The sequence below is a fragment of the Camelus bactrianus genome, chromosome 3 (assembly GCF_048773025.1).
Source record: "Camelus bactrianus isolate YW-2024 breed Bactrian camel chromosome 3, ASM4877302v1, whole genome shotgun sequence".
Classification (NCBI taxonomy): Eukaryota; Metazoa; Chordata; class Mammalia; order Artiodactyla; family Camelidae; genus Camelus; species Camelus bactrianus.
Genome location: NC_133541.1, coordinates 5,578,968 through 5,651,056, shown reverse-complemented (window position 1 = coordinate 5,651,056; position 72,089 = coordinate 5,578,968). Strand labels below are relative to the sequence as shown.

At 45.5% G+C, this 72,089-nt stretch overlaps 2 long non-coding RNA genes across 6 annotated transcripts; one reads left to right on the top strand and one right to left on the bottom strand.

Moving 5' to 3' along the window:
- Positions 1 to 30,867: 30,867 nt before the first annotated feature.
- On the bottom strand, positions 30,868 to 49,124 carry LOC105081228 (uncharacterized). Of its 5 annotated transcripts, none has more exons than XR_012503562.1 (7): positions 48,986 to 49,124; positions 47,664 to 47,875; positions 46,257 to 46,755; positions 42,469 to 42,555; positions 40,346 to 41,130; positions 39,438 to 39,686; positions 30,868 to 31,085 (listed from the first exon to the last, which is right to left on the bottom strand). It is a non-coding gene; the product is annotated as an uncharacterized LOC105081228 (long non-coding RNA). The 5 variants fall into 5 exon arrangements; XR_012503561.1 differs by lacking the exon at positions 30,868 to 31,085 and adding an exon at positions 39,255 to 39,347; XR_012503555.1 differs by lacking the exon at positions 30,868 to 31,085 and having other exon boundaries at positions 39,255 to 39,686.
- On the top strand, positions 47,757 to 55,191 carry LOC123612929 (uncharacterized). Its single transcript, XR_006720223.2, has 5 exons — positions 47,757 to 47,894; positions 48,036 to 48,103; positions 49,001 to 49,189; positions 51,048 to 51,197; positions 53,369 to 55,191. It is a non-coding gene; the product is annotated as an uncharacterized LOC123612929 (long non-coding RNA).
- Positions 55,192 to 72,089: the final 16,898 nt, after the last annotated feature.

Here is a 72,089-nt window from a genome sequence, read left to right as displayed (position 1 = left end):
CTATAAAATTTAACTTAGTCTGACAATTAGTCATCTTCTCATATGAACTGCATTTCGGTGGGTTTTAAGAATGTATTCAAATGTCTTTCATACCATGGTATATTTTATTGGGAAAACTATACATTCTGACTTGTCACCTTTATCTGCTTGCCAAGACAGTGGAGCCCAGCCTCATGCCAGATTCCATCTTGGAGATGCGCACTAATGTGTCTCTCAGGCCCCTTCTCAGAGCATGATGGGGATGGCAGGACACCCAGAGCTGGTCTTTGAGCTGTTTGCCAGCAGATCCAGTCCTCAAACCGTCCCTGTGCTCATCTACAGCACAGAAATATTGTGGGATGGGCTGCAAGGCCCAGGCCTCATGTCAGCGGATTCCTGCTGGTTTGGACAATGGCTGAAACTGGAGGGAGACTGCAGGCAAGGAGGGAGGAAGGCACAGGGCAAGGTATTTCTCCCCATCTGCCTTGGATCCTGTCCACCCTCATCACTACCTCTGTAATCTCATACTTTTCTTTCTGACTCAAGCTCTTGCTGGAAATTTCCACCCTGGTGTTTTTTTTTCCTGCGTCATGACCTCAGCCCCTGGCCCTGGTCGCACTACTTACTCCCGGGCTCCAGCCTTGAGAAATCACGTATTGATTCATCTCTGTTACATCACTGCTCCCACTTAGCTTCGCAGCTCTCGCATTGCTGTGCAAACGACTTCCTAGATTAAGTTCCCTGTGTTTTGAACTGTAGAGCAGTTTCTTTTTATATGGACAGCCCTGGACTGATGCCCGTGTCTTATCCCCGGACACGGACAGATGAAACTGAAGGTGCTTGGAAGGAGCTTGGAGGAGCTGAAGTCGATAAAACACAGACGTCTCAAATAAATTGCACAAGCAAGGGAAGCTTGTAATGAATAGCACGACACAAAGTTTGGAGCCAACCGAGATTTTTCACACAGCCAGGGAAGACAAGAGCAAGAAACATCGGTCCAAATAGACAAATGAGAAAGTGTGTGTTTGTACACAGGGATGCGGGTGCTCGCCAGCCTCTAGGGCCTTGGAGACTCCAGCCAGACGCGACGCAATGAGGCATCCACTTTAGCGCATCGTGGGCAGAGCCATCCAGCATCTTTAAGAGAGGTGGGTATCAGCTCAGACGCGTTGCGTGGTGGTCCTGAGAAAGCACCTTTGTCCATTGTCTCGCTGTGCTTGAAACGTCGCCCTTTGGGAATCACAAGACTTCTGAATATACCCCCAGAAATCGTGGTGCTATGACATGCTTCCTGTAACTACTTTGACGAGAGTTAGAAAGTCATTTTATAAAAGAAAAGAAAAATAAATAAAACTCAGAACGAGATTTTCTTGTAGAGGAGCCAGAAATGACCTGGAAAAGATTATGCTGCTCATGGGTCATGATCCCAAGAAGAGAGTTAGAGGGATCTATGTGTGGAATTAGAAAAACAAATACAAACGGTGTCTTTTTCATGATGCTGCCCATAGCTCATGAGCCATGCGGAGGATGACCACATGAACCCCCACACTCAATTGCCAGGGGAAAGAACAACAATTTAATGGAAACTTATATTCACAAGTCTTCTATTTTTTTTTTTTTTTGTATAGATCTTTTAACTGTCAGATTTGGAATTTCTTTTTGAAGTTAAAGAATTATTTTGACATTCAGTTGCCAATAACCAACGCTGAATTCTCTGAAGGGAGTAGAGTTAGCAATGAACATGTCTGTATGACCAACGTGACAGTTAGGATGGCAGCCACGTAAAGCCTGAGACTAGCTTCTCACTGGTTTTTAATCACTTTTTTTTAAAAACACTGCCATAATAATTAAACGGACGGTAGTTGGAAACACATACACACACTGACACATGTATATTACATTTTTGCATTTCAAACTGCTCCTCAATAACTTGAACAGGCTACAGCAGCAAAGTGGAGTTTAACCAGATTCCAGGTCCCCTTCCTTCAGGTTAGGCTGTGGCCCACGAAACCACGTCTTAGTGTGGCCGCGAGGACTGCGGCTTCCCCTTGCTTCACAGAGAACGTCTGGTGCAGAAAAGTGTTTTCCTGCCTTACTTGCTTTGCGTCTTTATTTTCAACCTCTGTAAAACTGCAGGTAAGCCTGATTTCACGGCAGACGCTCACCGCGGAAGCACTGGGGACACTTAGATTGGTGCGCTTCATCATTACACAGAACAGTTGCAAATCTTAAATGAGCACGTCAATTATTCATGAGTCTAAGGTCCTGAATGCCAACGATAAATTATTAATCAGCAGATGTAAATATTTTAAAACCCTGGTGAGAAACACATTCTGTGAAAGCATTTCTGCAGCAGAGTGGATAAACACCAATTTTTACAGCAAAGGGTGGCGGTTGCATAACAGTATTTATTCAGAACTCCGCATAATAGGGTTAAGCACGTGGTCCGGAAGCTTTTTTCATTCTGCCCTTATCACACGGGGACCGTTTTCAGTGCCACCACCATTAATCCGATGGGCTTAACCTTTGCAACAACCAAATCTATATTTGGGTTTTTTTAATCTTGAATCATCTCTGCAATTTCTTTTCATTTTTATCTTGAATTAAGATAATCGTATTTTAGGTGACTTAAAAAGATGTTCCATTCTATCCAACGTTTCATTATGGAGTAAAGATTTCTTCCCCCTATTTCTGTGCCTTTAACTTTCCTTTTCCTCTGGAGGAGCTGCCCTTTTCCCCTTCTCTGCCCGTTCCATCCCACTCAATCTTAGAGTTTCGACGTCTTGGCTTTGCCTCTGTGAGTATTTCCTCGTACCTCTCAGTGGGAGTGAACCGCCCCTCGCAATTATTTTATTTCAGTTTCCCCAAGTGAAGTGTAAACTCGGTGAGGACTGCCTCTTCTTTACCTCCATGCAACTGCAGTGCGTGGCCCACGCCGCACACAGAAGCGGCTCAGATAAATATTTGCTGAATCCTGCTAGATGAACGCTCGGGTAAGTGAAGGAATGCATTCCACACATCCTCAGTTTGCAAGTTCCCGCGTTCAACCCAACAAGAGGTTTTGTTCCTCCTTTCCCTAGGAAGCAGCATGTCCTAGTGATTAAGAGCCTCAGCATCGAAGCCAGAATAGATGTGGGTGGCGTTTGACTGTCCTTAGTGGGCTGCTGTGAGATTTAAATGAAATGGTCTGAGAGAAACACAGTGCTGGTCATAGTAGGTGCTTGAGAAGTTGTAGTGATTGTTGCCTGTGCGCTGTTGTTACCATTGCTGTGAAAGCACATTTAGGGTAACAACCAAAATAACAGATACCCACTGAGTCACTTAGATCTGGCCGTCCTGGAGACCCCAGCACTGCTAAATTCCTCACCTAACTTGTGCTCCCTCCAGCATCAGCGGAGACCTTCAAGTCTAATTCACCTTTGTTGCAGAAACAAACAAAACCCCAATTGGATACCTTGAAATACAACCTAAACATTCTCCTGGGCTAACTCTGGAATTTCCATGACAATTTTCTCACTGTTTCTCATTGTTAAAAGGTATAGTACCTTACATGAGGAAGAAAATTAAAACACTGGAGTTAATGATATTTGTCTTTGTCTTATCAATAATACAAAGGTTAAGTACAAATTAAGTTTTAAAAAAAAAGGTTGTGGTGAGGTGGAGAGTGTCGCTCAGCAGTTGAGAATGGAGACCCTGGGTTGGAACCCAGCTCTGTCACTCACCGGCGGGGTGACCCCAGGTCATTCCTGAACATTTAGTGCCTGCACTTCCTCATTGTTAGAAATGGAAGCTAATATTCATTTTCGCTTAGGAGGACTCTTTGAGGATGAACTGAGCAAAGTGATTAGAACAGATCTTGGTGTGTGGTGTGTGCTACGCAAATATTAGCTTTGTGATTTTTAATAACTCTCAAGTTCACAGACAGGAACTTCTTTTTTTTTTTCGTGGACCAAGCTGGAAAATACCAATTTGGATCCAAGGGCTTTTAAATTCCCATTCAATCTTTGCCAAAATGCTACCGAGATCTTTTTAAAAGTAAAAAAAGCCTTCTGACTGCTCAAATTCCCAGTTTTAAAGGGGAAGGTTGATTTTAGGAGAACATCCCATCTTTACAACCTGAACACAGATGCACTCATACTGACTGCCTTCCACAGGGTCCTTTATCGCCAAGCTGATGAAAATCTTGGTCTCTGTCTCATAACACAGTTGGTCTAGTTTAGCATAAAATGATATTTTCTAATATTTAATTTAGAACTTAAATTTTCCCACAAAATTTTCAGTGAAGTTGAACATCCACAAAGCTGCAGAAACAAGCCAGTCGTCTGTTTTCCAGCAGAACCAACTTGATCAAACCCCTTCAACCTGAACTTGACCTTCATCAAAGGGGCAACTCTCTAACAGCACCCTCTGATGTCTGCGCAGCACTGCTAGCTGTGAGACTCATTACATTGCTCAGGAATCTGCGAAGTTTCCTCCAACAAATCCCCTCAGAGGGTGAGGTCAAGAATTTTTTTTTTTAATTTAGATAAACTGGTTTCTCCCCGAGACAGCTGGCGCAGACTCTGCCCCGCTATCTCTCAACGCGTCTCAGGTTCCCCTGCACCTGCTCACCCCTTGGCTTTGGTGCTATTTTCATCGTTGCTGGATTTGCACTGCCTTCATTTTGTACTGATTGATTCACTTTTATCCAGTTCTCAAAGGAAGTGCCGTTAGGTCAGTTTTTAATATTTAATCTTTTCAAATAGTCGAAGTAATTTTGGAAAACACTCCTTAGTGTAAGCCTGTTCCAGACTCTGCGTAGTTTAAAGAGAATATAATTATGGAGACCAACACAAGGAAATATTTAGAGCCACAAGCCGTGGAAAGCTGGAGCGCTGAGCCTGCTTCCGTGTGCTGATGACAAGAAAAAAAACAGAATTATAATAAATGTCCCTCCTCTGGCTTAATATAGAGATGCTTGATTTAAGGATATCGATTCTGGGCTACCATCTGAGACTAAGTAGAAAATAGCGTCTGATCTATTAAGCTCCTGTCTCTCTATGTGGCTAAGTAGCAGGTGGCAGCTTTGAATCAATAGTCTGTGCTCACACTGGAAATTCATAACAGACTTGGCTGGGAGGTCGTATGTGGGCAGCAATGCACTTCTGTAATCCTCTTTGTGGTACTCATCTCTGCTGCCACTGATGACCTTGGTCCCCAGAAATATGTCACGATTCACAGTCTGGTTAATACAGTTTTTTTTTCCCCAAAAAACCAATAAAGCACATTGTCATAGTTCTTTCTGAGTAGATAGGGGGCATGGTTCCTATGAAGACAGATTTAGCTAAGCGTTTTTTTTTTTTTTAGGGGAGAAGAAAAATCACAAAATATTTGCGAACAATTTGGCTGACAATGCAGGTAGTGAAAACATGTTTTTCTTAAGTGTGATATTAATCTGGAAAATTACCAAGATTATGGACTGCAGAAGAGCTAAGCCTGGCTCCCTCCATCCGGGTCAGGCTGCTCGAACAGTGAACAAGGCGTCCCACGTACAGGCAAATCCTGGCACCCACAGGGTATCTGAAAAGATAAAATATGAAGGAGGGTTTACCTCAGCGCCTTCTTACCCCAACTCCCCAGGCTCAGATGGTTCACGCCTGCCCAATTGCAAGACTGGAAAAATCAAAAGGAATATTAATATTTATAAAGAGACATTTCCATCAAAGGTCAAGAAAAGAGGCTGTGAGGAGGATTCAGGGCTTTGGTGTTCTCAAAAGATATGAAAGGCCACTTTGAATATAGACGTTTCTCCCTCCACCAAACGAGACCTGATGTGCTCGAGATGAGGCCAAGACACCACCGTCAGCCCTGTTTGCCTCATACTTGCAATACGGTCTGGCGTGAGTTGCCAGCGCTCACAGCCTGTGAAGGAGGACTTCAGAGCAGTAACCAAGCTGTGCTTTTCTACAGTTTCTCCACCTGTAAAAGTACACAATGGGGCTGGGGGTGATAGAAAGAACAAGATGCCTCTGTCTATTTTTCAAGCATGTTCTTCTGTCAATGCTGAAATTCTTTCCAATAAAAAAGCGCCAACAGCAGCATCAGTACCTCCCACGCTATCCTGTTTACCTGCTCTCACACGCATCTGTGAGCCCAGCTCCGCTCAGCAGCTGCTCCAGCCTAACGTGGTCGCCGGTCTCCTCTCTTCCTCTCACCCCCATATCCAGCCTATCTCTGGGGTCAAAGCACATCTGGATTCTGACCAGTGGTCACCACCCTCATTGCTGTCCTCTGCCCACATCTCCATCATCCCCTAATGGGTCACTCCTCTGGCCCTGCCTGCCTTTCTGCTTCTACACTGTGACCACTGGTTCCCAACTCAGAGTCAGAGTTATCCCCTCAAAATGAAGATCAGATCACATCACCCTCCCAGATGCCCTCAGATGCTCCTCATCTCACTCTGGGGTGGGGAAAACCAAAGTCTTTAGGTTGGCCACAAAGGTCCCCATGTGACCTGGCCCCTGCAGGGCCCTCGGTACCCTCACCACTGCCTGCGGGCACAGAGGGTCCTTGTCTTTTCTGCCAAGTACACTCCCTGCCCCAGGGCTCTTGCACGGGCCATTCTTTGCACTTTGTGTGCTCCCTCCACAGATATGTGTGTGTGTGTATGGGGGGGGGAAGGGAGGGAGGCAACACTCTGTTAAAAAGTTTCTGTCTCCCTGAGGCATTTGCTGACCACCACACGAAAGAGCGGCTCTCCCTGGAAACTTAACCTGTTCGGCTCCCTGGCAGCTATCAACATCTGACATGGTTGTCATTTGTTGTCGTTTTGAATGATACATCCCTAGTGCAGGCAGGAGTACCTGCACAAAATAGGTAGTTATTATGGGTTCCGAGAAAAAGTAGGATTATAAGTGGAATAGATATTTTTTCTAAACAGACCATAGGTCATTTAGAAAAATGATCATTCCATAAAGAAACTTGCAGTGTGGCAATACAATGGCATTATGTGTGTGTGCATGTGTATATGTCATGAGTGTCAATATATGTGTGTGTGGGTGCATACATATATATTCATGTACGTGTATACTTGTCTGCGTGCGTGTGTGTATAACTCCATGATGATAAATACCTGAAAGAATTGTCATTTTATAATTTTCTGACTTCACACCTATGTTTGAACAATCCTTCTAGGATGTGTTATAATTATGTTTTAACAGCCCTTAAAATCTTTTTCAGAATGATCTAAGTTTATTTCTGATCAAATCTTTTATCTGGTTTGATGAACACACTTGACTACACACGAGGCACAAAGGACTCAGTGGATACGGAATATTATCTTTGTACTTGCCTCTTTGTCTTTGGCCAAATGCTACGTTCTGCTTTCCGAATGCCTTGCTGTAAATTCAGACAAACGCAATGAGAACGACTACGCCTCCTTCTCTGATGGCCTTCCCTATGAGGAACCCCTTTATCTTGCAGATTTCGCTTGCCCTGCAACATAGCTGACCCCATCGACAAACCTAACAGGTGAGACCCGCCCCCCAGCCATGAACTGGAGGGAAAAGGCAGCCTTAGAGCAAATCATGATCATTGATAAGAAGTAAATGAGAGCCTGAGTTAAAGGAGGAACATACTTCGGAGGGAAAGGGACTGGGAAGACTTTTTTGAGTAAATTACATTTAAACTGGGACTTGAGGAACAATAAGGAAATAGCAATTTAAAAGACAGGGGAGAGATGTGTGGGTTCTTCAGGGAGAGGCGACGACATGCCCTGGGTCGCGAGGGAGCTCAGGAGGAACCTGGGGCTGGGGACAGACCAACGTGATGTGAGCAGATGAGGTGGGGGAGATGAAGGCAAGTGAAGATCACGTCACCCAGATTCCTACAGGGGGTATTTTATTCTAAAGTTTTAAGGCAAGTAAAGTGAACTAATTGCCTGGTGTGTGGAGAATATGTTGAACAAAGAAAATTAAAAAAAAAATGATACAGAAGACACAGGAGCTTCCACCAACAGGCTGAGTGAAGGATGGGTGGGGTGAAAGCAGAAGATTGGAAGCGGAAAGTTTTAAGACACAATCTGAGGAAACTGAATTTGGTGACCATAGTACATGAAGGGAAGATCTGCTTCCCCCTTCCACACTGTTACATCTCAAACTCAATATTTTCAGTGTGGAACTCTAGATTTCTCCATCCCTAAAATCCAGTGCGTCCCAAACTGCCTCATCTCAGTAAACAGAATCACCCTTTATCCAGCTGCTCAACCCAAACGTTTCGAGTTCACCGTTTCTCCTCTCCCTCAGTGTCCATGTCTCACCCACCTTCCCGTCCTGCTGGCCCCACCTCCCACCACCTAGGCCGCCCCTAGTTCCAGCCACCGTGAACCCTGCCTGGGCTCCACAGTCCTTAGCTGCTCTCCTGTTCTGCTCCTCCATCCTGTTCGCCACACAGCATCCTGAATCAAGCTGTGAAATAAAATTAGATAAAAATCAGAACATATGGTTCTTAAGTTCCAAACCATGCACTGGCTTTTTCTTCCCCCTTAACCAGAGCCTAAAAGTCTAAGAGATCTGGGCTCCCCCTGACTCCCTGGCTTCCCCCTCACCCTCCCCCCTCCCCAGCCACTCTGGCTTCTAACTCCTCCTGAAGGCCCTCTCCATCCCGCCCTGCACCTCAGGGCTTCTCTGGGGTGCTCGCTCTCTTGGAGTGCTCTCCTGCCAGGTCCCCGCATGGCCCTCTGCTCGTGTGGATGTCTGTCCTCCGGCCATTCTGCAGGGAAGCTGCCCGAGAGAGCCCGCCTGAAGTAGCCCCAGTATCTGCCACCCGTGTCCTCGCTTTGCTTTTCATCGTGGTGTGCGGTCACTGCCTAAGGTCACGTTGCTTCCTCGCTACCTGCTTTTCCCACCAGACCCTAAGCACCACAAGGGCAGATGAAGACGGACGTGCTGTCTCTCGTGTTTACTGCTGTGTCCTCCACATCTAGAATAATTCCTAGCACTGAAGAGACATTAATTAATATTTACCGAATGAATGCATGAATAAACTAGTGAACAGTCCCCGTGTTAAAATTCTGCTATAGTAGAGGTGACAGTTTGTTAAACCCAACCTCGAAATGATCCCATGCCACGTTGTGGAACTTGGAGCTGTGAATCCACTCCACATTTCAATGTTTGAATACATTTGAACCTGTCTTCTGAGAAAAAAAATTTCTGGCCTTATAAACGGTGACCTTGTAAACTGACTGCATGCAGCAGTGAAGTGCAGGGCTGCCAGATCTAAACATAATGTCCAAAGAAATTTGAATTTTGGATAAACAGATTTTTTAGTGTTTTACCACCTCATATTTGAGACATATTTATAATCAAACAATTCATTGCTTATTTGAAATTTAAATTAATCTGAGGATCCTTTATTTTTACTTGCTAAATCTAGAAATCTAGTGAAACAGCCCTCCATCAAAGCGAAACTTCATTCCTCACAACCGGCGCTTCGGCCGTCTGCAGCCCTGACGTCTGTCGTGGGATGCCCGCTCTTCTTTAATTTCTCGCTCTAAGCCTCTGTTGTTACGTGTCGGCTAGGCAAATTCTATCAAGCCCCCATTCAGACAGCTAGTATCCTGCAGAATGATTTAGAGGAAATGTTAACAATTTATTTTCCCAAGATGATTTAGTTTTCTCACTCTATTAAATGCATCACAAGCACATGTTACACACTGGAATTCCATTTACTCTGGGTCTCAGCAGGATGACCTTCAAAGGGTGAATCACACTGTCCTGCGACACTGGCCGTGCTCACTTCTGCATGGAGGCTGGACATCCTTGCTCTTCCCTCCAGACCTGTTCCGGGAGGTGGACCATACCTACTGAGGGCCCCTTGTTCTCAGACGTCTTGTTGGGCTCAGCCAGGGAGGAGCCCCAGCAGCAGGTCTGCGGTGGGAAGGGAGGGAAGGCAGGGTCTCGCCTCCCTTGGCATCCCTTCTGCAAAGAGACTTGTGCTGGTTGCGTTTTTTCACCGAGGGACAGAGCACCTCTCCAGGTGGCTCTTTCTGGATGACTCTGTTCTGGCTCCCAGTAACCATGGTCTCCCCCAACTCTTCATCCCTGCAGGTGGTAACTGACAGCCCCAGCGTTCAGGTGGCCCTGGAACACTGCACACCCCATGGCTCCACCCAGCCACATCCCTCATTAAGTAATGTGATTCAGGGGAAGGAGGCAGTAAAGACACTGGTTTGCACCAGACAGCTCTTTCCTGCTGGCTCCTGACGAGACAGTCTCCAAGTACCAGACACGGGGATACCTTTTCATTTTATCAGGCAGTTGACACGGAGGACATCGTTCATCACATGAACCCTCAGAATGGAACCGGGAAACAGCACTTTCTGTGTAGGTCCTTCCTCTTCTCAGCCAGCCCTTCTGCGGTGCTGTATCAGTTTGTCTGTCTGTGCGGTGGAGGAGGACAATGGAAGAAGAAACAAAAGGAAACAGATGGGGTCACCCTCAGGCTGTGCTGCGGGAGTGGGTGAGGGATGGTCAGGAGCTGTCTTATGCTTACATTTGAGTAAGCAGTTATTGAACAGTTAGCTAGAAAAATAGGTGAAATCTGCGTAACCCAGTATTTTGCCCTTTTCACCTCAACTACTAGGAAACTCAGAAGTGACTTTTCTTAGTCACTTGGTCACTTTTCTTAGGTCAGGTATTAAAATACAATTTCTGTTTTCTTTTAACTTCTTGTGATATGAATGTCTGTGTGTGTTTATAGTGCAAGTTTCGCTGTATTTCTTTTTCTGGGTCAGCTATCCTGTTGTCTCTTTCCAGGTTAGGACAGGGTCTGTATGAATGCAGGCAGGAAGTTGCTAAACCCTTTCCTCGCACCGATTGGGACCACAGAGCTCCTGGGATGACTCCACTTTTTTCCTGCTGGTTTTTCCTTCTCTCCCTCTCCTCCTCTACCTGTGGTGTAATTTTATTACGAGGGTCTTTTTCCAACAAGTGCCAACAGGGCTGTGCATTTACTGCTGCTACTCCCTGTAAACTCCCTCTAGTGGGTAAGGGGTACCCGAGGGATGGTTGGTGAGGATGGATAAGGAGACAGGGTTTCCCAAGACCAAACATGCCTCAGGAAGGCCCTGGGTTGTCCTTCCCGCCCTGGGCTGACCACAGCAATATTCAACCTTCCCTCAAAGAGATGTTTCAACCCCTATGTTTCCTCCAAAGGCTCCCATGTTCAAGGGAATGCCCCCCGGCTTGCTCTACCCCTCCACACTGGCTGGGTCAAGGGGGTGGTGGCCTTGTGCTCCAGGTCTTCCGTCTGGCACCCTAGTCTGAAAAGTGCGTCAGACAGCTGGTGCCTCCCCAGTTCTGTGTGTCCTGCTTCCCATTTCCACAAGGCCACCACCTGTGACCTGGACTCTGTGTTCGTCTACGGCACCCAGCCTTGGGCCTCGGCTTTACTTCCTACATGTGTGATTCCTGGTTTTGACCCTCCATCTACACCTTATGTTTCATAAGTTGTCTCCCCATGTTCTCATTCACAGACACCTTGAAAAGTAATGTGAAAATTTAAGGTTTTAATACATTTTTTAGGAAGATGAGGAAGAAGAGTTTTCTTTAGTTGTTAATGCGTCATTTTTAAAGAGCGAAATTGTGAAACATTTTTAAGACAGTTTTAAAATGTTTTAAATGCTAAAGAATTATTTTTATGGTTTAAATGCTTTAAACATTTGGAATGATAAATAATGATAAAATGTTGACATTTATAATTATACAAAACTGCTTGCATTTTTTCTGAAACTTCCGTTAATTGTGTTTGTGTTTACCAAGGTAGGAGAAACAAATTGGCTAAAATCCAGAGCTCCTTCCGTCCCTCCGACTCCTTGGCGTTGGCCGTCTTCTGTGTCTGTCAGCGCCACAGTTCAGCTGGGAGGAGCCAGCTCTGCAGCAGCATCCTGGGGAGTCTGCTTTGTGGAGGGTGGTCCGTCAGACACTCAGAGACTAAGATATGGCTTCGAGAAAATCAAAGAAAAAGATTCCATAGGATCCTTGTTTACTTCTGAGTCAAGACCATCAAGTTCTTGCTGAATGAAGCCAAAGTTCTAAACAAGTTTACTCAAACTTCAGATTTAAAAAAGTTATGGGCTCTTTTATAAATATTCAGTATTCTGGACGAATTTCCAAAATGCTGGCTTATATTGCTCATTGTATATAAAACTTCTTTATGTGTACATTTAAATAACTTCCTTTATAAAGTATCTTTTTACTTAATTAGAAAGTACAGAAAGGTGAAGTGACCTCATCACTCATTACTATTTTTAATATTTTAAATTAAAATCTGAACATAGCATTGTAAATCAACTAGACTTCAATAAAAATAAATTAATTAAAAAATTAAACTCAAAAAATTGAAATCTGGCTTTGACAAAGGGTTACTGGAAAGTTATTAACTTCCTAACAAATGTATATTTTGGTCTCCCATTTGCTTCTGTTTTATAATTTATGCATTGTCATCAGATACGACAGGTATGAGTTTCATCTTTGGACATTGATTTTCTCTGAGTGTATGAAGAGAACTCGTCTATGCTTGCATGTTTACTGGGTCTGTTAATTTCTGGGAAGTGTGATTTAAAAAAAAAACTCCTGAAATGGCTATAGACTTGTTAATTTCTCTTTATTTTTTTTCCCATCAGATCATGCTTATACAGAGTAGTAAATCCACTAGCTGCATAGAGATCTGAGGTTTGTCATTGTGGAGGGAAGAGTGGCAAAGATATCGGTCACAACGCAGACATTGACAAGCCCCTTACTCTGTGGAACCACTGTTCTCAGGGGTGACCTGTATGAGCTATTTAAGCCTTGCATGCCACCACAGGGGAGGGAATTTAATCATCTCTACTTTCCATTTGAGAAAATTAAGGCAGAAAAAGCTTAAATGCTGTATTCTTCATAGCACAGGCGGTGAAGATCCTGGACTATCTCTGGTTATTAGTCTTTCATCATTAATGCCCCTCATTAGTGACAGCATCTGTACAGTTTTTAGGTGAAATATTATGCTGACACTTCCACCACACATTTCTCTGGTGCTACCGCCAGTTCAAGTGAGAAACACTCACTTGTGTACGTGAATTCTGGAGCCAACACACACAAACACAGACACTGCTGACCACAATACCACTTTGTATGTATTAAGATGTATGTCTGTATGTGTAAATATGGGAGTATTTGTATGTAAAGATACTGGGTGTGGTCCCTGGTAGGGAGCCGGGGGACATCCCCACAGCTCTCTGCTGGGACATGACACTCATCCTGGAGGAGGAAGGTCTGTGCCCTCAGAAGGGACAGCACAAGTGACAGTGTAAAGCAGTCACAAAACATAAAAACAACTCCCCTGAGCCATATCAGATCTCAATGTGTCGCATAATCAGAGAACAGTTGCCCATCTATTCACATACTCACTCACATATTTGATCGGCGAGCTGTCTGCCAGGCTTTGGAACCAGGGGTGCAAAGGTGAGAGCACAAGTGCACCTGCTTGCGGGGGGCGCGGCCCCGCGCTGCAGTCATGGGCAAACACCTGCTGTGCAGAAGCGGTAAAAGGAAGAAGTGAATCTAACTCGGGGCGGGGAAGGAATTCTGGACGAGGTCCTAAAGAGTAAAGAGCAATTTGGGGCGGGGGGTGCTCCACAGGGGAAGCCGCTTCCAGGGAAAGGTAAGCCATCCCGAGCAACACACCAGGAGCTGTGTCCTTGAAATCTGCCTCTTTTGTACTCAGCACATCCCTTCAATGCTTCTTCATGCTGCATTTCACTCCACAGAGGATGTTCTAAAAGCAAGTGCAATGCCCATTAGGAAGCAGCAGAGTTTGGGGGTGATCTGCAGGCAGTGAAGGCTGCTGTCTGTGTTCTACTTTCCTGGGCTCTGATAGAAAGACGGGACATCTTTAAAGTCTGGTTCAGTGCTATAACAAAGAGATCTTTCAGCAAGTTTTCCATCTGCTTTGAAAGAACTTTAATTGTATTTTTTGAAAATAGTCACTCTGGGTTCTAGGCACCATAAAATCAAGTATCAGCAAAGTAATTTTGATGCTTTGACATATTTATAGACCAAGAAGGGGTTCGCCAGGTCAACCTCGGTTTGATGGTGCCAGAAACGTGAGATATAACCGTGTCTTTGCATATATATGGCTCATAGATGAGAAGCACATTTCGCAAGTGAGTTTTACTAAAATGTATGGCTTTATTTTCACATCGAATGTTGACTGCTGGCTCTGAATTCCATTTTCATTACTGAAATGTTTATATGCTGTGCACACAGCTGCAAAGTGGTCCAAACGCTTCTCCCCTGTGGAGAGCATTAGTTTTTATATCACCACTAATAGCTTGATGATACCAATGGAATGGCATCTGTTTTCAGGCTTATATACATCTGACAAAGGGAGAGACAGAACATAATTTTCCTCTTCTCAGCAAAAGGAATGACAAAAGCAGGGCAGTGCTTTCAGAATTGATCTGTTTCTTGATTATTCACAGGCTCATCTCTATTCTTGCCTGATCTTCCGAACATCAAAGACGAGAAAATGTGATGTAATGTTAAGTATAAATTAACTATGCAATAAACCCTTGCTTGTTCATCACACTGACTGAGGACTCGCTGCAGTTTGACCAGAGCTGAGCTGAAACCTGCTCTCTGTTGCATATGTTTCTGAGAATAAGAGCAAAGTTAAGCTGTATGACAAGGGTAAGGCTTCTGTGGTTAACCATATCCCATACTGAGCAAAAGCAATTGGTTTTCAATGTACAACTGTTTCATCTATTCATTTACATTTAATCTGCAAAATCTATACCTCACAAAGTTGTGTCAATTCTCAATCAACTTACTCTGTGCATTTAAAAGAAACAAAACTCTATTTTCTTAAGTAGATTTTCAACGGTAAAATACACATAACATAAATTTTATCATTTTAAACTGTACAATTTGGTGGCCTTGAGTACATTCCTAATGTTGTGCAATCATCACCCCTATGAAGTTCCAGAACTTTTTTGTATCATTCCAAACAGAAATCTCATTAATCAGTCACTGCCATTTCCCCCAACCCAGCCCCTGGTTTCACAAGCTTGTTTTATGTATATACAGATTTGCCTAATCTGGTTATTTCATATAAACGGAATCACGCAGTATGTGGCTTTTTGTGTCTGGTTTCTTTCACTTAGCATATCAATTCCACTCCTAAGTATACACCCAAAAGAATTGAAAACAGGTGTTCAAACAGTGTACACCAATGTTCGTAACAGCACTATTCACAATAGCCAAGAAGGTGGAAACAAACCTGGAGTCAACGGATGAATGGATAAACAAAATGAACATTAAAAAACACACAGTGGAGTATCATTCAGCCATAGGAATGGAGCCCTAACAAATGCTACAATACGTATGAGTCGAGAAAACGTTATCTTATGTGGAATTTTATAGGTCAAATTTTCACAAACTTGGGTTTCCCTCTTTGTCGACTCAGGGTCATTAATTGCAGTCATCACTGGCGAAAGTGCCTAATGGGTCTGGAGACTCTGTCTCTGAGCTTGTCATGTTGCTGTTTTCTATTACCAGGCCATCTAAGTCCCCCCCCGCAAGGCACCGTTACAGGACCCCCGTGTCTGTCTAGAATGAGAGAAACCACCTGTGAGCAGGAGCTAGTAGAAGGAGGGATGCGGGAAGACCCCACTCTCTCCCTGGCCTGGGACTTGGAACAGTTGCTGGAAAGAATCAGCTTCCTCTACAGAATGAGGGAGTTAGATCAGGTGGTTGCAGATTCCTTACAGCTTTGAAATTCTGGGACATAAACAAAAAGAAAACAATGTCCTGCTCATGTCTCTACAAAGAAGTCTCTATAAAAATTCTCTACAAAGATTGGTTAAGCAAGTGGAGGTTGCAATGAGTGAGAGACAAGGCTTCTTCAGAGACTCCCTGCTGGATTGAAATCAAATCTGTTGTAGGACCAAGTTGGCATCTTGCAGGAGAGCAGGGTCTTGAGGGTGTGGACTTGGCCCCTCAGGCAGGTCGCACGGATGAGGAATGAGAAGTGTCATCTGGGAAACAGACAGAGGAGCACGTAGGAAGGACCTAGGGAGGATCTGACAGGTGGACCAGAAGGATGCTCTGTTGTGCAGAAGCAAGGATGCTGATTGTGGGGGAAGAAGGTAGTAGGCAAAAGGGACATTCCCAGGACCTCATGGCTAATTTAATTTGCCTGAGGATGCGTTGGGAGCTACGGAGGTCGGGAGCAAGGCAAAGATGAAAATGGTATGCCTTCTCTAATAAGCCTCTGGTCTCATTGGTGAGGTTGACAGAGCCTACAATAACTGTCACCCATGGTCATGCATGCTGTGTTCCAGAACACAGTGCAGATGCACTCACACACACACGCACATACAAAGCACGTATGTGCAGACACACCTCTCGGCCAACATGAGCAGCCTCCGCCGATACTCCCCACAACCCTGACACAGTGGCTGCCTGCTAGCCACTTGTAGCTGCATAAAATAACCCTGATTTCAATGTCAGAACATGACAAAACTCTATAGTAAATGATTAAATATAAACTCAATATTATCTAAGAAACTGAAAAATGAAAAACATAACTCACATTCTAAAGTGAGCCAAGAAAATAAAGATACCATGATTTCAGGAAAGGAGAACAGAGAATTCATGTATTTCCCGTCGCCTCATGGTCCTCAAGCCAACCAGAGACGGGATTCTGCCCACACCCGCCCCTGGAGCCAGGCCGGAGAGGGTGACGCCAGTGAGGTCTCGTCCACGTGAACGGGAGTTCAGGTTCACCCCGCCCTGCTGCTCAGGGGTTCCTGAAGCCACACGGAACCCACGGGGGAAAGCACGGTGGTTCAGAGCTCTCCCCGTGAGTTTCTGGCAGAGAAAGAGCATTTGAATGGGTCCGCGGAGCCCACAACCCCTGTGCCGCGTGAAGCCGGGGCTGCCGGGTGCAGAGGCATGGTCAGACTGCAGGTGACTCAGCAGAAGGGCCGCCACCCACCTGTGCCCCCTCTTCCAGGTGCCTTCAGGGGCTGTCCTTCTCTCTCCAGGTTTCTGTCCTTTCTCTGTGGAGCTGTGTGAATTCCATTTGGCAGAAAACCTCTCTGCACTTGGGAGTCAGACCCGTGAAGCCCAGGTGCGTCTGTGACAACTCAGCATGTAGGCTTCAAAGCCTGCAGCCTGTTGGCTGTGTTTCCGTAGCTACGTTTGCTGTATCTCTCTCCCGAGCAGACGTGGGATTTCAGAAAGTGCTGCTCCTTGAGCTCTGGAAAGACACAGCCATGCGGCTGAGACATCCTCACTGCAGGAGGAACCACATCCGCAGCCTGCTCGGGGTGGTCTTCTTGCTGGGGGACCCCCCCCCCCAGGCTGTCCCCTCACCTTCTGCTGCGTCACTCCCACGTTCAAGTCCTTGTCCTCTGTCACATGGGCAGAGGCCCCCGGGCCGCAGCTCTCCTGGGACCGGCCACTGGCTTCCCCGAGGCCCACCCCTGCTGCAGGTGTTTTACGTGTGGGACAGTGTCCCCAGGGGGGCTGAAAGAGTGACCTCTGCAGGACAAGCCGAGTGAGGCGTCCCGGGTGGGAGCTCTCACACCGGGAGCAGGAGAAGCACCAGGACCGGGAGGCAGCGTGGCTTATCCCGGCCGACGGCAGGAGTCCCACAGGCCACACCGGCCCTGTTCCCCACGTGCGTCCTCCCAGACAGGAAGAGCCAAGGGAGGCACATAGCGAGGGTCTGCCTGTGCGTGCGGGTCGCGAGGCAGCAAATTAAACAGCCCCGGGGAGCCCTGGGGTCCCCTCCCAGCTAAGTATCCAAAGGGCCTGGCGACGCGCCCAAGTCCAGCTGAGATTTTACCGTGTGATGTGTCACTGGTGAAGCACTGGCTTCTTACTCACAAAGCTGCCCTCAAGAAGCTTTATTCACTGAAAGAAAAAGAAAAAAAAAGTGTACATACACACCAATGAAAGATCTTTTCATTAGTCCTGAGGAAGTACGTGGGCTTCTGAAGGCTTTTCCTCCATCCCTTGTTCTCTCTAAATCGATTGGTAGGAAAACAGAGATGGAAATATATACAGGTGGGATAAATAGATCAATAGATTGACTGGTGGATGAACAGATAATAGACAGATAGACTGATAGAGAGTGAACAGGTCAGACCTTGTAAATGAGGTGCTGACGGAACGCTGGCCACCAAATCAACGATACTTGAGGGCCTTAGAGAGTCTGGATTTCCAGGTTGCTTCCAGTAGGATGTGGCCGGTAGACTAGGATTTCTGACAGAAAACAAACCTAGAAGCTGGGCCTTTCTGGGGCATGGCCCCTTGGAAAATGACATGGAACTTATGTAACTATTTGGGTATGAAATGGGTGTGTTTCATAACCAAATGCACACTTACTGGTCAGAAAATGTGTCTCTATTTACTATTTAATGATTTTATATGTTAATCTGGGAACAGTGAGACCCAAGCTCGTGTCCCAGACCTCTGCCTGCTCGGCCTGTGTCTTGTGACTCCTTATAGTCTTGAAATAATTAGTAATTGGGTAACACGGCTGATTCCTGGGAGTTTAATTTCAAAAACCAACCCTTTGGGTTGTCTCAAGTCATCAAAAACTAACAGTCACCACAAGTACTTAGCTTGTATTAAATTCCCACACAATAAATACTGTAGAAGAGGTTAAGCACTGAAATGAAAACACGGCCCAAAATTATCTTTGTAATACTAAAAAGGCACTTCAAACATTATGGTCTAGACATTTTCTAATAACAGACGTGCTAAAGTTAATGCCTCCACTGAGTATCTCATGCCACTGGCTCTGTAAAATATACGTTTAACCAGGCCTATTAATAGTGGTGCTGAAAAGACAGAAATTGTTGGTTTCTTCACGCAATGTATTGAGATATATTTAACTTTATCTGATTAATTTTTATAAGGCTAGTTTAAGGTTTTAATTGAAAAGTTATCTTCTTAATAAGGGAAAGTATTTTTTTCTAATTCAGAATGATTAACACTTAAATTAAGCTAATAAAAATGATACCTTGGAGCCTGATGTGGGAGAAGTGGAAATAAAGATGCAGTTAGCCGGTGCCTCCTGTGTGTAGGAAGCAGACACAGAAGAGGCAGGAAATGTCTCTCTGCTCGTTCGCTGCCCCCCCCCCAAAGCCTGGGCACAGTTGCCACTCTGCCACTGGTGCCCCAGATGTTCTTCCAAACACGAGATGCCGAAGGAGGCCAAGGAAATTTGGGAGAAGAGGGAGTTGCTGGAAGGGAGCATCATGGACTTATTCCAATGATGTCATCAGAGTCGGTCCTAGACAGAGACAGTCACTCGGAGGCTGTGGGCAGGGCCACACTGTCCCTGTGGGTTTGCAGCTCTTTGTGACCTCCAAGCCAGGTTCTGGTCCAAGCAAGCTGTGATGCACTGGCAGAAGCCAGCCCTTCAACCACCGTGTCCTGCGGGACTCTGGGCCAGGCTCTCTGGGACACACTGGGTGGGACCTGCCCTCCATCCTCAGGCACTGTGAGCCCTGGGAAGGTGGTCTCTGCTCTTGAGTCAGGTCGGGTGCTGGCTCAGCAGGGTTTTCTCAGGGCCTTCCGCACAGGAGATGCTCTCTTGCTCTGTCCACGTCCTGCCGCACCTGTGGTTCCCTGTGAGGTTTATGTAGGAGGATCGCACCTCGGTTCCACAGGATGGAGCCACAGAGCCTGAGAGCGGCCCAGGAGAAGTAGGGTGAGGTCTCACAGAGATACCCTTGTGCTCTCAGGGTTTAAAACCTCAAGAGAGAAGCGTGGGCTAATATATATGTAGGAACCTAAAAAGCCTTGTAACAAACAACACAGGAATTGGAGGGCTGGGTGTAGGGTGGGCATCGATGCTCAGCTGTTCCCCATCACTGACACACACAGATTCAGGCAGTCCCACTCCACTGTGCCATCTGACTGTCCACATCACAGTTTGGTGATTTGTGATGGGTTCTCACGCCATCAGTTTGAATTAGCCAGGCTCTTTGTAAGTCTCATGCTAATTTAAGATTCGGAAAAAAGGGCCTGAGTTTGTTGACAAGTGCTAGAGAAAAACTTATTCTGATATGTGTCAAAAATGGCAAGGAAGACTTAATTCAAGGCTATCACAATAGGCGGTGCTAGCTGAAACCTGTCACCCACTATCTGGCTCTACAAGAATGAAGTCACTGGCCATGACCAGTGACCGACCCTCAGCACACCCTGCAAGGAATTCAGGGTGGAGATCGGGAGTGAGACACTGTGATGTGGGCAAAGCTGGCAGCACAGACCTTCAGAGAGTTCAGCGTTTTCAGGAGAAGCTTTTATGAGCCCAGTTTCCTGCATCTTCTCATGTCTGGAAGGGCAGTAAAGTCATAAATGGAGATGTTTGCTCCTCATGACCAATGGCAATGTTTGCCAAAATGTGTGCTTGATGGCGTGTATCCCCCTTCACTAAAATAATATATTTACTGTCTCCCCCCTGCCTCTTTGGGGCAGTTCCTCAGAGCTCTCTAAGAGCCTGTCTCCCAGGGTGTAGTCCTCATTTTGCCCCAAATGAAACGTAACTCACAGCTCTCACCTTGTGCATTTCTTTCCAGTTGATAGGGAGAGAGCCTGGGCTCAACTGTGAATACAGTAAGGACAGTGGGGGCTCACAGGCCAGTGAGCAGAGCGAGGGGGCCAGCAGGTGGAAAGTTACTGAGAGGAGACATCAGGGCAGGGGGGATTCTTGCTAAATCAACTTAACAGGATTCTTGCTGAAGGCAGCCAGGGTGACCAGATACTAAGGACCAAGGGTAAGGATTCTCTTTGAAGTGACTTGGCAGGATTCTTCCCAAAACTGGGGAAGGCAAACGCAGCAAGGATGGGGGCCAAGGTTGAGGCCCAGCCAAAAAGAGGGCTCAGAGAAGCCTGACTAAAATGTAGTCAAAGAAAGAGTCTTTACCACAAGCTAAAACCGGAGCAAAGAAATCGAGGCCATATCATGTGGGGTCTGGCTTTGTTCCAGACTTTGAATGGTCCTCCTTCCTCTCTCTCATGAGCCGTTATAAAACAGCTTCCAATCCCAGCAGAGATGCCAAGATCAGATCAGCCCAACTGGGCTGTCATTTCCCATTTCAGTGCCCAAGTGAAGGGCTTGCCAGTTCACGGTCACATCACCACCAGCCAGGGCCTGGCACGTATCAGAAGCTCATGCGTCTCTGTTGAAGGGATAAGTGAGGGAGGGAGCAAATGCAACTGAAGATCACAGGCCTCTATACTAACAACAATTCTTAGTGTTCATTATTAGGTCTTGGGGACGCTCAAGTACATGACCACGACCCTGTGCTCAGTGATATTTTGTGAAATGACACAGAGACCCCTTGATATGCCAACATGTAATTTTATATATTACTTCAGAATGATACTGTAATTGTATATATTATTTCAGAGTAATTTTATTTATTAACCTGCAATATATATAATTATAATTACTAGTTACTAATACATAAATTTACTCTGAATAGTTACATTCTGATCTTGTAACATGAAGAATGAGCTAGAAAAAATTCACTCAAAAAATAAAAGCCCTAAATTAAAACAGAATATTCAAGTACTAACCAATCTATGAACAATGGGTAGATGACCTATGGATTTTTTAAATGATTTTCTGTTTATCCTAAATAATGTCTCTCTACATGAAAAAGAATCACCACCAGCTGACATGAGAACATAAATGCTCCCATTAAAATTGAAAGGTGATCTCACACACCTCATTACTGAAAAGGTTCTGATTATGGCCCATCTGAGTGGTGGCCCAAAGTCTGCAGCCAGTGATGTGAGGCTATTGGGTTTAATGTCTCAGCCTCTGCAGCATATTCACTTCCTTCCTTGTCATTAGCCGTGTCCATCTGTCTGGAGCCACAGATTCGACTGTCACTGCTGACATTCTTCAGTTGTCACCTCTTCAGTCTTCTTGCTGGTGGCCCGCTCACAGCCCTTCAGCTGATGGTCAGCCCAATGCTCCTTCCACATGGTTCTGGCTGGTTTTCGTTTACAGCCGTCCTGGGCTGTATCAGAAGCCGTTAAGACAGCATTCTGGTTTTTGCTTCCCCTATTGAGTTCAGGACAACACTAAGGCTTTTGTTCATTTTGGTAGTGAATCTCACTGATAATAAGGAGCTGTAAGAATCATTCGATTGATACGAGTATATCCAATATGCTATAAAAATCTACTGTGGTTCATACACAGCTATTTTAAACACATGGTTTATAATCATCCTTTGATCAAATACTTGAATATGCTGGGGTGTTTCTGCTGTATTAATAAAAAAGGACACCATGAAAATGTTTGCCTCTACATCCTCTGGAAATACTTCATAAAACACAGTGCAGTAAAGACAGAGAAGGCGTGCTTCACCTGGGACACACGCCATGGCGAAGGGGGCCTGCCTGCCATCCTAGACGGACAGGCGGTGCCCCAGAGAAGTGAGGTGCTGCAGCACCAGGCGCTCGGCCCCCGCTCGTGCCGCCTCCTGCCTGAACACACAGGAGACAGTGAAAATGGAATCAGGTCTGTGAGGCTGAGAAACAGTTCTCCAGACAAATTACCTGTGAGCATACCTCATATGTTAAATTATTTCAGTATTAGGTACTGCTTCTGAATATTTCAGATTGCATTGTGGAGTAAAAACAGAACTCTAAATATCTAAATTTAGACCTTCCTGTTTTGAAACTGAGATGTTCTCATTATAAAACGTAGCGTGGTTTCTTGCCGTTAAGAAGGATTGCAGGATCTCTGCTTAGGGGTGCTGTAACTGTCTCCTGAATGTTACTGGAGAAGAGACTACGGTCCTGCACCACAACTGCTAACACTGGGTGCTGGTCCTCGAGCCAGAGAACCACCCTCGTTCAAACAGCAGGGATCTGTATTGGCTGATATTAGTGACCCTCGCTGAAATGACCTGGTAGGCGCCAGACACTTTTCAAAGATAATTGCACTTAACCATTGTAACAGATGTAGAAGGTCATTATTAGGGACCACTTTCCACAAAAGGAGAGAAGGCACGTTGAGGAAGCTCATTTGCCCACTGAGGTCTCATAGGAAGGACACTGTCCTGATTGCATCCAACCCCAGATGACCTGAGAAGTTCAGATTCTGAGCTCCTGGCCAAACTTTGTATTTCCTTACCTTTGAGCACGAGATAAATGTCTTCTTATGGGATTGTTATGCTTACAGTCTTGTTAGAGGTCCTTAAAAGGGTGTGCCCCAGGCTTAGCCTTGCAAGCAATTCAGCATCACCGAGCCCCCGTTGTGAGCTGGGAACATCCTCATACCAGCATTAAAGTATACGGTTCAAAACACCAGTAGACACAGGACAATAATAGCACATGCTAAGAGAGGTATGAAGGGCTATGGACTCCCAGAAAGGAGTCTAGGCTGTAAAAGGAAAAGGGTGCTGGTGCACAGAGCGTGCTAATGAAGGCGGTGGGAGGCACTCTTCATGAAGGACAACCACAGGCAAAATATGTTAGGAAAGAAAATCGCCTGTTTGCAAAGAGGTACAAAGGAGTCTAGGCTGCAGATGGACCACTCATGAAAAACTAAAAAACCCAGGTATTTAAAATGTAGGAAATTAAAACTACCAAGTTTATCAGTTCATAGTCTGATCATGGTGGATAAATGGTAATTTTCTCAAGTAATTTCCACATTCTCATAGTTGTATCTTTAAACATTGGTATCATAATATTCAATGATAAAGTTGTTTCCACTTAGGAGACAGTAACTTACAGGAAAGCTTCATTTTATCAGCTAGATTAGTGTCCTATAGAGTGTACCTGTTATTTTTTATTTTATCTCAGGGTACAAAATGTTTTGTCTCTGAACGTGGGATGTGTCATGAGAGCTCACAGACAAAGATAGCAAAACAAGGAGCCACTCAGGCACCACAGTCCCACCTTGTAGTCAGTTTTATCCACTTCTGTATCAGTTACTTATTGCTGCATAACAACCATGTCCAAAACCAGGGCTTTGGAACAAGAGTTATCTACCTTTTCTCACATGGCTGTGGGTCTTCCAGGGTTTTGTTGATCTACATTGGGCTTGTTAGGGATGCCTCTGCTTCAGGTATCAGATCTGGGATCCAGGTCTACCCACACCCCTTACTCTCAAGCCAAGGCTGAAAAGCGAGCAGCTACCCATGGGGACGTGTTCTAATGGCAATAGCAGAGACTCGACATGGTGAGTGGAAATGTGTGGGACCTTCCACGGCTTAGAATTAGAACACAGTCACTTCTGCTGATACACCATAAGGCAAAGCAAGGCACATGACCAAGTCCAAAGAGAAGGGTCAGGGAAGTACAGACTGTCTGTGATGAGGCCATGGGGGATATGCATGCACGGAGGGGTGAAAAGCTGGGGGCACCACGCAGTGCACCATAGCCTCTATTGTGTGGCACTGACTACACCATTTTGTGATCCTCTGATTGTGTATGGTTAGTTTTATGGTTTGCTTTACTTCCCACCTTTATTTACTTGTTAGAAAAGATGCTTCTTAATACATTACGTGGTTTAGAAAGCTAAAGCTATACACCATTGAGACTAAGAATTAACTTCTTTGATGAGGCTTTGTCAACCCATAGTTATTTGTCAAAATTATTTTATTGCACTTGTGAGTTAATCTACCAGATCAGACAGAAAGAAGCATCTAATCCATCACCACTGTTTTTTCTTTAATATCTTCAAGAATAAAGGCACCTTCTTTCTCTGATATACAAGATTTGTCAATCTCCCCCCACCTTGCCAGGAAGAGACAATGCTTGCTATCATAAGGCCAGGATCCCTTGGGCTACAGAGCAGGCACCAGCCAGCATTCCTGGGAAGCCTTCCCTGATGTCTTTCCACATCTGAGGAAGCATCCCAGATCTGTATCTGCAGGCTGGTCATAGCTAGTGAGATAGGATTTGTGGCATGGTCATGGTTAAAATTATGTTCTGTTAGAAAGGAGAAAGGACTGTTATTGACTCTACATATGTAACTACAGGACCAGGAAAAGCAAAAAGATTCAGCAAAGTTACTTGCATTATATTTCACCAGTGGCATCATTTTTAAAAAAGGTTTGTAGACACAGACAATTAATACACGTAAATATTTTCTATTAGAATCACAATACTTCAGTGAGCTAACCATTTCCTAGCTTTTATGTAAGAAATTTCATAAAGTTTTTCTTCTTTTTCCTCAAATCTGAGAGATTAGTTGAAACAAGATATTATTTATAGAAACTTTCATTCCAGTTTGTGTAACTATTGGCTGTTACATTGAGTGTTAGAAATAGATTAAGAAGAAACAAGACGGTTTCTCACATGCTCATTAAAAACAGAAATTTAATCATGATTAAATCCACTCTTTGAGTCCATTTCATCCTCTGTAATTTCTTTTTTTTTTTTGATGGTTCGTGTTAAACAGGTGACTTTCACCAAGTCATCCTTTCCTGAAAAGAGCCCTGGGAGTCTGGCTCAGTCCTGGATGAGACGTGATGGCCTGCAGGGCTCATTCCCCAGGCCAAGGTCAGCTTTCACCGAGGCTCTGAGTCCCTGAGTAGAGTCTATGTGGTAGGAATGGCCAGGAGCACCTCAGAGTTTAGTCATTTATGGCAGTTTCTTGAAGTTCCCAGAAGATTCAAGGTCTGCATGTCACATACAGCCAGGCCTTGAAACAAGTGTCAGGGAAATGAGAAAACCCCAGTTGACAAGGCTCAGTCAGCAAAATGGAACAGCTCTGGTAAACTGATGGCAGCGAAGGCGTCAACGTGGCGGGGGACGTGCGTGACCAAGTGAGGAGGATGGAACCAAAAGCTAATCTAAGACGGCGGATCGGGGAGGTTGGGGAGGACACTGACACACCTCCAGAATATTTCCATTTATGCCATCAGCCCTGCCGGCTGGTCCCTAGCCAGTGGCAAGCGTACGTGATACCCAAACTGCAAAGGCCAACCTAACGTTAGCGACTTTCTATTTATTCCTAATTAACCCAGCGAGCAGGTCCCACCTTTTGATGAGCCTGTTCCCTTAGTGTCAGTTCAATCAACAGGGGCGCTCCAACCACACAGCCGAGCTAATTAAAACCTTGGAGCAGGACAAGCCGACCCGATTACGTCCAGCAAGCCTCCTTTAGTGGGACCCAGCCAGCAACAGGAAAGCCCTTCCGAGAGTTAAAAAAGACATCTTTACACTGTTACCATTCTGAGGCTGGGGTATCAACTTGGAACAAAAGACAATACATATACGTAAGTCCTAAATACTTAAAGACAGGAAGTAATCAGTCTAGAATGAAGCAAAACAAAACTCCGCAGAGGGGAACCATCACTATTGGGGATTTTAGCTTAAAGAAAAGAAAGAAAGAAAAAGAATTTTGTTCAGAGATAGTTCACGAGTGCAGCAGAAAGCGTGGGCGGGAACCGCATAACTGGGTGGCGACAGGACAGCGAGGAGCTGAGGCACAGGGCAGCTGCGCGCTGCTGCCTGTTAAAGGCGGAGTCTGTACATTATTATGCATATTCCAAGGTCCGTGTGCCATTTACCAGCAAGGAAACCCAAATACCGGTTTTTCTTTTCTATGCCATCCATGCGATCATTTGCAGACACGCTTTTACAAGTCTTTTTCTCATTTTATAATTACACTCCTTGACCAAAAACAAACTTTGTCAAAATTTAAACACGTTTCACTGCTCGTCTCAAATTTATTGCTTGTAAGTGATATAAACCCAAGCTTAATTCCCTTTATATTTTTCACACTTACCTTACACTGTCGAAAATGTCTTTTCTTACCTTCTTTTCCATGATGGTACAACCAGCCATTTATATTTTAGTATAAAGTTACACTGATTTCACCTTGATGAACAAACATAAACGCACCCGATGTCTTCTGTAACTGCCCCCTACAGTCACCGTCCTGTTATCTGCAACGTTCTGAGCAGTTCACAGGAACGTGCTTTCTTTAAAAGGCATCAGTCATTACAATTCAATTAATTTTAACAAAATTTTCATATATAATTTGAAATATTTTATAGCTAGAAAGATAATGGGCTTGCTTTATATAAAAGTCTAAGATATTTAGCAGTACAAATTAATTGGAATTTTAATAAAATAAATCTAAATCTTGCATAAACTGGGATATGTTAGTAATATTATGTCTTATGCTCTGTTAAAAAAGGAGGAAAGAAAAATATTAAAACTGAAATTATCACACCGGTCTGAAAATAATTTTGTCAGCTATTTTTCCGTGCTATCAACTTGCTTTGTCAATTTTTTTTAAACTTTCTCATCTTGCAAATTATTCAGCAAGACCATTAACTAAACTCATGGCTAAACATTGTTTCCTTCTGATTTGAGTAAATGCCTAAAACTGCAAAAGGTGACAGTTTTGAGGCATTCGATGTTCAACTTTCATCATTTTAATTTCTGGAAATTCTTGATGTCACTTAGATTTATATAAATGCTTAGACGTATGTCTAACCTAACCAGAAGAGAAGCCCTGTTGAACGCAAGACATTTTACAGCCCACCTTTTTTCCTGAAGGTGGGAGAAGCTCTCAGTGTGTGTTTGCTCAGAAACACAGAGAATGGGGCCAACTCCTGGGCCGGCTGTGGGGCTCTGAGGCGTGTATGGACGACCGTGTCGTGGCGTGTCATTCTGCACGCCTTGCCCAGCTGGACTGTGGGCTAAGTTAGGGCTGCAAATTTAAAGTTTATTCCCATACTCCACAGAATGACCTGAGCACCTGTGTGTCGGCATGAGGCTCGCCCGTGCTTTCGAGGGAGGAGAGAGAGATCTCTCCTTTGCGTTTCTTAGGAAGTCAGGATGTTCCAGACGTACCAGAACCTGGCTTCCTAGTCTGTCCACATTCCCTGCCAGCCACGGTGCTCAACACATTAAGGAGAACTCTCCTCTGTGTCTCTTCTTTGCTCTCCAAACCACATAAAAAACAGCTGCAAAGCGGCTTCCTCCCACCTCTGCCTCTCTTCCCTTTGTTGATAATGTGAATGAAAATGTCACAGGTCATATCAGCAAACAAAGGATGCTGTGGCTGTCAAGTCAAGAACTATGCCTTTCTGAAGGATGCATCCTTAGAGTGTGCACAAAATCATAGACTCCTGTGGCCAGTTTTCGTGAAATGTGTGTGTGTGTGTGTGTCTGTCTGTGTGTGGAGGCAGGGAGAGTGAGCGAGACGCTGCATAAACCAGCTGGCCGAGGAACCAGACGGGGCTACAGCTATAAACACATGATTTTAATAAAGGACAGGAAGGGATTTTTATTAAATCTGTCTTTTCCACTTCGACAATCAAAAAGAGAATTAGAAGCCTCAGCTGTATCACTCCACTCACAGGTCAAAAAAAAAAAAAAAAATCACGCAGACCTACAAGCTCACTAGCTCATTACATCTGCAGAACTCACGGCACTTCCTTCATTCCAGAGGGAACAAAAGTTCTCTTTCGCGGTGACTGGAGGTCATGGAGACATGCTGAAAAGACAAGCAACATAGAGATTCTCCCGATTGTCAGAGGACAAGATAAACCAGTGATGCGGAGAGGGACAGAAATGACATCATCCTTACAAAAATCGTATCTTGTGATCTGGTGGCCAGCAGACGTCTGTTTCAAATGCCAGAAGCTGTCAGAGTTCCAAGACCAAATGGCCAAAAAGCCAAATGCACTCATGCACGTGTGCACACAGGTGTACACGCATGCAATCACCAGATACAGTACCATTTGCCACCCGACAGAAACTATCAGATGTCAGACTGTAAGATTCCCAGTTGTGCCTGCACACACAAGGAGAATGTGAGTGGCCAGGCTCAAATCAGAATCAGAGTCAGAGTGACTAAGAACCTGACTTAATCCAGAAACAGAATAGGAAGAGAGTCAAAAAAGAAAAAAAAAAGACAGAGATGGATCTAAAGATATGAGATGGAGACAGAGAGAGAGAGAGAGGGAAGAAAGAATAGAAATAAAAGCCCTTGAGAGCTGTGCGGGATTCTCCCTGGAAATTGAAAGAAAAAAAAATGTGTGACTGCTGGGGCAAAAAACAAACAGGGAGGTGCATTTCTGTGGTGGCAGAGGTTCAGCTCTTTGCAGTTTGGTTTGGTGGTCTCCGCTGGTGCGTCCACCTCAGCACCTCTCAGTGGAAGCTCCACCTGGGAAAGAGGGACACAGAAAGAAGCATTTCAGAAAAGCCACCACAGAAAAGCTACCTGGAGAGGCAGGTGAAGGAGTCTCGTGTTTAGAAGGCTTTGCTTGTTCAGTTCTAAGGATAAAATAACCGACAGACACAGAACAGAAGGGAGGCACACGAGGCTGTCCGGGTTAGCAAGCCCACAGTTCATCTTTCCCTGATGGAAAAACAGCCGTTCCCTCCCCTGCTTGTCAGGCATGGGGAGGACCCTGAAGCGTCTGCTGTCGTTGCCAAGGTCAGGTTTGGCAGGGTTGTCCTCTGAGAGTGAGAGGCTGAAAGGAATGCTCCTGTTTCCGGGGACCAGAACCTGACAGGACGGCCTCGTGTGTTTTCCAGGGATTTGTGTTTGTTTGTTCTGTTGCCTACATGGGAGACGCTGCATGTCTACTCCTGTACGGTGGCAGCAGGGAGAAGGGTTGGTTTTGCTTCCACAACAGGAAACCAGAAAGGCGGGTGGAACCAAACCAGGGAGGAGCACGAGGACCAGGCTGGCACGTCTGCTCTTCATGGGGAGAGGGAGGCTTGGAGCAGAATGGACATTCCGCTTGTTAAAGGGCCCACAGGCTGGGTGATGATAAGCTATGACCCCTGGGTTCCCAGGCAGGAGTGGCTTGATCTTCTGCAAACACAGTTTTACTGATTGAGACAGAGTCGTAAAGATGCTCTAACAGAAGCTCCCGGCTCAGGCAAGAATGTTCTCTTCCTATGCTGAAGGCTAAATGCAGCCAAAGTGGAGGGGACAGAAAAACAGCCTCAGAGGCCGTTTCCCCTGGGTCACCCCCACCTGGCTGGGAAGAGACCTGCCTCTCTCAGATGTCAAGGCTTGACAGGTCCCACGGGAGGACAGCTGGTGAGCACGGGAGACCCAGGTCTCACTGAGTGGACTCCGTTTCAGATGCTGAGAATACTGAACAGACTCCACCCCCTTCCCAGATCTGTAATGGTTTACATCAATCAAGCTGCCAATCAGAATCTTACCATGTATCAATTTTTTTTTTTGCAAACTAATTAAGCATACTGCTAAATGTACCCCACCACCAAAATGAACTTTTCTATGTGGATATTCCATCCATCTCCATGGACTGAGGTGGAGATTAGAAAAAGTGATTCTCTAACCCATAAAATAAAACAGATTACAAGACATGTAGTCAGAACAAAGCGGAGTGATGACGCCACTGAGCAAATTCATTGTTTAGTTTGATCAGTATCCTCCTCGACTGAAAAGGAAGGGTTCGGTGTTGAACTTTCATAATCTTGATTTACGACGCTCCTCGGCCCTACAGAGGAGTTCAAGCCATTTGCTAACGGTATCTCCACAACATAAAAAATTGCTGTTTACACTGTGGGGTCTCCGGGGAAAACTGATTTGCCACATTATTTTATGAGGACTAACAGAGCAGCAATATTAATTACAAACAAAAATCATCTTGGTACTAACTCATGGATAATTTCCACCCCCGGGGCCACACTGTACCTTTGTGGATCCCAGGAGATGCCGTCCTGTTCCTTTCACTCCAAAATAATATTGTCACTTCCAAGTCAGAAGCAAAATCGTAGCAACGTGCTTCTCTGCATCAAGTCACTCAGTGTATGAATACAGTGTTATCTCCAAGGACCACCAAGACTTCTGGGATATTCAATATTTTATTTATAAGCCTGTCACTTTCAATATCAAAAAAGCCTAATGGAATGGAGACCTGGGTGCCCACGCTTGCAGGCTTCCGTTTGACGTGAGTGAGTTCTTGCTGAGCTGGCCAGCGGGTCTGGGTCTCCATGCGCACAAGGGCGGCTCGCTGCTTTCGGTGGTGGAGTGTTGGCACTACCGGACATCTGGGTAGGTTATTCCTGCCGCAGATATTGAGCCTGTCTGGTTTGCATCTGGAGAACATAAAACAAGGCATCATATTCCATCTTCCGTCACACTTTTACATCGTTAAAACTTCCTTTTAGAACGTTAAATCTCAAAGCTTTAAACACACATTCTTCTTTGTGATTCCAAGTCCTTCAGGTTAATGTTAGTCCTGACATTAACTCTGTGAGATTGACCACTAAAGGGATTCCCAAGGAAACACATGTGTCTCCTGTGTCTCCGTCACAGTGGGAACTAGTGTCACGAAGAGGTTAAAATGCGGGACAGGATCCTTGTCCGAGCCCAGCAAGGCGCGTGGAGAGAGCAGTGAGTCCCAGCTTCTCCCTGTCCGAAGCTGGAGGGGAAGGCAGCGGCAGGAGGGGCAGTCCAGCCAAAGGGGCAGCGTGGAAGCCCCGCCCCAGCCCAGGGCGCCGGCTCGTCACCCGCACCCGGGGCAGGGCAGGCCCCTTTCGGTAGCCCTGGTGTCCCTAGGAGTCTGGATTTACTGCAAGCTCCCTCACGGTGCTAAGGCTGCTGCCCACTTTGAGAAGCTTCTTGACAGAAGGTTCCCACCTGGGCTCGCATCTCGGTTTCCCCACTGACCTGCTTGTGGCCTCAGGCAAGACACTTGCCCTGACCCTTCACCTGTGTGTAAAGTGACTAACAGAGAGGCCATATTCTAGGGTGCGTGTGAGGACCCGGTGAGGTGACGCAGGCCAGGTGCTCTGTGCGGGTCTGGCACATGGACGGGGTCAGAATGCGGCCTGCGCTCCTCATTCTTGCTGCCGCGCTTGCAGAGCCGCACAGAGGGCCGCGCACCACGCTCCCTGGGCTCCCACAGCAGCGTCCTGGAGACTCGGGGGTGCCGCTGGGCGGAGCCTGCACGCCGGCCACGGTCCCTCACTGCCGTCCTGGGTCTGAGCTCCACATAAGGGCGACTGTTTGGTACAAAATCACTTTGAAAGCAGACAAGTGACACCCAAGATGGGATTAGAGCTTCCTTCCAACTACTGAGCTTCCTCGTGGGCCTCTCTGAGGATACTCTGCAAACTGAGGAAGACAGCCCACTCCCCTTGGCATGACTGTGACAAGCACAGGGATCTCGCCGACGGTCAGTTTATTATTTGTCAGTTTCATCCTCTTGTGAGGTCATCAGAAGTTGTATGATGGCCTACCCTAATCCAGTATGACCTCATCTTAACGTCACTGATCTCACATATAAAGAACCTATTTCCCTAAGAAAGGTCACATTCTGAGATTCCAGGAAGGCATGTACCGGGGACAACCCCGTGCAAGCCGGTACACCCGCTTCGAGCCTCCAGAAGGAACGCTGCCTTGCCAGCACCTTGATTTTCATCTGGTAAGAACCACCCTGTCCTTTGACTTCTGGAACTGTAAAACAGGGAATCTGTGTCGTCCAGGCCACTAAATCTTGGTAACTTTTCCCAGCACTTGTGGGAAGCTGTAGGTCACCCAGGCTGGGGTCACTGGGTTTGTCTTTTTGTCAGCCACACACATGACATTCACCCTGCTCTCTTCATTCACAGAGGACAGTATATTCTTAAATATGACAGAATCACATACTTCACTGCTTGTGGTCTGTAATCAGTACTAGGAAAGGGCTCAGTGAAGTTCTGTCAAGTTACCCTGTGCCTCCCATTCTTGTTCAAATGTGAACGGCGCCATTACCACCATACGATGCATTGCTCTGAGACCATGAAGCTGGCTATAAACCTTTACCATCCTCGGAGCATCTCAGATTTGATACACGGAGTACTCGGCTCTGACCCCCACACACGTGCTCTCACTCTCTTTCATTACAACCTCCCCCATCGTGGTGAACAGTGGCGGCAAAGTGGGAGATTTTTCCTTTCTCACAGCCTAATCTGAGCAGTTCAGATGATATGTATGGACAGCTTCCTGACTTCATACACAAGACCAGTGTAGCTGCACAGAATAGCTGTGGCTGGACCATCACCTGCCAGGAACAGACATGCCCACACGCACCTTTACAAGGCACAGTCACACGTTTACAGACACTGCTATGACGACACCATCCCATCCTGCCCATTCTTTTCCACCCAGGCTGTTCCTGCGTCTCAGTGCAACCAACGGATTTTTTTTTTTTTTAAAGCCAGCAAATAAATTACACAACAACGGGAGAGGAGGAGAGGAAGGCCAGCACTGGGCGGGGACTCTGAGTTTGACAGATGTGGTCACATTGTCATGCAGGCTGGTTTGATGACTGTGCCCCAGAACTGCCTGAGAACACTTGGGACTGGGGTCCTTAGAAGATGGCCAAGTGCCGTAAATTAGTCTAGTATTTGTCTAATGCCGTGTCAAAACAATCGATGCTGGGTCCTTGTCTTTCAGTCCTCCATTTAGAATTTCCATCTCATGTTCTTTCCTTGAAATTTGAGGATTATGATAAAGAATTATCATATGTCCTTTCAATACAAAGCTGTTTATACTTTAAAATGCATCATATCTCCTTCAAAAATCAGGGGAAATAAATTAGGAAGAACTGGAAGGCACGGTGCTGTTAGGAGCTAAGTCAATTTTTGTCTCAGAATTTTTGACATCTATATATATATATGACATATGTATGACACATATATTTATGGCATATGTATGTAAAGAGATGGCAGCTTGCTGTGTGTATTTCTGACACATGTCACAGATATTTTCTTGTTGGAAAAATCCCACATTGCTGTGTGTTCAGGTTCAATGAGTTTCTATATTAAGCCCTGCAAATGAGATCAAAACTCTTCCCAAATTAGCAAATGCAGAGCAGTGGATACATTTCACTTTTTACATGGTCTCTTGGGAGACTCCCGAACATTTTAATATGAAATGAGGAGCAATGAACCCGATCTGCTGTTGGGTCCCTACCAAAGCACGTGATAATATCCATCTGTGGTGGATTAACGGTCCGGTTGGTTTTATTGTGCAGAAAGGAATGAGGCAAGTCATAGGCAACGGCTCAGGGCTCCGGAAGACAGTGCAGTCGGTGCCCTGTGGGCGCTGCAGTCTGCACTTTACCTCGCGTGTCCACACGATTCCCAGTCCACTGAGTGAACAAGTGACCTTCGCTGCACAGCATATCCCTGGCCCTGGAAGTCTTCCTGGGCTGGGGTCTTTCCAAGGAGAGGTGGTTGTAAAACGAAAGTCTAGTGCCAACTGCAATGCACGTCCATACCGGTGCCTTGAGGCAGTGAGTGGAGGATCAGGTGACAAAAATGAATGTCACCATGCTTGCCTGACTCACAGCAGGTTAGCGAGCTGAAAGATTGTCGAGGCTAAGGCTCACGTGGTGCCAGCTGGCTTCTCAGGCGGGGGTCTCCTGCTGCTAGAGCGACAGGCTATCAGTGGTGCCACTCTACAGGGAGACGGTCCAGGGGAGGTGTCAGCCACACCCTTCCAGGTGGTCTGTGCCCTGGGCTCCAGCCAGGTGTGGCGGGGAGTCGGGAACAGTGAGCTGACAGCTGCCCCTGCTGCTTGCTGTCCTTTATGGGGGCATTGGCGCCTGTTTTTGAATCTTGTTCCTCTTTTCTAAGAAAGGAATGACATTACTCTCCCTGACTATCCTCTACCTAATTATTTTCCCAACCTATTTATTTGTTAGCTCCCTAACTAAAAATCACAGGAAAATACATTAACAACTGTGAATGTCTCTGCCAATGTGAAGTGAAGTATTACTACCTCTGCATTCGTATCTCAAAAATAAAAATAAAACCCCTCCCCGCTTCTATCAGTAAGTCAGAACTGACAGTCCCCACTTCTTGGACTCTTAGGAGAATCCAGTCATAGGACAATCCATCCGGTCGCCCCAGGTTACCGAGCCCCGTGATGCGTGGGAGCCAGCGAGCTCCCTTCCCTCCTCTCTGACCGTGTGGGAGGCACAGGCGACTGAGGACGTCATCAGAGCTCACCTTCGTGCAGGTGAATGTGCTGATGACTTTTTGACACCCCAGGATGTCTCTAATCACTTTAAAAGATATACTAAGTATCCAGGAATACTTTCCACCAAAATTAATTTTAATTTGCGTTTAGAAGAGATTGGCGGGCCAGGCTCAAAGTGGACCCATTAGATCCGCTCATCAAAAGTGGTTGGTGAAAAAGAATGTGAAGATGAATACATGTATGTTCACGTGTGACCGGAGCATTCTGCTGTACACCAGAAACTGACACACGTTGTTGACTGACTATACTTCAATAAACACACACACACACACAAAGTGGTCAGGAGAAGGGTCTTTAAAACATAGCTAACATTAATCTCAAGCCTTGTCTCGGGAGACTCACAGCACAATCCAGGTATTGATCTCGCCGATCTTCGTAAAAAACTTTGGAGAAGGAGGAAGGCAGGCCCTGGTTTTATTTTCTGATTCAGAGAGGAGAAAACTAAGGGCAGGACCCAACAGGGCGGGGCTGCCCTGGGGCTTCTGTGGAGACTGGGGTCCATCCTCGGGGCTCTTCTGGACAGTGTGCCGCCCCCTGCTTAGTCACGGTGGCTCATGAATATTCATGAGATCCAGCCACTTACCCTCAGCGGAGCAGACCCATTGGTGCCTCCACAGCTTCCAGGCTTTTAAGTTCGACTTTGACATCATTCAGTCCTTTGATTGTTATTATTTTTTTAAGTTAACACTGTTTATAGAAGAGCCCAAAAGCTTAAATAATCTGTGGACGGCAGCGGGAAATTAAAAGATTCTGAATTTATGCTCACAAAGTGGAAGGCATCTGCTCTCGGGAAAACAAAGGGCTATAAATACCAACGTTAGACAAGAATTGCTGCCTTTCCTCCCCGAGCCGGGCATTTCTGACCCGGGGATTTAATGATCAGCAAGACAGTTCTGCCAATTAGTCCTCTACCCGTGGAATATGGCGGCTTTATTATTTCCAAGACTTTAATGTCTAATTATTTACAGAACATTTAGTTGAGGGCAGAGAGACCGTGCAAAGAGGCTCATGACCTTCAGGCTCTTTGGAAAGCCGACTTCCCAGCAGGGGGAGCCTGAACAGACCTGCTCGCAGGAAACTGCAGTAGTTTTTCTTTCAAACCACTGCACAGCTTCAGACTTAATTATCTCCCGGCCGTGGCAGAGGGGAGATGCTGGGCAGACCCCATGGCTGTTACTGTGCGACTCTGATTTTTCATCACGACTGTTTCTCAGTGTCACGTTCATCGTTGCTGACAAGTACCAAACAAAAAGCACACACAGACAGCGTATATTTTAAGGTTTGGGAGCTGATGTTTGCCAGACCCTCCTATTCTCAGCTAAGTAGACGTGCTCTCTATGTGCGGGAGGGAATGGTGCAGTGAATAGACACATAATTTTTCTATATGCTCAAGATTATTTGCCAATTAAAACCTAGAAGTGTGAGCGGAAGAGCAAGGAAGGTGGAGGGAGAGGTATGGCTGTGATCAGGGATATTTTTAACGTCTTTATTGAGTTACAATCTGCATATCATACAGTTCACTCATGTGAAGTGTGCAATTCCATGGTCTTGGTATATTCACAGATGTGTGCAACCATCATCAGAGTCAATTTTAAAACATTTTCATCACCTCAAAAAGAAAATCCATACCTTTTAGTTATCACCCTTCCTCTCCCCCTCCCCAATCCTTTGCTAACCACTAACCTACTTTCTGTGTCTACAGATTTGCAGATTCAGGGCATTTCATATGAAAGGAATCGTATAATATGTGTTCTTCTGTGACTGGCCCCTTGCATTTAGCATAATATTTTCAAGGTTCACACACATTGTAGCACGTATCAGGGCTCCCTTCTTTTTTATGGCTGAATAATATTCTATCATATGGATGGACCACCTTTTGTTTATCCATGTGTCCACTGATGGACATTTGGGTTGCTTCCTCCTTTTGAGTATTATGAATAATGTTGTTATAAATATTAGTGTTCAACTTTCTGGGTGGGTATGTGTCTTCATTTCTCCTGGATATGTACCCACGAGTGGGACTGGCGGGTCCCCTGGTAATGCTATGTTTAATTATTTGAGGAAATGCCAGACCATTTTCCAGAGCAGCTGCACATTTTACATTCCAATCAGCAGGGTACGGGAGACCTGATGGCTCATTCGGGCTTGCATGTTCTTTCACACCTTGCAGGCTGCACCACCCATCCTTGGCCATCCCGAGCTCTCTGAGTGGGGGTAGGGCCACCATACAGCAGCTCCCTTTGTCCTCCTCTTCAGCAAACTCCCTGTACAGACTTGACAGTAGTGCTACAAGCGAGCCCCAACGCTGGCCTGGAGAGGCTCGCCCACTGGGCACGTGACAGAGAGGACCCGGTGGTCACTCCATTTCAGGTAAAGGGCTACACCTCGTCCCACACATCACCTGACTTGCCAGGGCTGCCTCACTTCTCTCCCCTGAGTGGCTCTGTGAGATGCAGCAGAGCACAGGCTTCGGGGGAGCAGAACATCCTTCTGATCCCAGAAGGGCCAGTTCTGTCTGTATAACAGGGCTGCTGATTCACCCCCTCAGCCTTACTTACCTCATCTACAAAAATGCTGGAACAAAAATAAAATAGCACAATGGCTGACACGAGGTAGCTGTCCATCCCTGTGAGTCTCCCTCCTTCCCATGGGATGGATATGAGGTCATGGGATCCAGTCCTAACTTATGCAACCCACTCAATGGAAAGGAGAAAGGCTGGGACTCACCTTCTGATATTTTAATTCAAATTCTAATGATCATTTCTGTTGCATCAGTGTTGGGCTTTCTCATTAAATATGAGGAAACTCAGGGCTCTGGTGGATTCCTAATTAAGTTATCCATTGCATCCTCTCCTTCAGCACTGAGATGACTGTCTCTCCTTGCAGTGTTAAAATGCTGCCGCGTCAGCTGTTTTGTGCTTATCATTGTGCGCGTATTACGTGCTTTGCAGTAGTTGCCAGTCCTGCTTCGGTAATAGTAAAATGCATACTTTTGGCATCTACCGGTCTAGACAGCAGAGGTTGGGAAATGTTTTCCATAAAGGGCCAGATAGCAAATAGTTTCATTCTGGTGGCCCTTACAGGTTCTGTGCGTTTGCTCAGTTCTGCTGTAGCAGGCGAAAGCAGACGTGGGCAATGGGTGAGCCGCAGGCATGGGCGGGCGGTGCACACCCCTGACCGAGAGGAACATCGGGATTCTGTGGCAGCCCCTGGACACCTGGGAAGTGGTCAGCTGGGGTAGGGACACCTCCCTCCCTGCAGACAGAGGTTGTTTTTTTTTTTTTTTTAATTTTACTATTTTATTTGTGAAAATAAACTACAAGCAGAATTTATAAACAGACATCTCTGTCTAAATCAGGGAAATGATACAGTGGCTTCTAATAACATAGTCATGCCCATGCCAGTAACAGGAATATATTAACATCTTTTATTTGCTAGAAAAGAGCAATGTCCAATATTAATTTCCCCCCAAAATTTAAGACCTCCATAAAGAATGTGGGCAGGGCAGTGCGGTTGTGGTGACGTCACCATCCTCTCATCTGCCTACAGAGTCATTGCTGATAATGTCCTTGAAGCCCAGGTCAGAAGCTGAAGGTCAAAGGTGATGGATGAGGACTGTGAGGGTGGCAGTTGATAAGTGAGTCACTAAAATGAACTCCAGAGAGGGGCACATTTGTCCAGTATATTGAGGCTGGCCCTGTGGTCCTGCCAGGAAGAGTCACATCAAGTCAGACTAGAGGAGAACACTGTCTCCCAGACGAGGAAGGAAGCCAGCAGTCTGCGATGGACTCAGGGAGGTGAGGGAGAAATAGGAGAGGAAGAGGTCCCTGTGAGGATGCGAGCAGCCCTTTTCTGAGGAAAACAAAGCTGGAGGGCTGACTGAAGCCCAGAGAGAGGGCCTTCAGGTGTGTCCTCACCTCCGAGTGGAACCCAAATCTCCAAGACTAGGTCACAGGAACAGTGGGACCAGCATGGACACGGTCTTGGGATGGTGTGTAAAATCTGGTGATCCTTGCTGGGCAGCATTCAGTGGTTCAACTGATGGCACCTTCTAGTCAATATTCCTTCAGATTGGGTGGTTTCCTTGGGGTCTGGTTGGGAGTGTGATCTTGTGAACATCAAGGCCACATTCTTTGCATCACTAACTGAGCAGACACCTATTGGGCACCTCCTCTTGCCCAACACTGTTCTGTATGTTGGATCTCCTGGCACAAGAATTGCATACATGGCAAGACTCAGCACTAAATAAGATTTATGGCACAGCGTCCTGCCAGATCAGTCAGTCTGGGAATTTCATCTTGAAGGTAAATCGTTTGGACAAAGGGGACCTAAGGAGACAACATTGCAGCCTTGGTGCATCACTCATACAGTGTGTGTAACAAATCTCCCCCAAACATGGAGGCTGAAACAGGTCCTACCTCAGTTTCTGTGGCTCGGGAATCTGGGATGGGCTTAGCTGCATGGTCCTGGCTGAGGCTTTTTCCCGTGGCTGCTTTCCATCTCTAGGCTGGGGACATCATCATCTCAGGACTCAGCCGGGGCTGCTTCTGAATTCACTCCCAGGACTGATGGCAGACCTCAATCCATCACTGGCTGTAGGTCAAGGACTTGCTCACTCCCTCAGGCGGCTCAGGACAAGGCAGCCAGCAGTCCCTGGAGCAAGCAGCCTAAGACAGGGAGAACCTGGGGTGAGACCCTGCGCCATTTTGTAACCTGGCTTGGGAAGTGTCATCATTGCTTCTTCATGTGCTGCTGGCCACACAGACCAACCTTGGCATGATCCAGGAGAGGACTCCCAGGGGTAGGAAAGCAAGGAGGCAGGCTTCACTGCGGGCTGTCTTGGAGGCTGGCTGCCACCCCTAGGACAGCATCAGAATTAACCCACCTCCGGGCAGCTCCCAGGCCCAGATGCAGGGAGGGATCAGAATGCTTGAGAGCAGATGGAGAGGGTTGGTGTCTCAGGAAACAGGGGCAACTTACCCGCTGGGCAATCCCTAGGGCTGAGCTGAAGGGCAGCCTGCTATCCCTGTGCATCCGGGGACGTGTGCTCACACACACACACACACACACACACACACACGCCCCAACATGAGTGTGCAGTGACAGCGATGAGAAAACACCCACAGGTGTGTGGACTGTGCGTGTGATGAGGGAGGGAAGTTCGTAAGAAGGACAGAAATTGGAGCAAATGGAACTAACCTGTTAGGAAAACTCTAAGACTCTGCTTACAGTTAGGGGGAAGAATAACATGTGTCCGTTACGGACAGAGCAGACAATGCAGCGCAACAGGTGCAGGAGAGAAGTAAGTGCCGCTTGGTGGGCTCACCTGGAGCACAGAAGCCGGCGTCTCTCTGCGTCAGACAGGCCCTCTGGCTTTTTGATAATGAGTGTCTGAATAATCACACTCCTTAAAACCCACAGATGGCTGGCTCCTGGGGAACAGATCAAATGCGAGCCTTCAAAATAGGTGTGAGCATCCCAGACAGCCGTGTGTGAATTATCTCCTGCTGAACGAAACAGCCACTTTCCGCAACCTGGTGCCTTGATCTTCCTCTGAACCTGCAGCAGGGAGATGGAATGGGAGATACGCACTCTGCCGGGGGTAAAACCAGGATGTGCTTCTTCTGAGGGCTACACACACCGCGTCTCTGTTCCCAGAGCAGCACAAAGAAGCCACACGCATCAGCGGGTCATTTTCACTAATGCGCCCCCACAGATGACGCTCAGAGGAAAGGGCATCATGGATGGAAGCTCGGACACCAGGAGAAACCCACTGGGGTCAGGGTGGGGATCCAGGCAGATCTCGGCAAGTGCCTCAGGCACAGTTACCAGAACGTTCTCTATGAAATAGCCGCCTGTGAGTGGGGGCGGAGGGCCAGGCGAGGGCACTGAGTGTTGCGAACGTCAGGTCAAAGTTGATGTCGTCTTCAGGCAGATTCATCGTTCCCCAGAGCATGCAATTCAAACTTCCGAAAAGCCTCCCCCCTATGTTAGAAACTGGCTCAGTGTAACAGAGTATCTATTTCCTTCTTGTTTCCATCAACAGCAGCCATTCTCAGGTGAAGCAGGAACCACATTCTCTTATCAATCATTCAAATCTGCCATCAGTTCCTGGAAGTGAACACACAAAAAACTTGACAACTGGTGGAGAGATAAATGGGATGGAAAACTCTGGGTGGGGTTTGGGAGAACGCACTGTAGGTGGAAAATAAAGCGGCTGTAAGGATCCAGGGATACAAGGGGACCCCAACAACAGGTGGAGGCAGCCCTTCATACAAAAGACCGCAGAATCCAAATTTCAAATTCAATCTGGGAATTTCCTCGTCTAAAACCAGTAAGCACTCCTCCAGCAGTGGATTGTATAAAGCCAAGGGTCCCAAATTTTGGTGCACCGTCTAATTGCCTGAGGGACCTTCAAAAATTGCAAGACTCTAGCCCTAGAGATGATCACATAGTAGGTTTGGGATGGGCCCAAGTATGCCCACTGTTAGCAGATACTCTGGGTGTTTGAAGTATGGGGTCCAAGGATTTCAGTTAAACACATAGATTTGGGGGGGGGGAAGAAAAAAAAAAGACATCTGAATGAGTTTGATGGGATGTTGTGGTCAAAAATTCCAGACAAAAAGTGTGCAGAGAAAGCACTGTGGTTATGCAGTGAATTATTGGATTTGGAAGAGTCTGAGGTCTCATCACACCTTGGGTCATATCCAGAGCACGTTGTTTAAAAACTCAGAAACACATCTGCATAATTCAGGCCAAGCCACGTTGAGCCATCGTCCTTGTCCTGTGCTTCATTTTAGCTGTGGGAATAAAATGCTCATGTACACAAGCTCCATTTCTTTGGAATTAGACACATTCTTAATGCTTAGCATTTTACAAAAGTCTTTCAATGTGCAGTTGTGCAATTGTGCTTGGCATTAGTTCTGGACGCAGTCCCACTCCCTCTCAGTGACAGCTGTTAACCGTCCAAGAGAGGAAAGTCCCAAAGACTGTTCCAGAATGAACCCTGCTGGAGTAACTTCTCTCTGTTATGAATAAAATGAAAGATAATGTAGATACCACGACAGTGAAAAACAGCCTCGCTGGCAGTGGAACCATCATGCTCTCAAGTGAGCATAAACGACGTTCAGAGAGTATAAACGATGTCGGGGTAAGGCCACTCCATGACCACACAGGGATCAAGAGACAGACAGATGCCACTCTCATGCCAGCAAACCACTGCACACCCCTCTTCCAGCGTGAGTGGCACTGCCCCATCATGATGGGTCCCTGCACAGATAAACCACCTGTGCTCAAGCCTTAATCTCAGGTTCCGCTTTAGAATGAACCAAAAGAAGAAGACAGTCAAAATCCCCACCTGTTCATATAGGTGAGTCAGAATTGCCAAAATAGTTTATACCTAAAGGGAAAAACAACCAACATTTGATTTCAACCCGTGGATTTACTGACCTTCCAGAATTTAGAGCTTCTGGATTCTTTGCAATAAAACTCTGCCAGGTCATTACACACAAGAAATCATGCTTTTCCTTACTGAAGCTGGTAGAGAAAGGGAACAGAAAAATTAGACATAAATATGAAAAGGAATCTAACAAATGAAAAGACATTCATGTGTACTTATTACCAACCAAAGCAAAGTAGATAGTGAATATTTAATGTTCATGATGACCAGGTTTTACTGCTGTTTCTGAATACATGATGTAGATATAATCCTGAGATTTGCCTAAATTATAAATTTATAAAATGTACAGAATCACTGGGGTATTTTCTGTTGGGCTGTAATTGCTCACTGGTTGATATTTCACGTCTAATTAGCTTGTTTTTTTGGGGGGTTGGAGAAACCTCTGAGCAGCCACACAGGCTGGAAAACGTATTTATTATGTGCATTTACATTTCAAAATGAAAAGGTCATATGATAAAAATGGTGGATCTTAACAAGCTCTGCCTAATTCCATATTTTATCATCTTTTGAAATATCCCAGGAGTGAACACCAAGGAAACTCTTAATGTTTATGATTTTGATGATTTATGTTTTAAATTAAAATGATTCTCTTCATTTTAAACCACTTATTTGCCAGAATTCCTGTGCTGAAGCCCTAACCCCTTAAAGTGACTGTATTTGTTGATAGGGTCTTTAGAGAGATAATTAAGGTTAAATAAGGTCATAGGGTAGGGTTTTCATTTGATAGGACCAGTGTCCTTATAAAAAGAAAAAGAGGCACCAGAGCTCTCTCTCTCTCTCTCCAAGTGCACAGCAAAGCCATGTGAGGGCACAACAAGAAGGGGACATCTGCACACCAGAAAGAGAGCTCCTTCCTGGAACCAGCCCTACTGGGCACCTTGATCTTAGACATTCAGTCTCCAGAACAGTGAGAAAATAAATGTGTGTTGATTGGGCCACCCAGCCAGCGGGATTGTGTCGTGGCAGCCTGAGCTGGCTACGACACCGTTACTCCTGGATGTGTGCCTCTGGGCCTAGATCCTCTGATCCAGCTCTGCACACCCCAAAGCACCGGGGCAATGTCTTAAAGATGGTGGAGCACTGGGGAGTGCATATTTATTGCATCTGGATCTATTCAAGAAGTGTTTATGGAGCGTGTGCAGAGATATGAGCTCTCTATCTTGGCGACAACAAGACTCAGCTCTCACTTTTAGGGACGTTGTTCCCAGTGACTAAGTGTCTGACTCAAGTATTTATAACACACACATCACATGAGCCAGGGCAGGGGACCAGAGAACACACAAAATATCTCCTTATTTTGTGATAGGATTTCTCCTTGAAGTCCAACTTTTTAAATAATACAGATCACACTAATGTTTCCATCAGTCAAGTTATTGTTAGAGAAATTAGACCGAGCCAGTCAGTCCTAGGGTTGCTGCCAGAGGTCGCCCCTCCCGTGTCACCGTCCCTTCATCACACCAATTTGTGGCCCTCCTCATTCCTCAGGAAGCCCCTAGCTTGTGTGCTCAAACCCCGCAACAGGGTTCTGGGTATTAAGTGTGACATTTTCTCTCCCAGCGTCTCATTCCCATGGAAGTGCCACCCACCCTCTGATCCTCACCCCCCATTTGTGACATTGCCCTGTCCAGGCATCCCTCCCAGAGGAGCAGGGTAGCACCCAGGAAAAATCAGCGACACCAAAGTAACAGCCACCTATGAGCCTTATGGAGCAAAGGGATGGCCCAGCCATGGCGCACATGGACCGCCTCAGTCCCTGGGGAGGAAAGGGAGCAACAATTCGCACGTCCCCTGAGACAATTCCTGCCTTCGCCCCACGTCTCCGCTGGGTCCCATCCTCCCATACGAAAGTCATCTCTTCAAACACTGAGATATGGAGAAAGCTGTGTTCCCATGTCATCTACTGTGTCTTCATGACCACCTAGGAGGTGAGTTTTCCGCTCTCAAAAGCTGGGTTAAACATTGTCAACACTCCTCTCCTGGGGAAGTAACCTGGGCGGGAATGAATACGGAACCCACCGGCCACTTTGAATTGAGAGACATCTAGCCATGACTTCACTATTACTTTAAGGAAATTAAAGGAGTGAATGGTGGCAGTGGTAGAGAGACCACACTGACAGAGTCACCAGCCTAGCCTCCTCCAGGAACAACTTACAGCTTACCCGGGACCCGGCAAAGGCGAGAAAGAAACAATGCAAAAGAGAAGAAAGGTCGGGCAGGAGAAGAGTCATTTTATAGCAGGAATGCTGAAATTAAAAATCTACATAAAGCAAAAATTAACTGCAGCTGCTTTCTCATGGCATAACTCTCCTTCCAGTGGAATAAAGTAAATTAATGGTCTCTTTGGCTTCCCATTCCAAAACTCAGAGCGTGATCTGGAAGGAGAAATCAAAGGCTGGCTTGTTCTGCATAATCTTAAGGAGAGAGTAGCTCTGAGTTTCCACCAGCAGCCCAGGATCAGTGAGGGGAGGGATGTGAAAATGAAGGGGAAAGGGTCCAGAGGGGCTGGGGAGAGAGTGGAGTCCAAACACACTTAAGAGACAGTGTCAGGGAAAGAAATCGCTCCTGCTGGGGGAGCCGATGCATTTTGTAAAAATGGAAATGTGGTAGCTATAACTGTTTCCATCACAGCATTCCAATAAGACTGTTTTCTTCCAGAATCCATCTCTATGAGCCCCAAAATGTCCATAAAACTTTCCACCTATATTAGCTTTATGTTCAGTGCATTAGGTCAATGTTGGGAGAGGAAATTTGCCCAGTGTAGGGCAACACTGGAGACCAAGAGAAAGCAGAAGTATCAGGAACATGAGGACAGGTGACAGAGGTCACAGGCATGGTCCACAGTTGTGCTCCCCAAGAGAACAGAGAAAAATCAACGGGAATTCTGAAGGGGATGGTGTTCCCATCCTATGACAGCTGTAACAAATTACCACAAATTTAAACACACATTTATTATCTCACAGTGGTGGAGATCAGAAGTCTCACCAGGCTAAAATCAAGGTATCAGCAGGGCTGTGTTCCTTCTGGAGATTTCTGGGGAAGGCATCCATTCTTTGACTTTTCCAGCTCCTAGAGACACCCACATTCATTGGCTTTGGGCCACATCAGTCTGGTCTCTGTTTTTATCCTCACATCCCCTTCTCTCACTCTGATCCCCCACCTCCCTGTTGTTACTACGCTGGACCACCCCAGCAATCCAGGGTCCTATCCCCATCTCAAGATCCTCAACACAATCACATCTGCAAAGTCCCTTTTGCTGTGTAAATTAACATTTTCATGGGTTCTGGGGGTTAGAATGTGAGCGTCTTTGGTGGTTATTGTTCTATCAGCCACAGGCACCTTCCTAAAGTGTTCTAGATGGGAGAATTTGATTAAAGATGGACTTATCTGAGTTACAAAAAGATGTGTAGCATTAAACTGGTGATCTTGGCATTTTCGAGGGTGCAAGGAACATCTGATATTAATGGGGCACATCTTTAAGCTCTGTGTGCCATCCCAGAGTGCACCAAGCATGTCCACACCTGAGAGCACATTGCCATCTCCTATTAATGCTTTGAGGAAGGTTTATGACTCCTGATGCAAACATGCCCACAGGAGATACATTTTAAAAACATTTTGTTATAGATGTTCTATAGAATCAAAAGGAATTTAAGAAGAGTAAATCAATGGCTGTATCATGTATTCTTTGTCAATGTGCATGTTCTATTTTTATGTATTGACAGTATCTTAGAGATAAGTTACACTCTACAGGTTCCACTAAAATCTTGTCCTAAATAGTTACCTGTGGGATTTCCCCCTCCTGTGCTCCAGTAACCAATCTTAGTTGCAGATAAGTGCCCCTCCAGTCTCCTCCACACTCATATTTTCAGTTGCAAACTTATAAACAGTCTTCTCTGTTTCCCCCTTCTCTCACACAGCAGTCTTATGTGAAAATTCCATCAGATCAATGAGGAACTTTTAAAGGACCTCATATGATTCTTATACATTTGTTTCTTTTTTGTATCTTCACTTCTTTGTTAAGACTTTGTATCTTTCCATGTGTTTTAACAATGTTCGACATTCCTTCTTGGAGCCTTTTATCATAGTCTCTTTAAAGCCTTTGACAGATATTTCCAACATCTGTGCCATCTTGGGATTGCTTCTTCTGGGTGCCTTTTCCCACGTAGCTGAGATTTTCTTGGTTCTTCATACGCTGAGTAATCTTGGATGGTATCCTGGGCACTTTGAATATTATAAGGCTTTTGGGTCTTATTTAAAGCTTATGAGAATGTTGATGTTTCCTGTTATGGAAAAATGAGGAAAGGGCTGTAAGTTACATCCAGTCTTCTGTAGGCAATGGTCTGAACAACCATTCCACTTTTAAAGTTTGTAAGCACTTGTATGATCTGAGTAGCGTGTGTGATGGCGCTGAGTCTACAACCCAGGCAGAGTGTCCGACTCTTAGTTCAGTTCTTGAATTATTTTGTAAGCTGCTTTAGATGAACAAGGTCCATGCTCGTGCACTTTGAGGCTAAGCTTCTGAATTGGTAAACAACTTACGAGGTTGCTTTTGCAAGTTCTTCTCTCTCCACAATCTTTTCAGTTCCCTAAGCTCCCCTTTTGATCCTGAAAACTTAGTTTTCAGGGTTTATTTATCTTACTCTGCTGTGAACTTCCCAAAAACTGTGCCCACCGTTAAGGCCAAGTGACAGGAACTCATAAAGAAGGAAAACAAAGATGCTCAGCCCGCTTTCCTAAGGGCAGAGCTCCTCTGACTGAAGAGGGAGAGTCTCTCCTCGGCAGGTTAGGTGCCTCTGCCTGCTGCTGCTGCTGCTGCTGCTCACGAGACAATTTGCTGTCTCTCGAGCCTGAACTAGGGGATTTCTCCTGGAGTCTTTTGTCCACCCTGATGCCTACGTCTGGGCTTCAGGCCATGAGATGTGGCAAACTCACCATCAGTTCGATGGAGGTCTGAACTCTGACCTTCCGCAATCCGCCTGAGTTCTCGAACTGCTGATCCCAGCGATCTGTCCAGGTGTCATCGCTGAATTCACTGGGGTGTGCAGGGGGAGGGGGGCCCCTCCAGCTCAGCCGGGACTAGACCCCTGACTCATGTGTTTGTCATCCCCACTCCGTACCTTGTGGTTCAGATAAGCCCTGCCCCCAAGTGGAAATGAACTTGACACTTTTTTTAATTTATAATACTTACTGCGTTTTTCACATGATACTCATTATTCCGCCACTTTCACAGAGGGAGGACTTCAGACAAGGAGGCCGGAGACACACAGCTGATATGCAGAAGAAGAGACTCGAGGCTGCATCTCCAAATTCCAAGTCCAGCAACTTTAGTGCCATTCTTTGAATTCCTTTTAAGTAACGCACTCAGTGAGGACACGTTCTTATGGGGTCACAATCTTCCTCCTGGGACAAGGAGTCACAGGTTTTGCATAAAACAATTTCTTTCATTAGACTTGAATTAAGATGATGATGTTGATGGTGGTGATAATGATTTAAAAGTGAACTGGGTAAAGTCCAAGAAAGTAATTATTTGTGGAAAATATGTCTATCTATCTCCCTACAGCCTCCCTTGCCAATACACCCGTCAAGACAGAAGCATGATCACTACCAGCTGCTACTTCCCAGAACGTGGTAATTATGTATTTATTCTTTGTAGTACCAGTACAGCTCGTCCTGAGGGAACTTTATAACGAAGAAAATCAAGATTTCAGATTGGCTTTATCAAACTGTATTTCTCTAGTAGAATACACTATTTTATTTCCTTGGAGTCTGATGAATAAGAAAAAATGAAGTCTTTTATTTTTCTTTTATAGAAAAAATATTACTGAGAATGGATGGCTAAAAGTAATTTTAAAACTTCTGAAACAGAATACCGAAATTAATGAAAACGTATTTTACATTTTTGTACGTATATCAACATCCTAAATGTCCTCTCTTCATATTGAGGAATAGAGATTTTATATTTTTTACTGAAATTGAAAATGGAAACTCCAGTTGCTTAAAACTCTGAAAATGAAAGCTCACTCACCAAAATTCCCCTGGTGAAAACTTGCTGGAGGCATCTGCTGTCTCTGAATTTTAATAATCCCTTCTCTAAAAAGTTTTCCTTTTTATCACCCACATTGAATGCGAGCACTTGTTTTCAAGCTCTCATTTTGCCCCCATGTAATAAGAATGATAAATAGGGCTCCTCTGTGTTTCAGCCCCGGGCTTGGAGGAGTGTGCCCCAGAAAGCCTTCCGCATTCTTTGATAAACACTCCCAGAGGCTTCCCGCATGCCTTGGCAGCTTCCATGAGTAGTCTTTGCACTTTTCCTTTCTAAAGGGATGAAACTGAAGAATGTGTCAGAGAAGGAAAGGAAACAAATGTGGCATATGATTACTTGATGGAATATCGGATTCAGTACCTGGGGGAAGAAGGCTGTAAAGGGATTCGGGAAAATCTTTGTTTTAAATAAACCTGTGTTCTTAAAAAATAAGAAAGGAGACCTTATCCCTCCCCTTTTACCGTTACCTGTTTTGAGAAAAGCCTGATTTGTCACAGCGGTGTCAGTGAAGTGCAGACTGTCGCTCAGGAGGGCGAGGGGCAGTGGCCTGCCTTCCCCTCCCTGCCTCCTGCCAGGGGAACCACGTCTCCACGCCGAGTCCACGCACTTGCTCCTTCTGAAAACCCCGTGGCAAGAGCAAGCGTGAGGAGCTACGGGGCAGAGCTACTCCTGTAAGTAAATTCTTGATTATTGGGTCCTCCACTGTGAGTTTCTGTTTCTGCTTCCTAGAGAATGCACTGTCAGGACAAAACTAAATATGCATGACAGGGGAGGCACTCACCACCCCGCAGACGTGAATAGTTCCCATTGCGTTTGTGCCTTAATTCAAGCAAATGTTAAAAAAAAAAAAAAAGCCTCTGAGCGCCAGACCACATGATCTCCATAGTCACTTCTAATTTTAACCTTTTGTGATTCAGGAAAACTCTTTCAAGTGACAGCTAATACAACTAATACATGTATTGTATTATATCTTATTATAATTTGTATTCTATTCTATGCAATATGTATTAGGGGTGATATTTAATCTACCAGATGCCTCCGGCAAGTTTTATGTACAATACATACCACATCATTATACATATATATATACATTCACATATAACTTCAAATATATACATTCACTGAAGGACATCTTGTTGGCTTCTAAGTTTTTGCAGTTATGAATAAACCGGCTACAACCATTGGTATACAGGGCATTTTGTGCGCTTGAGTTTTCGGCTCCTTTGTACAAACACCAAGGATCATTGCTGGATCTCATGATAAGAGGGTACTTTTGTAAGAAACCACCAAACTGTCTTCCAAAGTGGCTGCACCGTTTCACTTTCCCACCAACAATGAATGAGAATTCCCATTGCTCCGCATCCTCACCAGCATTTGGCGTCACCAGTGTTTTGGATTTTGGCCTTTCTAATAGGAGTGTAGTGGTATCTCATGGTTATTTTAAATTGCAATTTGTTGATGACATTAGATGATGAGCATCCTGTCATATGATTATTGTCACCTGTACACCTTCTTTAGTGAGGTATCTGTTCAGGACCTTTGCCCATTTTTAACCAGGTTGTTCTCTTACTGTTGTTTTTAAAGAGTTCTTTGTATGTTTTGGATCAAAGTCTTTTATCAGATATGCCTTTTGTAAATATTTTCTTCCACTCTGTAGCTTGTTTTTAATTCTACTGAAAGCTTATTAATTATTAATAATTAATAGCTTATTAATTATTCCTTTCATGGATCATGTCTTTCGTACTTTATCTAAAAAGTCATCTCCATACCCAAGTTCATCTGAATTTTTCATGTTATTTCTTTGCAGTTTTATAGTTTCGCATTTTACATTTTGGTCTATGATCCATTTTGATTGAATTTTTGTAAAGAATCTGTGTCTAGATTTATTTTTTTTTTTTTTGCATATGGACGTCCAGTTGTTTTAGATCTACTTGTAGAAATTACTACTTTTTCCTTCAATGTATTATCTTTTTTACTTTGTCAAAGATAAATTGAGTACATTTATGTGGGTCTATGAGTTACTTTCAAAAGAGATTTTAGGAGCACTTTATACATTATGAACATTAATTTCTTGTCAATTGTACGTGTTGTAAACCTCTTCTTCTAGAGGTTGCTTGTTTTAATTTTGTTTATGGGGACTTTTAGACAGAAGATTTCGACTTCTAGCTGTATCATCTGCTCATTATTTCTTTTAAGTCTCTGTATTATAAAAATATTATCCTATGTTTTCTTTGGACAGTCTTACCATCTTTTTATATTATGCCAACCTACATGGCAGTTATCTTTGCATCGTGTAAAGTAGGAAGGTATTAAACTTAATTTTTCTGAAACTGATAGTTTCTTTTAAAACACACAGGACATAATCTATATTTTCCCTGTTCTATTGCAATGAAAGTCTTACCATACATTTATCTTAAGAAGGATCAGTTCTCCCCTGATGCTTCCCGTGGATTTTATGTTTGTACCCGCCACGTGAATTCCCCCGTCAGCTTGTCCAGTTCCCTAAATAGTATTCTGCTCTCTTGGTAGGTGTCGCGTCCATCTGTAGGCTGGTTTGAGAGGGGCTGATGTGTTCGCGGGCCAGCTGTGCCACCTCAGGGTCTCACTGCACCCCTCCAGTGACTCATACTCCTTTGATGCTCTCCAAAAAGTGTTACGAATTTCACGTACCTTCCACAGGTATTTGGGGGATTATTTCTTGACTTTCATTTTGATGGAATTGGGAACTTTAGTTATAAAGTGTTCCGATTGCTCATTCCTGCACAGAGACAAGTTGCTGTTTATAGTCCCTGTAACTGGCTGCTTTACTCAGTTGGCAAAAAGCTTTCTGTTCCTCCTCCCAGCTTTCCTGGACATCTAATTACACGGTTGGTGAATGTCACTGTATTTATTTATGTATCTTTATTTTGTATTTTTTTATTTATGTATTTTTATTTTCACCACGGTGGTTAGCACATCCAGGTCAGTAGGAGCCAGAAGCATGAAAAGCAGAACTCCTTGGCGTACAGGTGACTCTGGGGGAAATGCCTCTCCTTTTAGGCAGGCAGGTCATTTCTCGTAGGTTCTGGCAGACAGCCTGCATCAGGTCAAGCGCCTTCCTTCTATTCCTGCTCTGCCAGGTCTTTTTGAAGAATTGGTGGTGAATTTTACCCCATGCATCTGCGATAATCATATGCACATAAATTTTCTATTTGAAATGCTAATATAATTAATTCCACTAATAGATTGACCAACCTTTTAACAACCTTGAAAGGTAAGTATTGTTCTACCTGCTCTCACTGATGGCCACCCTGATGCTCGGGGAGGTAATTGACTGGCCCGGGATACAGCTGCGGAGCGGTGAAGTCAGGATCAGAGCAGGCCTGCCTGGCTCCAAAGCCCAGGATCTCTCCTGGCCTCAACCTTGAGATTACAGTATTGGTCAAACCAGCCCTTCAGACTGTGGGCACCTTGTGCTTTCTGAGAGTGAAGAACAGCAGGGGGACATACGGGTATGCTGTGTCCCTGGAGAGAGCCTGTGGGATGCCCATGCAGAGGACATCGTACTGGGGTTCTGGGGTAGCTGTGGTTGGGGGAGCCCTGTGGGGTCTTCTCAGCCCCCGTGACCATGCACAAAATACCTGCAGTGTCTCCTGCCCCTCAGCAATCGCCCATCAAGGGTGCTGCTCGGAGCCCAGCACAACCACGTCACATGGGAGAGCAGAGGGGGGAACGGAGGGAGGATGGCATCCCCTTACCCGCCAAGTGTGGCTGGTTTCCCTAACTCCTTCCCACTCAGGGCGAGGCAGCTGGTGTCCCCATTTAGCTGTGGACCTGAGACACACTTTGACCCTAACCTCTGTTCTGCTGGGTTGGATGTACGCAATTTCCTGTGTGGAAGCCCCCACCCCTCCCCTCCTCCTGGGCAGGTTCTGTCACTCATCACAGGGGGTGAGCCGCCTGGGGCTGGCCTCTCTGGATAGAGCGTGGGCCTCACCTCAGCTGGTCCCAAGTGCAGGTTTCCATTGTCATTCTTTAGCACTGCCTCCTCCCTCACCTCCTGGCAGTGTGACAGCATCCACGTCCCCCCCAGGACAGGGGCATCTGCCCCGTTCATACAAGCACCGAGCAGACGGGGCAGAGTGGGGCCTCCATGTCTGCTCTCCACACGCACGTCCCCTGGCCTCCACCACCTTGTGTCCTCAGAGTTGGTGTGACCTGTGAGCCCTTCTCCCTTCAAGGGTTTAAAACCCACACGACACAACATTTCACCTCGTCTTCAATGGAGTTTTGCCGAAAGCAGCATTTATGTCGCTCTGCAGCCCACGACAAATAAACATGGAAACTGATAGCCACGCAGATGGAAGGACCTAGGAGAAAAGCACATGTGGAAAATGGGCCCTCACACGCACACACGCACGCACACACACAGAAGCAGTGAAGTACCAGGTCACTCCGAGTTGGGCACAAGGAGTGGCACTTAGATTGCCCTCACTAGTGACAGTAATTTCTGTGCCATCGAGAGGCTGCGCTGGTGGCTCTCATGTCCCGCCTGAACTTTATTTCCTGCCTTTCTATTCAGCAGCCTTTTTTCCAGCGCTGGTGTGAGTGGGCTGAGAGCCGCGACCGACACTCACTAAGACGCGGGAGGCAGCAGCACTCCCCCCACCCCCCACCCTGCACTGCTGGGTGTCAGGGAGACGCAGAGGGAGCAGAGATTTATTGAAACGGTGTGATTTAATTATCTCGATGGCCTTTTGCAAAATGAGGAAGGAAGGCATCCAAGCAGCCACCTCACTGTCTTGGGGGAAATGTTTCGTAGTTACTGTGTGTCTGGTTCTCACCTTCATCTTTTTGATGTTTGCTCTCAGGAAAATGCAATTCCTCAGGATTACGAGCCTGGGGTATGAGCTACCACCTCCTGGACAGTGGGCCGGCTTCCTGGTCACTCTCAGGCCGTGCAGCCCCGGATCCCAGGCTCGCCTCTAAGACACACAAGCGCTCTGATCTCCGCCGTAGTAATTGTAAAGCATAGCTTCCAATTCAGGCTGAATCCCCAGATGCGAAGAAAAGATTCCTCCCCAGCCAATGCTAGCCTTACTGGCTAAACAATGCATTTGTCTGAGGCAAGCCTTCCCTGCTCCGGATTCTAAGTTCACATCGCTGACATTCTCAGAAGCAGCACTCCCAGTGCAGAGCTGGGAGCACAGATGGGGCCACCTGCCCTTGTTTTCAGCAGAGCAGCATCATTCCTGGACCCCACCCTCAGCCCTGCAGTCACCACCGTTCCATCTCTCCCATGCCTGCCGGGCAGAACCCCAGCCCTGCACCCCCTTCCAGGCTGCTGGGCGCTTCTGGAAATGCCCAACAACTCCTAAAAGACTGGCCGTTGGACACAGCTGTGCAGCAACGCCCCGTTCACTGCCCTGCCCCGGAGTGGCGGGTACGCGAGGGGCAGACGGCAGGGGCAGTGAAAGGCTCAGACTCCCCAGAGCGTGAAGCCAGGGAAGCCCTCAGGCGGAGGAGAGTGACTGTGGTGGCTGGTCGTTCCTTGGTTGGCCGCTGCCCCCACAGGGATGGTTCTGCCCCTGCCGGGGCCTCTGGGGAGCCTGCACCAGGCTTTCTGAAGAGGGCTTGGATCTCCCTTTGAAAATGCCCTCCTCCTACGCTCCCGCCGACTCTCTGTTTCAGAGTCAGAAGCTTCCAGCTGCACACAATGTCACAACGTAACAAAGTAACAACGTAACAAAGTAACAGTGTCACACAATGGTGGGATTCTTTATTTTTAAAAAAATTTTATATTAAAGTACAGTTGATTTACAATATTGTGTTAGTTTCTGGTGTACATATCATGATTCAGTTACATATATATTCTTTTTCATATTCTTTTTCATTATAGATTATTCCAAGATATTGAATATAGTTCCCTGTGCTGTACAGTAGAAACTTGTTGTTTATCTATTTTATTTATGTATTTTTAAGTGGCAGGACTCTTTGAATCATGACATCCAGGAGAGAAATAGTCTACGTCCGGGTGTCAGACCCCACCACAGGATACTGTGCCCCTTGTACATGCAACACCGCACGCCCACAAGCAAAAACATCCCTTTTGATTTGCAGCACTCGGGGAGGAGAAGCACTGATGTCACCGGCGGGGTTTGCCTCCTGCTTCTCCTCGCCAGTGTGTCAAGACGGAAGCTCTCCCCGTGGTGAGGAATCACCACCCCAACATCCCAGGCAGATCCCCTGCAGCATCTCATGAGGGTGCATGGGACCGAAGCTCAAACACATCACCCCTTCTGCCTCCCAGGCACCCCCCCATGCCCTCTCAGTGAGGGTGGCTCTCCAAAGCCACATCCTCGGAGGACTTTACAACATGCGACTGCACATTAATTTCTCTGTCCTCAATATTTTCACTTTTCTTCTTTACACCCTCAAAGCATCCTTTAGACAACGACAAACCACAGGGGACAAACAATCTCACCCATCTCTGTTTTTAGATCCTGGGGCCTTTCTCTCCCTCTTCCTTTCAAGGTGTCCCTGACTCCTGTGTGTGAAGGAAAGACCAGTGTCCCTGCCCCCTGGTCTCTGCTGCAGGAGACCGACTGTGATCCTGAGGCAGAGAAACCCGCTCGTATTGGGAGGACCCCTCTTTGAGTGTAGACACTGACATTAAGCCAAGTGCAAGATTTAATTTGGGAAAAAGTCATAACCATGTTTTTGTTTCATTCTGGATGTTTGCCCACTAATAAAAATGCTGGCTAAGCAAGGAGCTTGCAACCAGATATAAGTCAGAATCTATGCATCAGAGGAACAACCAGCCCAAGCAGCTCGTGGCTTTCTCTGTTTTTTGCTTTTTAAATAAGTGACATCATCTTGTACTGTTTTCTTCCTTGTTGGTTTATGGAGGAGGCACGAAGAGAAAATGCATGAAGACAAGGACTGTGAGAGCTGGGAAAGACCCTAAGAACTCTTTCTTTCTGTTCTCATTCCCTTGCAGAGGCTGGGGAAGGGGAAACGGGGGTTCAGGAAAGTTCTCTGCTTTGGGTCACAGGCAACGGCAGAGAGGTTGCCCCAGGACCGGGTGCATGGTCCCAGCCTGCAGTCCATCTCCAGATGCAGCTGCCCTTTGGGCCACTGGCTTTGTGGGTGCCAGCTTATATAAAGATTTCACCATTAAAAAATAAACCATGAGACGTAGGAGTACAGTGATCTTTGGAGTCTGCTTTCTGCTTAGTTTAATTCAAGTGTCATAAAATATACAAAAGGCAAGGCCTGGTATTTTAGGAAAAAAAATGGTAACATTTTTAAATGATTTTAAAAGTTAGCAGAGCTGATTAAAATCTTCACTGTATCCCTCATCATCTGTATGAGGAGAACTTTGAAGAGCATCCTTGATGGACAAGAAATAATGTCCTTCTGTCTCCCTGCAAGGCCGTCTCTACGGGGTGTCGGACGGACCGTTCTGCCTGCCCCTGGGGTATCCGGCAAGTCTGAGAGACAAGGAGGGCCGTTGTATCAGGCAGGAGGTACGTGGCGGGTAGTAACATTTGGGGGCGTGAAATAAATCCTCATCTTTTGGAGTTCATTGCTTTCTGAAGAAAATCTTTATTCCTGCAATTCATGTGACTTCGTTACTAAAATCCAGCTATTAAAAACACTTTTTTTCTGATAGAAAAGATTATTCTTTACATGAATCAATTACTCTCTCTACTCAAGTCACCTTGGGCAAGAATGTAATGAATAATTGTAAGATGGGAAGGTCAGAAACGCAGAGAACAAAATTCTTTCCATGGCTGAGAATTAACTAGACTAGGATTCATGCCATTTGTGATCTGAACGAGCACCATGGAAACACTGATGCGAAGATTCCACTTCGGCCGGCCCCCGTGCTCTGAGGCCGCAGGGATTTCGGATGAATGGAAGGACCTTGCTGGCTGGAAGTTACCAGCTGCTCCCCTCGGCCAGGCACCCCTGGTTGGTTTCCCTTTGTGCTCTGGGCACCGTCTCGCCCTGCTGGTGCAGAGAAGGGGTGGAAGTGATGCCTGTAGCTCTTTGGTCGTTGACAGGCCAGGACTTGCTCATCAGAGCTCTGAGTCATCCTGGACTTCGCCCGCATCAGAGCGCCGAGGGGCAAGGTCACAGCGCAGCATGCTGAGAAAATAATGGCAGTTAACATTTTAAGAAATAAAAGACAACCCCTATTAAGAACGTCATTCACAGCAGCCACCACAATGAATAAAGTGCTACAACCGTAAGCTCATGATGAAGGCGCCCCCTTTCCTTCTGGGAGGGACCCTGCATAGAATACCAGGGCTGCAAGGTGTCTGCAGTGAGGATCCTTGGAAACAGCCGATTCCCGGTGGTGCTCACGTAGCCTTCTCCCCACGCCTTTACTGAAGCAGACCCCACCGCTGGCACAGAGCCCCGAGAGCTGAATTCAAAGAGCGCATTTTTTTTTCATTGAGGTGTAGTTGATTTACAATGTTGTGCTTCTGGTGTACAGCATAGAGGGTCAGCTATACATGAGTACAAGTACTCTTTTCCATTATAGGTCATTACAAGCTACTGAATATAGTTCCCTGTGCGCCACAGTAGGTCCTCGTTGTTTATCTACTTTCCAGATAGTACTGTGTATCTGCTAATCCCAGACTCCCAGTTTATCCCCCCTACTTTCCCTTTGGTAACCATTTGTTTTCTATGTCTGTGAGTCTGTCTGTTTTGTAGATAAGTTCACTTGTGTCATTTTTCTTTTAGATTCCACATATAAGTGATAGCCTATGATATTTGTCTTTCTCTGTCTGACATACTCCACTTAGTGTGATCATCTCTAGGTCCATTTATGTTATTGCAAATGGCATTTCGTTACTTTTTAGGGCTGAGTATAAATCTCATGTCTTTATCCAGTCATCTGTCCACGGACATTCAGGCTGTCTCCATGTCTTGGCTGTTGTAAACAGTGCTGCTATGAACATCGGGGTGCATGTGTCTTTTCAAATTAGAATTTTCTTCAGATATATGCCCAGAAGTGAGATTGCTGGATCATACGGTAACTCTAATTTTAGTTTTTTAAGGAATCTCTGTACTGTTTTCCAATGGCTACACCAAATTACACTCCCACCAGCAGTGTAGGAAGGTTCCTTTTTCTCCACACTGTCTCCAGCATTTATTGTTTGTGGACTTTTTCACGATCGCCATTCTGACCAGTGTGAGATGACACCTCATTGTAGTTTTGATTTGCATTTCTCTGATAATTAGTGAAATTCAGCGTTTTTCCATGTGCCTATTGACCATCTGTATGTCTTTATTGGAGAAATGTCTGTTTAGGTCTTCTGCCCATTTTTGATCAGCTTTTTGTTGTTGTTGTTATGGAGTTGCATGAGCTGTTTGTATATTCTGGAGGTTAAGCCCTTGTCAGTCACATTGTTTGCAAATATTTTCTCCCATTTTAAAGGGTTATCATTTTGTTTTTCTTATAGTTTCCTTTGCTGTATAAAAGATTATGTTTAATTAGGTCCTATTTGTTTATTTTTTGCTTTTATTTATTTTGCCTTGGGAGACTGACTTAGGAAAACATTGCTACACTTTATGTCAGAGTGTTTTTCCTGTATTATCTTCTAGGGGATTTATGCTGCCCTGTCTTATGTATTTAAGTCTTTAAGCCACTTTGAGTTTATTTTTGTGTGTGCTGTGACGGAGTGTTCTAGCTTCATTGTTTTACATGCTGCTGTCCAGTTTTCCCAACATCACTTGCCAAAGAGACTGTCTTTTCTCCATTGTATGTTCTTGCCTCCTTTGTCAAAGGTGAATTGACCATATGTGTGTGTGGTTTTTTTCCTCAAAGAGCACATTTTAGTCCCAGTCTTGTGACCTCCTTGACCTGGTGCAAACTGGGAGCATTGCATCACTCGGGGTCCAAGCTGGGAAAATATATTGATCTTAAAACAGCTTAACTGATGAGTGTTTAATGAAGAGTCTACAAAAAGATTATGCACAGGGCCCAGGGAAAACATTAAGAGGTGGCCAGGCCCCAGGTACTGGCAACACCAGGAAGCAAGCGGCAAAGCACGGTCATCATGTTCCAGCCTTAGCACCTCTTGTCTCTGGCCTGTGCCAACCGCTGGCCGGACTCTACCTGGAGTTAAAGGCACAGGCGCCGATAAGTGTAATCGGTCCCAGGCAGCCTCCCGGCTCGGAGGAGGTGCAGAAGGGTGGACGCGGGTTTTGGGTGCGATGTATACCCTCCTCGACTCCCCAGCCTTCGGGCTGCCCTTTTCCACCGCCCTCTTGGTGTCTTCTTCCTCTGCTGGTCCGTAAGTGGAGCCTTTCCCCAGGGTTCTGCCCTCACCCCTCTGCTCCTGCCCCCCTTCCCTCAGGGAAGTGTGTCCGCGCTGTGAGGTTAGCTGATCCCTCTCCACCTGTGTCCCGGCACAGCCCTGTTTATAGAAGCCCCCAGCACAACACACTAAATCTAGTTGCACCTCCTACCTCTAACCTCACTGCTTTGACATCGGTCTTTGGTGGGAGTTATCCTCACGTCTGCCTTCTCCTCTATCCCCACCTCCAATGAACCACCAAGTCCAATGAAGGATCCTGCCCCAGACCCTGCACTGCCATCCCCAGGTGCCGCTTTTCTCTCTGAATTCCTGCCACTGCCTCCCAGTTGGTCCTGCAGACACGAGGCTCCTCCAAGAAATGCAGCCTGTCAGTGCACGGTCACATGTTTTCTTTTTCCTAAAGCACATCTGAACAGCTCGCAACATACATCATGATGTACACTCAGAGAATAGCATCTGGGAAGAGTTAAAACAACAGACAAAATGGTTGTTATTTGCAACATAATTACAAAACAGGAATTAGACTGAAAATAAAAGTGCAGGTCCTCATCAATTCTAAGATTCATGAGATGGAAGATAAAAACCTAAATATCAAGAGCTGTGTTTGAAGCTTTGGGAGGGTGGCTGAGAGCTGGATTGGCTGACACCCACGTGGTCCTCCTGAAGGAATAGCTTAGCACTACTGCTCACCTAATGCTAAGCTTGTGGGAGGAAGAACTTAAATGTTCAGCAAAAGATACTAGTAGGATGACTCCTGTGCCCAGACGCAAACTGGGGTAGAGAAAAGACTTGTACTCGGGTCTTCCGGCTGGGCTAAAGTTTAAGGAGATTTTACAAGTCTCTCCCTGCCTTCCTCAGGAGGGAGAGGTGTAAATAACTTGTACAATTCCTTGTTTTAACTACCTGGGGAGCTTTTTCCTGATGAAGAGGCACCCAGCCCAGGGTCCTTCTCCATGCATTTATTGCTGATCTGGAAGAGCAAGGCCGGAGAGTCGCCATGGAAACCATCATTGGAGGCATGGACAACACCTCTATTTGAACCAGAAAAAAATGCATCCGGGCATTAAACAATGGCTGGCATCGGAAGTCCTGGCCAGGACTCCCTCACCTTCCTCCCTCCTGCACCATCTCAGCCTTGGTCTCCTCCTGACCCAGTCCTCACCTCATCAATTACCTGGTCTCCTGGCAACCACTTTCGGCATCTCCCAGGCACGTTCTTCAACAGCCTGTAGGTGCTTCAAAAAGCAAATCATATCATCATTCCATCCCTGGCTTGGCCCGCAGAGCCCGCCCTGCCGACTTCTCTGAAGTTGTCCCTCTCACCTGCTTACCGCCCCAGCAGGCAGAGCAGGTCTTCCTTATGCAGTTCAGCCCAGTGCTCCCTGCCTCAGGGCATGTGCACCCAGCATCCCTCAGCCCAGAACATCCCAGGAGTGAGCCATGCTTTTCTCTTTTGTTCATCCTAATATTCTTAATCCCTAACTGAATCCTGGCAACTGTGGCGCTGGAAGCATAAAGGCAGTAAGAATGCACAGGGCTGTGAGAAGTGGCAATGATCAGGCTAAAACCAATAGGTGGGAGGGTTTGGCTCACTCAGTCATGAGGAAGTGCCTGAGACCCTGGCCGTCCAAGGACAGGTAGGAGAAGGTAAAGGTTTCCAACCACATCAGTGCTGAGCAATGGTAATGCCTGTCAGCTGAGGTTTAGTAAGAGGGGTCCATCTGCACACAGAAGTTTCTAGTTTTTTTTAATATTTTTTTATTGAAGTATAGTCAGTTGGCAATGTTGTGTCAATTTCTGGTGTACAGCATAATGCTTCCATCATACGTATACGTACACATCTCAAGATAATAAAAGCTGTTTATGACAGACCCGCAGCCAGCACAACACTCAAAGGTGAGAAGTTGAAAGCCTTCCACTAAAACCTGGAGCAAGACAGGGGCGCCCACTCTCCCCACTTCTGCTCACACAGCACCGGCTTCTAGTTTCACAGCTGATGATCGTGGTGATATCCGGCAGGTGTCCTTGGACGCTCGTCTCCCTCGCTGGCCTGAACTTGAGAGAACAAAGGTCTTATTCCTCGTTATCTTCACAGCATGGGGACTGGTGCGTAGGCCAAGAGTAACAATCGTTTCATTGATTCCTCCTTTATGACTTCATGTGTTAAATTCAGATAGCTTCTCTATTTTGAGCTGGTCACCTAAATCAGAGTCTGCTTGTAAAAGGACACCTGAAATGTGGGTGGGAAACATCACCTCCACTTCTCAGGGCAGCTCATGGATGATAAGAGCCCAGCAGACAAAGAGGCACCGGACGCAGGCGGTGTACCTGTCACCTGGCCCAGGTGCTGGACCGGCACATCCAGACGCCGCAGTGCCGCCCTGGAGCTCCGAACCCCCTGAAGCGTGAAGCCGGGGTGTGAAGCGGGCGGCCTCGAGTCGCTCAGGAGGGGCATTATTAGCGGCGCCTGGCTAACAGGAACGTGACGGGGAGTGTGCCAGCTAGTCTCATTAGCATAGCCTTTTATTCTGGTCAGGACTAGAACAATTAATCACGCGGGCTATAACCCAGACTTCCAATTTCCATGGCGCTATCTGTTAATTTTAAATTAATGCTGTGCCCTTTGTCAATGAGCCCGAGGTGCTTTATAATAAGAGAATAAACATAAGTAAAAAATATAAGAACATTCTTGGCATCCAATTTTCTCTTAGATGAGTACATGATGAAGCCAACTTCCAGCTCTGGTTTAAAACTGAAAGCAGAGATGCACTGAGAAGAAAGAGCTCCGGGGAGGGGAGGGACCTCCGTCTCCCGCCAGCCTCTGTCAGCAAAGAGCTCTCTGGTCATGGGCGAGCTGGTCCCGCCCTCCACACCTCGACTTCTTTCTGTCAGAGAAAAGCATGAATGGCCTTCTTCCCTCCTGGGTTTTGTCAGCATCTTGTGTGATCACAGGTGGTGCACAGGTGGAGGTCCTTGCGAAAATAGATGGCACACTCCGACGGGGAGGTGGAGGAGTGCTTCGTTCCAGAGATGTGGGCAGGAAGCAGAGAGCTCCGAATGGCGCAGTGCCTGGTTCTAAGCGGTCGGGGCACAGGAGTCAGGAACCTGGGGTAGAGAGACCGAGGTGGAGAGGGACACTGGCAAAAGCTGGGACCAACAGTGGTGAGTCAGACAGCCCGTGACAGCCCATGTGTGTGTCGAGGTGCCAGGAGTAAACACCCTGACCCCATCCTGCCCCTCCCTCTGGAGCGACCAGTGATCTTCCTTGGATGAAGACAAATGGGGAGGCGGAGAGCAAGGAAGCTTGTTGACACAGCTTATAAAAGTCAGACTCCTGGAGCAAATGAAAAATGTCCAGTGAAATCACTTTAAAAAAAATGTGACATAGAAGGGATTTTTTTAAAAATTGAAGTATAGTCAGTTTACAGTGTTGTGTCAAATTCTGGTGTATAGCATAATGTTTCAGTCATGCATAAACATGCATATATTCCTTTTCATATTCTTTTTCATGATAGGTTACTATAATATATTGAATATAGTTCCCTGTGCTGTACAATAGAACCTTGTTCTTTATTTCATATATAGTAGTTAGTATCTGAAAATCTCAAACTCCCAGCTTACCCCTTCCCACTTCCCTTCCCCTCCAGTAATCGTAAGTTTGTTTTCTATGTCTGTGGGTCTGTTTCTGTTTTGCAAATAAGTTCATTTGTGTCTTTTTTTTCTTTTTTTTTTTTTTTTTTAGATTTCCCATATAAGTGATATCATATGGTTTTTTTAAAGGGATTTTTTTAAACCTCCCAGTTTGAACTAAGAGATAAGAACCAAGTAGGGAAAGTCTATGATTTTTTGAGCATGGGTGAATTCTTCCATTCAAAGAACTTTTGCAGTTTGAAGACATGTTATGATCAGAACGTATATTCTTATTCATCTTACACAAGGGGACCTTGCTGTCATAAAACCACATGGCACCTGGCTCTGGGAACAAACGGGGTGCTGTCAGAGTCACCCCTGTGTAAGGATCAGTGAGTGGGAGCCTGCTTTCCCAGCAAGACTCCTTCCAGGACAGATAGCACATTTGCCCCCACGGCGGGAACAGGCAACAGAACGCAGGGCAGACCTTACCTATAGAAGGAGGTCCTCTGTCAGGAGGACCACCTGCTTCCCTGGGCAGTGGGACTCCCCGCTGCAGCTTTGAGGACTGATCCGACTGACATGATAGTGAAAACTTGCAGTTAATGTAAAAGAGCATCTCATTTAAACAATTATATTTTAGGAAGTTTCTTGGAAAGTGAATTCTGGTGCAGAAAATATTGTTTGCCTCACTTCTGCATCTTGTTACAGCTGAGTTACATCCTTGGAGAAGAAAACAAACCCAACAGTACAGGAGATGGGCTATCAAAATGCTCCTCCATCCTTCACCTGTAGGGAAAAAAATCCCAGACACTCCTCAGATGTAATCACAGAAGACGAGCGAAGAGGTCATTGGCCGTCCTCACACCTCCCACCCCGGAGCAAATTGTGCCTTGTGCCATCACAGCTAAGACATTAGGAGAGACAGACCCCTAGTTGACCCCATCTCTTTAAAGAGCACGTGAGGAAGTCGGCATGGGACACCTGGAATCCTGCCTAATTAGGAAGTAATGTCTATTTGGTTCTTGCACATGGATTTCAATGCTCCTGAGATGGAAACATGCTGGCACTTTACTATAAAAGAGCCTACGTTCTTCTAAACTATGCTATGAAACTGTAAAGACTATAAAATAGATGAATTACAACTTTGTGCAGAGAAGTCCACACAGAATAGCTGTTGCCTCAGTAAGTGCCTTGAGATCATCTTCATCTCGCACTTCAAGATGCATGATTCGAGCCTCGGTGAGATCCATTCCTAACTGCCCAAGACGGGCAGGACGCTGTGACCACATCCCCATTTTCCTGTCCACACCTGAAGGACAGGAAGGCTGGCACTGGTGTGACGGTGAAATGCCTGGGGCCCATGGACCATTGTCAAGAGGATTTGTCCATGTCAGCACATTCTAATAGGGCCCAGCTCTTAAACTAATCTCTACCCAAGCGTAACGGGTACGCCGGAGTAACAACTAACTCCCACTAAGCCTTCATCCGTGTGTGCGTATCAGTTACCCGTTTCTGGGTAACAAATTGCTGCAACCTCAACAGCTGAAGACAATAATATTTTAAAATTTTCTTTGATTGAGATTTAACTGATACACAAAAACTTGTACATGTGTTTAATGTGCACATCTTGGTGAGTCTGGAGACACACATACACCCATGATTTCTACCACATCCAGGGCACGTTCTTGTGTTCTTTTGTGGTTTTCTTTTTTGGGGGGGGGGTAAGAAAATTTAATGAGGTTTATCTTCTTCATGTGATTTAAAGTGCACACTACTGCATTCATTCAGCAGTAATGTATCATCCACAGTTTCTGTGGTCAGGAGTCAGGGCACAGCCCACTGACTGTGTCCTCTGCTGATGGTCACAAGGCTGTGAAGTGTTGGCCAGAGGTGAGTTCTCATCTAGAGGCTCAGCTGGGGAAGGGTCCACTTCCAGGCTCCCCAGGGTGTGGGCAGAATCCACTCCTTGAGGCTGTGGGATTGAGGGCTCTGGCTTCTCACTGGCCGTCAGCTAGAGTTCGCCCTCAGCTCTTGGCAGCACAGCCGCTTACCTCCTCAGTCAGCAAAGGAGCTTGTCCAGAGCCAGCCTGCTAAGGCTGTTTTAGGCAACATGACAGAATCCCAGAAGTGGCCTTTGCCGTGTTTGCTTGTTGAGAAGGTAGTCACAGGTCTCACCTGGACTCGGGGGCATAACTACATTTCTGCAGGGGATGAGGAGATGCCTTAGAAGTCTTGCCTCTGCAAAAAGTCCTCTAGAAACCCTACAGTGAAGCCCCACCCTCATGCAAGTAATCACCTGCCTTGTATGATTTATTTCCACACATTTTTCTGAAAGAAAAGATTATCTATACCAGAAGGGTTTGGGTAGGAGCATGTTAAAAAACAATGAGTCCTGTGAGAGAAGCCAGTATCTCACACACACACACACACACACACACACACACACTCCTGATTCAGCACATAGTGACAAGCTGAGCAGGTGTAATGTTGGAGAAGTCCCATGCGGACAGGAGTGGGCTCTTCCTTGCACCCCGACCACACTCAGTCTCTGGCTGGGAGCAGCCCAGGCTGGATCCATAGGGTGGGAACCAGGGCTGTTTGCCAACTCTGCTCCCTTTGTGGTCTCCCAGCGGCAGGTTCTTGAAGAAGGTCTGAACGCCTCCACCCCAGCCCCATCCCCTGCCCTGCTGGGCCCCCGGGGGGGGCGGAGCCAGCACGCAGAGCCCACGTCTCTGCACACTAAAGGGGTTACTTGCATTTCAGGTGCTATTTCTTTTACCTTAGACATTCCACTAGGTTACTTAAAATGCACTTTAATTTTCAAGGCTTTGACTAGGCAATGCTTTGAAAGTTTTGCTTTATAAAATTGGGAGTTCACTTTCAGTTTATTTCCAAGCTTCCCAGAATAGAGGATCTCAGGCAGGGAGAGGCTGTTACTTAGTTTTCAAATCTGCAGGATCGTTTCACGGGAAAACTAGATGAGACTCCCACTGGGAAGTAGAAGCTGGGGAATTTCACTTTCTTGGTGTTTTCTTGGGTTTCATTTTGTTATTTTGGTCTTGGGATTACCTAACATGTAATTCGCAGGTTTCTCTTATCACATACATGTTCTTATATACATTCTATGTGTGTGTACACATATCTATAAAGGCAGAGATGAGGGAGACATACACACATGTATGATATATGATCTATATTCAGTTTATTTCTACATAGATGCATATGTATGCACTTATGTGTGTATTTTTTTGAATTTTTAAAAATTTTAAATTTTAAGTTGGAAGGAAGAGAAATGGAAGAAAACAACTACAGATGCCTCAAAACCATGCTTCTAAGGATGTCAATCTCACTGATAGAACAGACTATAATGAGTTATTTTTCCACCTAAATGAAAGATGGTAAAAATTATGTGTGAAAGAACAACTCTGAAGGCAAGGCTTCGGCATTTACAGATAAAAATTTTTAGTGAAAATGTCATCACCTGAATGTACATTTTCATTAAAACAGTGGCATGCTTTGCGTGGACCAGCCAGTGGATGATGGCTTATTTACCCCCCGCAGGAACTGTAGGCAGCAGGTACTGTCCGTGTCTCATTTTGGTAGTTAGGGACTCAAGGTCTTAAGAGATGGAACTTGCCCCAAGCTACATGGTCCAAAGGTTTAGTGTTTTCCCTCTGTTTTTAGTTCGGTTTATTTGCAAGTATATGAGATGATAGACACCTAGGTTTTGCAGAATAGAAGCTGGCTGCAAGGGTGCTAATCATGAAAGCAGTCTAAAACACTTTCAGTGCCTTCACTGTTTTAAACAGCGTTCCAAAATTAAATTCAAAAACAACCTATGAAAAGCTGAAGGTAATAATATGGTTGATCTACTGCTTCTACCCTTCATGTTTTCCCTCTTGAGTGAGGAGAGCTGGTCTTTGCACATGTTCGCAGGACATATTAGCAGATTAGGGGTCAGAGTGAGAAGTTGTGCCTTTTTTTTTTTTTTTTTTTTGCATAATATAAGAGCTGTTGGGGCAAAAGTAAGCAATTGGTGCTGACGCGGCCACAGCCTGCTTCTTTGGGACACTGTATACATCTGGATGGTGGGGTCAGTCAAGAGAAGAGCTTCCTGTCACACATGTGCAGGATCCTGTACCACAGGAGAACAGCACCACCAGCGATGTTGTGCTGGTCGGGTGTAGCTGCCGCTCAAACTGAACAGAGCAGAGCTCATGAAACTGTCATCCCAAATCAATTCCATCTGAGGGGAAATTTGGGTCCTGTGTGGAGAGAACGTGAAAGGTGGTGCTGAGACCCGGCCTTGAAACGGCACTTGGAATGGTTTTCCCATGTGATAAGTCTGGTTCATGTCAAGGGGTGCACCGTGTTTGGTGGAAACTGAGGAGCTTATGACCCCACGTTGCTGATCCCTGCATCGCTTCTTACTGATGCCCGTCTAATGCAGGGCTCTGATGGCCTCCAAATGATAACACAAGCTTCAGTCTGAAATGCCAGAGGCGTGGGGCTCTCCCAAGCTTATTTTAAAGACACCAAACTCATTCTTTCTGGAGTAGAATAAGCCACAGTTTGAGGAACCAGGCTCTGACTCAGGGACTCATATTTAAACTAATGGTTCTGAGTCCGACTAAAGAGGCTGGTTTGGGAAAGACAAGACCTTCAGCCTCACTTGGGAAAGCCCATCCTTAAGTGGAGAAAGCCATCCTCACACAGCTGAAGCATTCTTTTTTTTTTTTTTCCAACTTGATTGAAATATAATTGACATATAACATTGTGTAAGTCTAAGGTGTATAATGTGATGATTTGATGCATGTATATATTGTGGATTTATTATCACAGTAAGGTCAGTTAACACATCTTATACAACATAAGTTTAATTATATTACCCAATATAAACATTTTTGGGGGGGAGTGGTGATAAGAACATTTAAGATCTACTCTCCTAGCAACTTTCAGGTATACTAAATTGTTAGCCATAGTCACCACGCTATATATTAGATGCCTGGGACTTACTCATCTTATAATTGGAAGTTTGTACCCTATGACCAACATCTTCCCATCACCCCCCAGCCCCCAGCTCCTTGCAATCACCAAACTACTCTTGTTTCTATGAGTTCACCTTTTTTAGATTCCACATGTAAGTGACATCACATAGTATCTGTCTTTCTCTGTCTGACTTACTTCACTTAGCTTAAAGCCTTCAAGGTCCATTCATGTTGTCACAGATGATGGAATTGTCTTTTTATGGCTGAATAATATTCCATTGTATTAATATTATACATTTTCTTCATTCATTCATCTGTCAATGGACATTTAGGTTGTTTCCATGCCTCAGCTTTGTGAATAATGCTGCAATGTAGATGGGGGCACAGGTATCTCTTAAAGATAGAGATTTCATGTCGTTTGGATATATACCTAGAAGTAGGGCTGCTGAATCATATGGAAGTTCTATTTTTAATTTTTTGAGGACCCTCCATACTGTTTTCCACAGTGGCTGCAGCAATTTACATGTTTATCAGCAGTGCCCAAGGGTTCCCTTCCCTCTGCATTCTCACCAGCACTTGTTATTTCTTGTCATAATGATCTTTCTAACAGGTGTGGAGCGATATCTTGCTGTGGTTTTGGTTTGCATTTCCCTGGTGAATGATACTGTTAAGCGTCTCTGATATTTCTGCTGGCCAGTTGTATGTCCTCTTTGGAAAATTTTCTGCTCATGTCCTTTGTTCATTTCTGATTAGATTATTTGCCTTTTTGCTTTTGAGTTGTATGAGTATAATATATTTTGGATATTAACCTCTTATCAGACATATGGCTTGCAAATATTTCCTCCCATCTCATAGGTTGTCTTATCATTTTACTGATTGTTTCTCTAGCCATGTAGAGGATTTTTTAGTTTGACATAGTCCCATTTGTTTATTTTTTCTTTTGTTGCTCATGCTTTTGGAATCATATCCAAAAAATCATTGTCAAGACCATGTCCAGGAGATTTTTCCATGTGTTTTAATCTAGGAATTTTAAGGTTTTGGGCCTTATATTTGTCTTTAATCTAGTTCAAGGAAAATTTTGTGAAGGATATAAGATAGTGGTTCAGTTTCATTGTTTTACATGTGAATATATGGTTTTCTCAATATCATATATTGAAAAGGCTATCACTTCTCCATTGAGTATTCTTGGCTTCCTTGTCAAATATTAGTTGACCATATATGTGTAGGTTTATTTCTGAGGAACTCAGTTCTGTTCCATTGGTCTATGTCTGTTTTTATGCCAGTACTAATCTGTTTTAATTCCTACAGCTTTGTAGTATAGTTTTAAATCAGGGAGTACACCATCCCCAGCTTTGTCCTTCTTTCTCAGGATTGCTTTCCTATTCAGTCTTTTGTTGTTCTATACAAATTTTGGTGCTGTTTGTTCCGTTTCCTGAGAATAATGCCATTAGAATTTTGGCAAGGATTGCATTGAATTCATAGATGGCTTTGGGTAATGTAGACATTTTTATAACATTAATTCTTCCAATCCATGAACATGGGCTATCTTTCCATTTATTTGTGCCTTCTTCCATTTCTTTCATCAATTTCTTACAGTTTTCAATGTACAGATCTTTCACCTCTTTGGTAAAATTTATTCCTATATATTTTATTGTTTTTGATACTACTGTAAATGAGATTTTTCCTCTGTATTTCTTTTTCAGAGAGTTTAATGTTAGTGTATAGATACATGACCAATTTTGTATGTTGATTTTGTGTCCTACAACTTTACTGAATTAGTTTATTAGTTTTGTTTTTTGATGGAGTCCTTTAGCATTTTCCATATATAAGATAATGTGATTTATAAACAGAGAAAATTTCACTTCTTATTTTCTGATTTAGATGGCTCTTACTTATTTTTCTTGACTAATTATTCTGTAAGGACTTCTAGGACTATGTTGCATAAGTGTGATGAGAGTGGGCATCCAGGTCTTGATCTTGACCATAGAGAAAAATCCTTCAGACTTTCATAATTAAGTATGAATTATCTGTAGGCTTGTCATATGAAGTCTTTATTATGTTGAGGTATATTCCTTCTGTATCCAATATGTTGAAATTTTATTATGAACGAATGTTGGATTTTGTCAAATACTTTTTCTGCATCTATCCACCAGATGATCATATGATTTTTGTCTTTTATTCTATTAATGGGGTGAATCACATTTGTTGATTTGAATATGTTGAACCATCTTTGCGTACCAAGGGGGATTCCCAATTGATCATAGTGTGTGATTCGTATTGTAATATGCTATTGAATTTTGCCTGCTACTATCTACATTTATTAGGGATATTGGCCTATAGTTTTATTTTCTTGTAGTATCCTTAACTGGGTTTAGCTTCAGGAAAATCTCCATTTCTTTGGAGTCTATTACTGGAAAATTATTGTATTCATTGGTGGTGTCAATTTTCCTTGATTTTTTTATGTTCCTTTAAGTCTTGTGTTGTCTTCACATTTGAAAAAATAATCACCATCCCCATTCTTTACTGATGGGCTCCAGAAAGAAACACCTTCTGTTAGCCCTGCTAGGGACTCTGAGGCTTTCTTAGAGCCTCTCTATGGAAACACCTCCTCTGTACTTTTTGTTTTCACTTGGGGGAGGTTCTTAAGATTGGACACCTTCTCTCTATCCAGCAGAGCCAGGCTGCTTGGTGCTGACAGCCTCCTATCTGCTTTCTTTAGGGCAGTGTCAAATGTTCAAGTTTGTGTGTTTTCTACAGATTCTACAGATTCAGGCTGGTTTCTGTAGGCGCCTATGAGCCACCTGCAAAGGCTCGCTCTCACCGTCATCAGGGGCACACACAGGGAGCCAGCCGTGGGGTAAGGGTAAGCGTGGGCGAGGCACACAGAGCCTGGGGGTGTCTACAGGCCAGCTGGGGGAATGTGCAGATGAACGGTCCCCAGAGGCTCATGTGTGGGCTTTCTGATGAAGCCTGCAGAGTGGTTAGTAGGGTCTGCATCCCTCTGATGCCATCCAGAGCCCAGGCTGCTGTTCTCACAGCTGCCCCCATGGGCAAGCTGTGCAGCATAGCTCAGTATTCTGGAGGGGATGGGAAAGAAGTGGGCAGCGTCCCACTCGGACGGGGAAGCCAGGCACTTCCTCACACACCCACTTTTCACATGGGAGACATCGTGGGCCCAGGAGGCCTCTCTTGACCCCAGGCTGCTGCCTTGAAAGAGGGGTGATGTGGATGGAGTGAAACTGTTCCTCCTACTCTCTTCAATGTGTCCAGTCTTGGATTTTGTGTGTGTGTGTGTGTGTGTGTGTGTGTGTGTGCTCCAACTGTGTGCTGGAACTTCTCTGCTGGACTTCCACAAAAGCACTCTTATCCATGGGTGACTGTCAAAATTGGTGTTATTTGTAAAGAAGACAGTACAGAAATCCTATTCCACTTCAGAGAAGTTTGACATATTCTTCATAATGGCTGAGAATAACAGATCCAAGCCAATTTCATGATTCAACCAATTCAACAGAGACAGAAAGAGCGATAGTAGAGGAAGTCACAGGTGCTCGACATAAAAGATTTAAATTGCAATAATCAGTCAAGTAGGGCGTGGTTTTTACAAACACAACCTGCCTTTAATTGCTAGGAGAGTGGAGAGATCCAAAAGTTAGGAAAAGGGGCAAATATAAGATCAGGAAAGAAGCGGCATGTAACGTTGAATACTGAAGATGGGGTAGGGTGTTACGCATGTCCTCAATTCCAATAAAGTAAAATTACATGTTTGTCTTGGAAAGTACTAGGTTGATACCATCTGAAGGAGAACATTGAGTAGCCAAAGTCTGGGGCCCAGAGGAGTCAGACTGCACTTTCAGAGAGCAGCTCCACTCCTGGGCACCTGAGCCTACGGTCCGAGCATGACATGCGCTGGCACTTGGCCTCAAAGTCTGCCCACAGGGCCCATGGTGCGTGATGCATTTTTATTTTATTTTAGGTAGGGGCACATTGTCATCTTTAGGAATTGTTTGCATAAGACTCATTCCCCATGTTATCTTAGTCAGTGATCATTTACTTTACAGCAGTTCTTATCTCAAATAATGCTACACGTTCTCCCTAAAAAGCTAGGGTTAACTGGCAACTTATGTGGATTTGGATCCATGGATTTTGCCACACTAGATGCCACAGACGGAACAGGCTTTCCTACAATTAAGAAATAGTTCAAATCCTGTGTTCACGGAGGTTCTAAAACCAGGAGGAAGGCAGCCCAGCCCAAAGCTTGAGGTGAGCCAAGAGCTAGCGCTTCTGTCCTTATTTCACCGCTAAGCCCTGGACAAAGGAGGACAACCACACAAGGAAAAGCCAGGGGTCACGTGAAACCCCAGGCCCCTTACCTCGAAAATGGCCAGCCTGTGAATATTTGAATAACAGAGACAAGCATCGCAACAGCAGGAGGAAGTCTCAGGGAAACTCTCTATTTATAAACTAAGTAGAAAATGCATCTATTTCATGATCATTTTAGCGTCTCAGGTGAATGCTTGTTTCCATGAATATCTCAGAGTCCTTTCAGTTTTCCTACATTCACTTACCCATTCTGCAATGTAAGCTGTCTTTTTTATGGTGACAGCGAGCTTTCACAAGAGGGAGCAGGCACTTTA